The sequence below is a fragment of the Culicoides brevitarsis genome, chromosome 1, assembly GCF_036172545.1.
Source record: "Culicoides brevitarsis isolate CSIRO-B50_1 chromosome 1, AGI_CSIRO_Cbre_v1, whole genome shotgun sequence".
Taxonomy (NCBI): Eukaryota; Metazoa; Arthropoda; class Insecta; order Diptera; family Ceratopogonidae; genus Culicoides; species Culicoides brevitarsis.
This window is the reverse complement of record NC_087085.1, coordinates 42,060,464-42,131,077: the sequence shown is the minus strand read 5'-3', so window position 1 is coordinate 42,131,077 and position 70,614 is coordinate 42,060,464. Positions and strand designations below refer to the sequence as shown.

The 70,614-nt window shown below is 27.6% G+C and overlaps 9 protein-coding genes across 9 annotated transcripts; 5 read left to right on the top strand and 4 right to left on the bottom strand.

The window, feature by feature from the left end:
• Positions 1–7,572: 7,572 nt before the first annotated feature.
• LOC134837855 (uncharacterized) lies at positions 7,573–10,703 on the top strand. Its single transcript, XM_063853247.1, has 4 exons — positions 7,573–7,686; positions 9,453–9,557; positions 10,354–10,449; positions 10,510–10,703. The coding sequence occupies exons 1-4, from the start codon at positions 7,680–7,682 to the stop codon at positions 10,701–10,703; spliced, it is 402 nt and encodes a 133-aa protein (XP_063709317.1). The 5' UTR covers positions 7,573–7,679.
• Positions 10,704–10,876: 173 nt separating this feature from the next.
• Positions 10,877–13,296, top strand: LOC134837518 (uncharacterized). Its single transcript, XM_063852901.1, has 3 exons — positions 10,877–11,149; positions 11,211–11,831; positions 12,640–13,296. Exons 1-2 carry the CDS (start codon positions 10,921–10,923, stop codon positions 11,426–11,428), a joined length of 447 nt encoding a protein of 148 aa, XP_063708971.1. The 5' UTR covers positions 10,877–10,920; the 3' UTR covers positions 11,429–11,831; positions 12,640–13,296.
• An 11,011-nt stretch (positions 13,297–24,307) lies between these two features.
• LOC134827862 (PAX-interacting protein 1) lies at positions 24,308–29,825 on the bottom strand. Its single transcript, XM_063840716.1, has 4 exons — positions 29,709–29,825; positions 26,254–29,629; positions 25,184–25,406; positions 24,308–25,116 (listed from the first exon to the last, which is right to left on the bottom strand). Exons 1-4 carry the CDS (start codon positions 29,802–29,804, stop codon positions 24,552–24,554), a joined length of 4,260 nt encoding a protein of 1,419 aa, XP_063696786.1. The 5' UTR covers positions 29,805–29,825; the 3' UTR covers positions 24,308–24,551.
• Positions 29,826–31,132: 1,307 nt separating this feature from the next.
• Positions 31,133–32,504, top strand: LOC134831926 (general transcription factor IIE subunit 1). Its single transcript, XM_063845769.1, has 2 exons — positions 31,133–31,353; positions 31,407–32,504. The coding sequence occupies exons 1-2, from the start codon at positions 31,222–31,224 to the stop codon at positions 32,499–32,501; spliced, it is 1,227 nt and encodes a 408-aa protein (XP_063701839.1). The 5' UTR covers positions 31,133–31,221; the 3' UTR covers positions 32,502–32,504.
• LOC134831937 (NADH-ubiquinone oxidoreductase subunit 8) lies at positions 32,504–34,364 on the bottom strand. Its single transcript, XM_063845779.1, has 3 exons — positions 34,234–34,364; positions 33,663–34,096; positions 32,504–32,744 (listed from the first exon to the last, which is right to left on the bottom strand). Exons 1-3 carry the CDS (start codon positions 34,268–34,270, stop codon positions 32,583–32,585), a joined length of 633 nt encoding a protein of 210 aa, XP_063701849.1. The 5' UTR covers positions 34,271–34,364; the 3' UTR covers positions 32,504–32,582.
• A 3,269-nt stretch (positions 34,365–37,633) lies between these two features.
• On the top strand, positions 37,634–63,357 carry LOC134827823 (serine/threonine-protein phosphatase 2A 56 kDa regulatory subunit gamma isoform-like). The gene is made up of 9 exons (XM_063840666.1): positions 37,634–37,934; positions 40,632–40,810; positions 49,041–49,305; positions 60,328–60,533; positions 60,589–60,923; positions 61,351–61,581; positions 61,640–62,032; positions 62,408–62,609; positions 62,922–63,357. Exons 2-9 carry the CDS (start codon positions 40,760–40,762, stop codon positions 63,075–63,077), a joined length of 1,839 nt encoding a protein of 612 aa, XP_063696736.1. The 5' UTR covers positions 37,634–37,934; positions 40,632–40,759; the 3' UTR covers positions 63,078–63,357.
• Positions 56,760–59,567, top strand: LOC134828121 (uncharacterized protein DDB_G0288805-like). Its single transcript, XM_063841093.1, has 2 exons — positions 56,760–56,837; positions 58,809–59,567. Exon 2 carries the CDS (start codon positions 58,935–58,937, stop codon positions 59,565–59,567), a length of 633 nt encoding a protein of 210 aa, XP_063697163.1. The 5' UTR covers positions 56,760–56,837; positions 58,809–58,934.
• A 1,465-nt stretch (positions 63,358–64,822) lies between the features above and the next one.
• Positions 64,823–66,201, bottom strand: LOC134827824 (transcription factor E4F1-like). The gene has a single exon (XM_063840667.1). The coding sequence runs from the start codon at positions 66,114–66,116 to the stop codon at positions 65,025–65,027; it is 1,092 nt and encodes a 363-aa protein (XP_063696737.1). The 5' UTR covers positions 66,117–66,201; the 3' UTR covers positions 64,823–65,024.
• Positions 66,202–67,045: 844 nt separating this feature from the next.
• On the bottom strand, positions 67,046–70,240 carry LOC134837187 (myogenesis-regulating glycosidase). Its single transcript, XM_063852548.1, has 4 exons — positions 68,945–70,240; positions 67,665–67,989; positions 67,462–67,608; positions 67,046–67,408 (listed from the first exon to the last, which is right to left on the bottom strand). Exons 1-4 carry the CDS (start codon positions 70,221–70,223, stop codon positions 67,174–67,176), a joined length of 1,986 nt encoding a protein of 661 aa, XP_063708618.1. The 5' UTR covers positions 70,224–70,240; the 3' UTR covers positions 67,046–67,173.
• Between the last annotated feature and the right edge of the window lie 374 nt (positions 70,241–70,614).

Genomic DNA, 70,614 nt, shown 5'->3' with positions numbered 1-70,614 from the left:
ATGCAAAGCAGCAGTTAAATCGTTTCATTTACTCCATTATCGCGATGGTTGTTTGTTATTATTTAAAATAATAATAAAAAGAAATAAAATAAACGATTCACTTGATACACTTTAGTTGGTAGTAAATTGTACGGTACTGATTAACTGCAGTCTCGTGCTCAGCTTGGTTTATATCAACAGACGATAAAAAACGATTTTGCATGGAAATTTAGCACAGTAGATTTGTGTTAATGAGCTTTGATGAATTGTAAACGATCGTTGTGAGCTTTGATGTATTTTTTTGCCTTTTTTCATTGAAATTTTTGCAAAATAAAAATATGAAAAATATTTTTCAAATTCACGTTTTTTATAAAATTTTCAATTAAAATTTTTGAAAATTATTTTTTAATTAAATTTATTTATTTTTTAAATTCAATTAAATATATTTTTTTAAAATGCCGAAAATTGTTATTTTTGTGAATTTTTCAAATATTTTCCAAGGTCACATTTTTTCAATTTTTTATTTTTTTTAAATTAAATTTATTTTAATTTTTTTTAATTCAATATAAATTTTTTAAATTTAGAAGAAAATTTCAAATATATTTATATTTCAAAGGTCACATTTTAAAAATTTTTTAATTGAATTTTTTTAAAAATAATTTTTTAATTAAAATCATTTTAAATTTTTATAATTTTAATTAAAAATAATTTTTTAAAATTGAAAAAAAAATGAAAATTATTATTTAAAATTAAAAAAAAATAGAAAATTATTTTTTTTCGTAATTTTTTGTAAATTTCTTAAAATTACTAAAATTTTTAATTGAAAAAAAAAAAATCTGAAACATTTTTTCAAATTTCACTCCCCTTTTTCAAAGCTAAAAGTCACTTCAGAAGAAACAAAATGTTGCATGTTGCGTGCAAAATAAATATCAGAACCCAAATTTGCGTTAATCTAAACAAAAAACAATTTTGATTGAAAAAGTTTTACTTTTTCATTATATAATTGAAAATGTTCTACTTCGTTTAGGAAATTGAAGCCAATGTCGTTTTCCGTAATTTGTCTTTGTCGTTCAACGTCTCAAACATGAATGATCGTTTGTGATTAAATTTAACCCAATTTTTTCGCCAATATTCGCGAATCAGCTCGAAGTGAGTTCATTGACTTTTGCCAAAATAAAAAACTTATCTATGAAACGTCACGTTTCAACATGTAGGTACGATCACTCACACAATAGATTCGCAAAATGTTTGCACGTACAGGCCCTATAGACATACGAGCGCTTTGTGCGTATACTACATATTCCGTTACAATTTTCGCATGTAGTGATCGTGCGTATACGCACAAAATTTACATTTTTTTTCTAACTGTACTTGTGCGAATCGATTCCGTTTTGTTTGTAAATATAGATCGTTCGTTGACCCGCAATTGCGAAATTGTAAGGTTCTTAATTTTTTTTAAGAATTTTTTTTTCGCATGTATTGGTAGTAATTGTAGTAATTTTTGTTGAAGATCGCCCCTTTTTTTGTTCCTTGATCCAGCATCCAGTTTTGTTTCTTCAAAGAATAGTGAAGAAATAAAGGGATGTGAACAATTTTTACGGCAAAAAACGTGTTTAATGAATAACGAAAAGAATGAAGGGAACGAAGATGCAAGAAGGAATGAAGAAAATGTTCGTACAGGCGAATTTAAAATTTTTTTGCACATTCAGTAGTATCGACAACAGTTGAGCTGAGCTCAGTTTACTTGCGACCGAATGTGTTTTGTTCAACGACTATATAAGTTGAATGTGTATTTTTTATTTTGTTGGTGTGGTTCTGGATCGAGTCTGCTGATTCGCGAATTTTTTCGTCGTTGTAGTGTGTCGAAAGAGAGACGACGAGGAATTTCATGGCCTACTTAAATATCAGTGCAAAAATGTTTTTGCAAGTCGTGTATTTCGCCAACATGCCGCGTTTCTGGCGGATAGTAGTCATTTTTTCGCGAATTTGCACACTTTATCAAATGAAAACAACAAAGTGAAACCTTTGTTACGGTTTTTGAAGTCGACCTTGTCCAAAAGAGAATTGATCCGAAATGTTCCTCGGACGAGGTATATGTGAAAAACGACAAATTTCCATGTGATAACGTGCGATAAAACACATGGGAAGTTTGACATTTCGTAATGTGTGCGAAAAAAAAAGTCGTGTGTGAATGGAAGAAATAAAGCAAAATTGATAATGTGAGTGTTTCGAGTGCAATGGAAGATTTTTATTTTAAATGTTGAATTAAGAACGCAGTAGATTTTGTGTGTTTATGTTTGGTAATATGTACTTTTTCAATGTCAATGGCGAAATTTTTGTCGTGCGTTAATGATGCGCGTCGGTTTTTCTTTGTAGAAGAATTTTTAAGGAAATAAAACATATGGATTTTTTTATTGAATATTATATTGAGCTGCTAAAAATATTTTTTGTCATTTAAAAGTCATAAAATTTATATAACAAAAATAAAATAAAATTTTAAATTAATATTTTTTAAGAATTTTATTTTTTTTATTTTATTTTTTAATTTATTTAATTTTTAATAAAATAAATTAAAAAAAATAAATTATTAAATAAATTAATTAATAAATTTTAAAAAAATTTAATTAATTATAGAAAATTTAAATAAAAAATTAATAAATAATACAAAAATTTAAAAAAAATAAAATATTGGAAAATTATTAATAAAATTTATTCAATTTTACAAAAATTAATACTAAAAAAAAAAAAAAATTAAAATTTTCAAAATTAATTAAAAATAAAATAAAAACAAAAATTTATAATTTTTTGAATTAAAGAAAATTAAAAATTATTTTATTAAATTTACATAAATAAAAATAAAATTAAGCAATCATTTATATTTTTTTAAATTAAATAAAAATTAAATAATATTTTATTATTGCATAAAAAATTAATAAAAACTATTTAAATAAAAATATTTGATTAAAATTTGAAGAAAAAAAAATATTAAAATAATTTAATTTAAATTAATTAAAAAATCTCCAAAAATGGTCAAAAATCGCATTAAGAACTTTTCGCACGCAACAGTTAAGCAAATGAATCATCTTCAATAAAACGCAACATCATTGCAACTTAATTTATCATTTTCATTCAACTCATTATTTTTATCAATCACATTCGTCTCAAAACTTGTACAACCAACTTGGATCAAATATCAACATGATTTGAATGGAAACACATGAAAAATCTCATTCACATCCCATATCCATTCAATTCAACAAGTAAGTACCTCATTATTTGTCACAATGAACGATGTACGAGTAATTAAGACACCGTGACAAAAAATTATGACATTTACCATATCGATGCATTTTCATACGAATAAAATTAAATTTTCTGACATAAGTTGTCAAGAAAAATCGTAACGAATCAAAAAATAAAATGAGAAAATGTATAAAAATAGAATTTATCGGCATGGAAATCAATGTAAACATAAAAATTTTACGGCACAGAAGTCTCTCAAGTGCTCACGATACGAGATCTGTCGAAACATTAATGATGCTAATATAAAAGACTATCAAGCTTATTAACATTCGTGTGTGATATGAATGAGAGTTTGTCTCTTCAAGACTCAAAAAAACGTTAAATCAGAGTCGAATTGATGACATTCACACATGATGAATACAATTTCTGTGCGGAGATAGTAGAAGTACACAACAAAGTGTGTCGACAAATTTATCTCTTATCAAGTGCGATGATTATTTTTAGTAGTACCTTTGTGTGGGACTGCTCTGTGTATTATTTTAATCTGTCTATTTATTTATATGCATGCTCATTTAATAAATTGACGTGATATTTCGTTAATGTAAGACGTTTTGGATTGAATGAGATGAAAAGTCGTCATGGCAGCAAATTCACCTTAATAATGTTTAAGTTTCGAATCGACTTTAAGTCGATGTAGTTTTTGAGGCAAACGTCCCCTATCCAAAAGAGAATCTTTCTTATGATTCCTCGATGGGGGTGAAATTTGAAAAAAACTTTAAAAAATTTCTTTTAAATTATTTTAAATGAAATTTTTTGTCTTTAAGTTTTTTTTTCAATAGGAATAAGAAGAAAGTATGCAATCAACATCACATGCGCGCGCATATTGAAAACCGTTATTAGCTTGAATTAATGCATTTTTAATTAATTTCTTAAAAACTCAAATTAATTTCTAAATTTTTCTTTTTTTTTTGTTTCAGAAAAATCTTCAAAAAAATTTTTTTTTTGAAAATTTCTCAAAAAAAAAAAAAAAAAAAAAAAATTAAGGATGCTGGAAGCTGTGAGATTACCCCCATCAAGGAAAAAGCATTCTCTCTTGGAATGGGGCGTCACCAAAATTTCTCAAGTAATTTTCCTTCAATTATCACGGAAAATTACCCATTGCATTATAAGCAAGTCAAGAATTTCCTTCAACTCTAATTGATTGTAGTTGTATCTAATCCACGTAAAGTCCGTTGGCGAATGATGCGAGCGAAAACCCAAGGTTTGTCTGCCTGCCTTTTGGTGTCAGTTATCGTCGTCATATTATTATTTTTTTTTTCATCGTATCCATATCCGTATGTGCCGAGCAAAGTACCCCCAGTTGGTCCGTGTACAGCGCGAGACGAGCGAGCGAACGAGGTAGTAGTAGTCGACATCCAACGAGCATCCATGGTAAGTCGTATGCAAACAAAACACTAAAAACATCCACTCTATAAATTTTCCAAAACAGCATGAAAAAATAAAATAAAATTCTATTAGCCTAACAACGGCGACTTGAGCATGTATCAGCGCGCTCGACAGAGGCAAACAGACCGACAGAGAGTACAAACAATAAGACATAGACACTCACACACGAAAAAAAGGGTACAATTGTATCCATTTTAGTAGTTGATGAGCTACTTGTTGCTATTTATTTGCATTATTATTATTGGCCAGGTGCCATCAATATACACTCCAAACCGCACAAAATATCATACTAATAAGCAACTCGCTACAGACACACATATTCAAATTCCCAACAGACTTAATTCCATCATGCAAAACATAAATTGTGTACACGCCAAACATTGCAACCATTTAACTTAAGTGAATTCCTGTCCCTCTACTTCACAGAACTTCACAGACAAATACGGAGTCATACATTTCCGAATTTATTATTAAAAAGCTCGTGCACGGATGGAATGGATAGAGAAGTGACACGGATACTCGTCCCGTAATGTAATTTAATCCGCCTCAGATAGAATTCTATCCGATATAGATACAAAGTTTCCATAATATCGATACCTGAAGAGGAACAGACCAACATTGATAATAATTTCATATTGTAGAAAATGAACGTTTCGCACGATTACTTCATACAAGATATGAGAGACGTATGCGAGAATAATTTTCTATACGATCAACTGCCAAATTTTGTTTATCTTGAAGGAAGAATATATTGAACATATTTATGCATATTTTCAAAATTATTATCAAATTTTGTTTGTACTTGGTTCATCTACTAAAAGAAGCTTGCTTGATATCATCATTTATTTGGAGCAAAATCATTTAACGACTCAAAATTGAGAAGTGTACTGAAACAAACGATGCAAGAAGAAAGTTTTGTGATATAAACGAGAGAAAAAACGAAATTCAGAAAATTCGAAAACAAGTTGCCTTTTCCTTTATAAATAGAACATCGAAATTGATTTTTCTCCATTATTATTACTTATTTTATTTTAATATTTTAGATTCTGCAAATGTTCAACAAGTTCGTAAATCATTCAAAGATGTGTTACAATTTCATGATATCCTTTATCCCATATTCAAATTGAAATATTACTTGGCTTCTCGAAAAAACAGTAGAAGATATTGAATAACTCGAGAAGGTTGGCAAAGTTTCTCTATAGTACTTGACAAAAAAGGCGAAAGCTATTGAAAATCATCAGCAGGTTAGAAACCTTAAGTAAGAAGAAGTTACTTAAAAGCCAAAGTTACTAAATTATCGTCAAAGAGAACAATCTTATATATTGGAAAGAGTGATATGGTAAAACATCTTCAAAAATATCCAAAAGCAAAAGAAATATCAAAATGAATCAAAAATACAATTTTTAAATCTCGCTCCATGTCTCATTCGCGCGAAAGTTACTTTTTGCACAACACATACCTTTTTTCATCAAAAATGCTCCTCATATGAACGCACAGCTCGTTCGTATGTTAAGTGCATGTAAAACAGGCGAATGCTTTGAAAATTTTATTAAAAATATCGATTCTTCAAGACTTTTGTGTCGTCGTCGTCGACTTTGCACGAGGTAAAAAAATTTTCCTGTTTGTTTTTTTTTGCTACGTGAGCAGAATGTCATTTGATTTTTCCGTTTGATATTTTAAAATTTATAGATTTTTACACGGTTCAACCGTAACTCCCCAAAGAATTTTATTTTAATTTGTATGAAATTAACATTTAAACAACTAAATTTCAAGCCAATTTTAATATTTATTGCTCAATTTCCCACAAAACCAAACGATATTTGACCTACTTTCCGTTTGTGGTCCAGATAATTTGTATTTTTGGCTGCTATTCAAGTTGTGAGACAAACATTTGTACCGAAAACTATGAATGAGCATGGAGATGGCGTTCAAGTTCATTGCTACTCTTGTACGTTACGTTTTGTTAGGAACAAATTTTGCTCTTTTTTACGTTCATTCATATTATTATTTATTCATCAGTTATCAGTAGGTAGAGGGATAGTTGTGTGTAAATATTACCGTATGGCGAAAAATAAACATACAAATTTTTTTCTCTGTTGGAAAAATGCAATAAAATTTTTTTTTCGAATATCTCGCTAACAAAGTTTGTTTCAAAACTATACAAAAACCGACGTCTGGTATTTTGTAAAATTTTTTTATCAACTAATGGATATTACCATAAAGATATAATCAACTAATTGCACGTTAATTAATTTGATTCCCTATCAAGGAATTTCTTATTAATTCTCTGTGGATAGGGTGAGGGCAAAAAAAATCGGTAAATTCGATTTTAACGTTTAAACGTTAAGCATATTGTATGTAAGGAATATTTATAATTAGCTTGTTGCATCTAATCTTCAGATGTACTGGACCACGCTGTCCATTGTTTGCGAAATATTACATCAACACACTCTCATCACAAAGCAGATGATAATATTGATTCCAATCCACACAAAAAAAAATATTTAATTTTTTTGTCAGTCTATCTATTATCACAATACACAATCAAGTTGTTTTTCGAGTAGAAATACAGTCAGTAGCGAAAGAACGTAGAAATTTATTGCAACGAGCGATATAAATAAAAAAAAATAAAATAAAAATGTCTTGAATTATCATGAACCAGAAAGAAATTTATTTTTTTTATAGTCGTAGTAACGCTGCTTTGTTAATAAAATAATAAATAAAATGCTGTTGTTGTTGTTAAATTATTATGATGTTCGGAATGTTTTTCCTACACACAGAATGAATGATGTAGAATTCAACAGAAATTAACAGAAATTTATTTTTTTTATTGAAATAGTGTTTGTAAGTCCCCCCGTAGTTCTGTAGATTATAAATGCTAAACGTTACAAGTAAGTTAGTATGCCAAGTTAAAAGTGCGGCGATTATTATAGTTTGATCAATATTTATAATGATAATATTCGTTGAAGTGAGTGTCTCGCGTACTCAATGGAAGTCACTAATCGAGTAAAATGGAAGGTAATTCCGGGATATTTATTGCTGGAAAATTGTTTTGGTATCATAATGTAGGTGAATGGGGTGAAAAATATTGCCATGACATTAATTAACAAATCGAAGGATTTTCTTTGATTCGAATTTCATGGAATTTTTTTTTCAGTTTTTGTTGACAAGAAATTCTCGTAAAATCAAATAATCGTAAAAATAAATTTTGATTTCTTCTTCAGATAATTTTTTTTCTTTGAGTATGTGCTGTTTTGAGTGTTCAATTGATTTGAACGAATATTTGATGGATGATCATGAAATGTTTGAAGAGTCTTGAAGTTTTCATCAAAATTTTATAAAATCGCTTTTTGGAGATCAAACATTGAAAATTTTCAATTTTTGAGTTATTAGAAGAAAAAAAAATTTTTTTTTGATAAATTTTTTTGACATGATACATATTTTTAAAGTTTTTTTTGTTCGGGATTTAGAAAAAAAATGAAAAATAATTTTAAAGTTTTTTTAATTTTTTTTATTTCAAAAAAAAAAAAAATAAAAAATAATAATAAATAAATAAAAAATAAAAAACAAAATAAAATAATATAAAAAAATAAGACTTTAATAATTTAATTATTAAGAATTTTTAGAAAATTTTTAAATTAGAAAAAAAATTTCTAATTAAAAAATTTAAAGCTTTAAAAAAATTAATAATTAATTTTAAAAAAAATGAAAAAAAAAAATTAAGAGAAAATTTGTAAAAAAATAATTTATTTTATTTTAATTAATTTTTAATTGAAATTATTTTTTTTTATTTTTTTTATCTCTTATGAAGTTTTATATTTTTTTAAAAAATCATATTTTATTTTTATAAAATTATTTTATTTTTTAAATGATAAAAAAAAATAATTTTTCCTTTAAATTTTCATTAAAAGTGAAAAAAAATATTTTTCTATGGAATGAATTTTAAAAAAATCCATAGAAAATAAAAGTTATCGTTTGGAAACCAAAAATAAACAAATTAGAAAAAAACGAAAAGAAAATAATTAAAAATTTATGGATCATAAAGAACTTATCTTGGCGTTAATTGGTTCGTAAATCAGAACAAAACCTTTTCATTTCAGAAATTTTTCATTCAAAATTATTTTTGTTTACCATAATTTTTAATTTTTAAAGCGCATTATGTAAAAATGTAAAGAATTTTTTACGCATAAGCTATTCATCAATCCTCTTTGCGATGTAAATTTTTTATTTTCTTCTTAAAAAATTTTGCGTTATTGGGACTTTTCATACAAGATGCAGCAAAAATTTTTTTTTCTCTATAAAAAAAATCCGGAAATTAAAAAATAATTTAAATTTTCTGCATACCTCACTGGGTCAAGTAAAAATCAATTTTTTTTTGCAAACTCATTTCTGGACAGCATCATTTTCAAGTGAATGTGCTTAGAAATAATAAACAAGAGAGAGCGAGCAAGACTTGAATGAGCTGTTGTCTGTATCTGACGCATGTTGGCAAAATGTTTGCAGATTGTAGGAAAAGTTTTTTTTCCATTCAAAAGAAGAGAAACACAAAAAATGAAGCCTTTCCTTTTGCCATATCATTCAAAGCAGACAAGTCAGTTGCTTTTCAATCGTGATGGAAATCATATCTGCTCTTCCTGTGATTGGTCGAGCATTTGTAATCAACTGTTTTCTGTTGTTTCTGCTGACGGGACTGACTTTTGGATGCATGAGCAAAAGTGTTCAAGAAAGTAAGTTTATTTTATGTAAAAGTTTGAATTTTCTAACAATTTTATTTTTTTTAAAAGGAATTGTTGATTATGAATATTGCTACGAATGTGATGAATCACGAAAAATTCCAGCGGTAGATGATGAAGTTAGTTATGTATGCAGCTCAATTGTCGAATATGATCGTGAGTAATTCATTAATTACGTTAATTTTGACAAAAATTTAAATTAAAATCTAATTTTTTGATAAACTTTGGCACTAATTTATCTAAAAATTAATTAAAAAAATAGTTTTTTTTTAATTATTAATTTTTCACGAATTAAAAACTAAAATTTTAAATATTTTTCATAAAATAATTCAAATAATTTTTTTTTCTGATATAAAAAAATTAAAAATTATAATTTTTTTAAAAAAAATAAAAATAAATTATATTTTAAAATAAAAATAAATAAATAAAAATAAAAAATAAATAAATTAAAATAATATTTTTAAATTTTTTTGTGAACTATTTTTTACAAAATTTATATTGAACTTCATTTTTTAAAATTAATTTTTCTTTTTTAATTTAATTTTAAAAATTATTTAAATTAAATTTATTTTAGCTTTTATTATTTAAACATTTTTTTCATTTTATATTTAATATAGTTTTTATTCACTTTCATTCATAAAAAATATTTTTTAAATTAAAAAAAAATTTAAGTTCATTTAAATTTCAAATTAAAATAAAAAATAATAAAAAAAGTTTAATAAAATAAATTTCATTTTTCAAATTTTTAATTTAAACAAAAAAAAACTTTTTATTAAAAAATTAAAAGAAACAAAATAAAATTTTATTTTTTTTTTTTAATTTAATTTATTTAATTAATTTTTTTTTTATTATTTTTTTTTAATTAAAAAATTTAATTGAACGAAAAAATATTTATTTATTTTAAATTTTTTTTTTAATTTTTATAAATACAAAATTAATATTTTTTTTTTAGGAAATATCAACTTAAAATGTTATCGTTGCAAAAGTTTACAAGAAAACCCTTCCTCAGACCCTCCAAGTCCCAATTTCAAAATAATTTTCAACAACGGTAAGTCTCTTTCCATGCAAAATATTTCAAATATTCCAATTAATTCTAATTTATTTTTAGGTCTTGACACTGTTTTATCTCTCCAAAACTGCTCATCATCAATTAATTGCGATTTGTCTCAAAACGACGATGACTCCTACAACTTTTGCATCACCGCTTTTTGCAATTCCAAGTCCAAGATCGCCATCAACTACGCGAATAACTTTGTTTTAGTCTTTTGTTTGTATTGTTCCATTGAATTTATCAGAAAATAAATATATTCGAATGACTCAATTTGTCATTCGGCAAACCCAACTTGTAGAAAAAATGTTTAGACATAGATAAGTTATGCCTGAAAAATTGTATTTTTTTTTCGATAGAAGTAGTACGCGCGTTATAAGTCATCGTCGTCAGTTTAGCCGTATCTATAAAGTGCTATGGAATAATTTTATCTGATAAATATTGATAATTGTGAATTTTTCGTCGCGACAAATGACAGTTCGTCAGTTGTGTTTGGATCGCGTCAAAAAAATGTCACTTACTTTCGTGATTTCTGTGGTTTTGGTGCTAATTCCGCCCCGTTTTGCTCTCGAATGTCTAAAATGCGAAGAGCGTCGGGACCAAAATGGAACGCTAATCAGCGGGAATTGCGTGAATGACCTCACAAATGCGGAAATTGTGAATTGTTTGAACAAGTGCAGCATTTTTCACACAAATGATCGTAAGTTGGAATTTTCTTGAGACCCAAAAAAAGAGCATTTTTGAAGGAAAAATCCTTGCAGCAACACAAAACATGGAAATTCTCATAAGAGATTGCGCTGCAACGGAAAATCACTGCGAAAGACAAGCGGAGGCCTTGCAAACATCAAATAGTAGCATCGTAAAGTGTCACATTTGCGATTACGATTTATGTAACATTGCGATCAATAAGACGCGATACAAAACCTTAATTGTGACTGTGTTCCCCATGATTATCGCCTATGCCTTGAGTAGGAGTTAAAAGCTCTTTTTAATAGTTTTTTAATCGTAGTTTAAGTGTTGAACAAATTTTGTGATATTTAAAAATAAAAAAAAATTAAGTAAAAAAAAAATCTTATCAAAGGTTGTTACAAAACAAATATTGACAGGTATCGCGTGGTTGCGTTGTAACGATAACGATAACTTTTCAGTCATAATTTGCTTATCAACGAATATGTATCGACAATTTTTACAGTTATCAACTTGTATCGCCGCAGTCATTTTTTGGCTGATTCATTCGTCAGATGCGTTCATACAATGTTTCGAATGCAAAGAAGTGCGAAATCTCGATGGGACTTTGGTAAGCGGGAATTGTTCTTTGGAGGGAGGCGCGAGAATTATGACTCATTGTAATGGGAAGTGCGGAAAATATGTTTGGTTTAATCGTAAGTTGTGTTAAAATGCTATTGAAATTCGTGTCTCGTAAAAAATTAATTAATTTTTTTTTTGTTGATAAAAAATTTACTCAAACTAACTTTTGCGACTCAGCAAAAAAAATAATAAATAAATAAAGTAAAAATTTTAATTAATTAAAAAAAAATAAAATTATATTAAATTTCGTGCAAATTATCAGAAATTATAATAAAAATTTTGAAATTGTAAGAAAAAATTATTCAAAAATTTAAAAAAATTATTTTGAGAAAAAAAATTAAATTAAATTAAAATTAAGAATTTTTTTATTTAGATTCAAATATTATAAAAAAAATTAATTAATTTAATTTAATCTTAATTTAATTTTTTTTAAATTATATATAAAAATAAAAATTTTCAATTTTAGATTTTTTTTTTAAATCTTCAATTTTTTTTACATTTTAATATAATTTAATTTTAATTTGAATATTTAAAATAAAAATTTTCATCGAACATTTTGTTAATTTTTTAAATCTTAAAAAAAAATTATTTTTTTTTTCTTTTATGGTTTAAAATATTTTTTTTTAAATTTTTTTATCAAATTTTTCAACATTAAAAAAATATTATTAAATTTTTTTTTAGAAGAATAAATTAAAAAAAAATATTTAATAATTATTAATTTTATTTAATTTATTTTTTTTTATTTATTTTTGACAAAAATTTTTTTTTAGAACTTTAAACTTTTTTTTTAAATGTCGCAAATTTTTCTACTTATGAGACACGAATTTTTGTCAGTAAATTTCTATAAAACATCAAATTTCACTAAAAACATAAAAATTCCAGATGCCACAGACAATAAATTAGTCTTGGAATGCACTACAGAAGAAGATTACTGCATAAAACTTGAACAACAAAAGCCTCTCGGATACAATTTCGACTGTAAAGTATGCGATACTGATCTTTGCAACGAAAGTCGTCGCATTTTTCCCTCATTTTTTGTCTTTTTCATATCTTTAATCGCCTTTCTAATAAAATTTAAGCAATAAAAAATCATTACTCACCATATTGACGCGCCAGAATTTGCAATAAAGGAGGCAAGGCATTGTCTCTGCTCCATGTATTGCGAGGCCATGGCACTAATGAAGCACGACGTCTTCCATTTTCGCCGCTTTTTTCCGTGTTTTTGACATTTTTAGTTCGCTGTTGTTCCTTTTGCTGCTGTTGAAGGGAGTTTTTTCGATTGCGATGCGAATTTTCTCGACCGCCAAAGTAAAATTCGCATGTTGGCGACGAGGCATTCGTCATTGTTGCTGCAGATGGCGTCGATGGGATGCCAAAGGGATGACCAAAGTAAAACATACAAATTGGATTTGGACTCTGTAATTAAAGTAAATACGGTACAGAAATTGGAATTTAATTAAACAGTCGTTATTCAATTCGGGTTTTTCGGTGTGTGTGAGTTGAAAATTTACTCTGTGACAGGAAAATTGGTTAAATTTGCAATTTAAAGAATTAATTTTCAAAATTTTATTTTTTTTTGCATTTTTTAAAGGTAAATTTAAGACCTTAAAAGGTAAAATAAATTTTATTTAATTTTTTTTTTCAATATTCGAGTTTAAAAAATGTTAAAAAAAATCTAAAAAATGTTAATTTAGCACCTAAAGAGGTAAAAATAAAGTTTTTTGCTAAATAATTATTTTTTTTAATTTTTAATTGTTTTTACAATTATTTTATAATTTTTGTTTTTCAAAATATTTTAAATTCCAAGGATGTTTAAATAATTTTTTTTTTTCTGTTTAAGATTTAATTTAATTTTTTTTCACAAAAATTCGAACTTTTCAAAAAAATAAAAAAAAAAAATTAAATAAATTTTTAAATTAAAATTAATTAATTAAATTAAATTAAATTAAATTAATTATTTTTTTTAAATTTTAAAATAAAAATTAAATTAAATAAAACGAAAAATAGCTCCTTAATGTGTCAATTTAACCCTTTTGAATGCCACAAAAAATTCTCACTCGAACAAAACGAATCAATTTTCCGCCACGAGCAATTTTCAATTATAAAAGATTAACACTTTCATTAAACTCCGTCATGTACGAGTGTGTCTAACACAGAATTCAGCTCAAGGGTAAAATCTTATCGCACACTCGTGCACCGGTCGGCAAAAACCAGACATTGTCAATAAAATTGGCTCGTCGTAGAAAGTGATTATTATTATTACTCAACCTCAAATATTTATTTTAAAATTAATAATCATTATTTAGTCGTCAATAAACGATTTACTATCCGCTTGATGAGAATCGCAAAGAGGAAAAAATTACCTGCATTATATTCCGATAAATACCGCTTGCTGAACTTGCAGTCGAACATCCGCTACGATCCATAATAAAAATAAATAATTTTCACCGACATTTGTATAAATTTTCCGCAATTCGTTCTTGTGTGTGTTTATATAGTTTGACGGTAATTTATATCATTTTGTGGTACATTAAAATATTTACACTTAAAATTATTTTTTTTTATTTTTTTATGAAAATTGAATTTTTTCTTCCGGGTTTTAAATTTTTGAATTTTCACTTATTTTTTTTAAATAATTTTTTTTTATTACTTTTTAATTTTTTTTTTCAATAATAAAATTTACTGCACTCAAAATTCCGTCAATCAAAGTTGATGAAAAAAATACCTTTACTATCATTCAAATTCCCCAATAAATAATGTGCGTGTTTAAAATCCATTATTTTTACAAGTTTGTTATATTTTGCCAGCCACTTATTCCTGTATTTTCCCGTAGGCTTTTGATGTTTTTGTTGGATCAATTTTGCCTCGTCACTATAGGAAATAAACAAAACATTCTTTTACATCCTTTTTTGAAAGGTTTTTTTCCTTTGGAATTTTTTAAAGCCTTTTATTTTTAAATTTTATTTTTTTTATTTTAAAAAATTTGTATTTTTAAATTTTTTTATTAATATTAATTTTGACGTTTTTTTTTAATTAAAATATTATTTTTTTATTTTTTCACTTTTTTTAAATTTTTTTATTCACTTTTGAATTTTTTTAAATCTTATTATTTTCCTTTATCTCCAATTTTTTTAAAATAATTTTATTTTTATCAAAAATTTTTTTCTTCTTTCAATAAGAAAAAATTTCAATACAAAAGCTACAAAAACTGATAAAAAAAAGTTCTCGGTGCACGGAAGCAGAAGAAGAGAGCTCATCAATCGACCGTAACTAAACGACAACTAAACAAGGGTATGCATCGGTATTTGCCATTAAACTTCTACTGCTATTCGAAGCACTTTTAATGCTTTTTACAAAAATTCCTTCCATTTGTCAGTCAATCAGAATTGTTATCGCATACAAAAATTTTTTTATATTTTTTTTTCTGTTGCATGAAAATTGTTACGTAGTCACGGTTACTTAAAATTTTGTTTATATTCCTGTTGTTGTGTATTTTTGTTGTTTTATTTTTCCTTTGACATGTATTTTTATTACATTTTGATAAACAAAACACAAAGGCAAAGTTTTCTTGTTTGAATGGCAGCCAACGGAAAAAATGCGGGCGTATGAAAAAAAATGAAAAGTAAAGTTCAATCGCCGAATTTTCAATTTTTTTTATAAGAAAAAAATTAAATTAATTTTATTTTAGTAAAAAATTTATTAATTTAATTTTTTTTTTAATTTTAAAAATAAAATAATAAAAAAATATTTATTTTTTAAAAAATTAAATTTAAAAATTATTTTAAAAAATAATTCAAAAGTTTAAAAATTTAATTTTAAAAAAATTTAAAAATCGCTATTTAGCTAATTCAAAAAAAAATATTTTTTTTAATATAATTAATTAACAAAATTTTAAAAAATAATTTTTTTATAATTAATTATTTAATTTTTTTAAAATTAAAAATTTAAATAAATAAATAAATTAATTTTAAATTAATTAATTTAAATTTTTAAAATAATAATTTAATATAAATTTTTTTAAAATTAAAAATTGATATTTATTTTATATATTTGTTTTTTATTTAAAATTAAATTTATTATAAATAATTATTTATTTATTTTAATTTTTAACATATAAAAAATTAATTAATTTTTTAATAAAATCTAAATTAATTATTAAAATAATAAAAAAAAAATAATTTCAAATAAATCTCCTTTAAATCCGAAAAATTAAATTTATTTAAATAAAAGGGTAGCAAACAACCCATAATCCATTCTAACTTGCGTGAAATACTGTCAGGAGGTCAAAAAGTGTCAGTGAACTTGTCTGTTAGCTTTGAACTACTCGCTTTTTGTTTATATTTTAAATTTATTTTGCACATACAACATGCCTTGCTTGCATTCTGACACCGTGAAAATGTATTTTATGCGTCGCACTACACAAAATTGTGCAAGAATGAATGAAAAACGCTTTATTTTTGGCGTATAAATAGTTTTTTGTTTGAAACCACAGTGTCTATGGCGACTCATTTCACCCAGTTTTCTCGTTGTTGCATTATTTTTTTTTGATTTTTTTCGGGAAAACAAACTTGGCCTTTGTTTGGATGAAAAAATTCGCATGAAACACAAGGCGTTTCCATAATTTCTTTTAAAAATTGCAAATTATTCAAAGCGACACGCCTGTGCCAGTCACTAAATGCATTCAAATTTAATCATTTTAACAGCTGAGCTTATCTAAATTGCTAAAGAGATGTCTGATACCGAAGTTCGATCGATAAATTTATGCATCAAGGACAAAATCGTGTGGCTTGGCTTCCTTTAAATCGCATGTTACGGAACTTTATGAAGATTTTTCAACACCAACGGATAAGATAGTTCAAGGTAAGCTATTATTTGATTAGAAATTGGCGCCATTTTTCCCATTTCGTGTCAAAATCTAATAATAAATTCAATTAAAAAGTGAAATTACACGAAAAAATCACGTGTTTCGGTCGAAAGATGACCTCCAACCTTTTTTGACAGGTGCACTAAATTACATTTTCAAAGGAAAAGTAAGAATGGAAAACAAGAAAATAATCCAGTGAGTCATTTCCGCAGCTGTTTGTCGCCAACAATGCATTCGCCGTGCAGAATTTTTCCATATTTGAAAGAATGTTAGAAGATATATTTTTAAATTTAATTAAAATTCTCAAGTATACATGAAACAGACTGTGAAATTGCGTTATTTTTTATGACAATGTGACTTTTTTTTACTGTTTGTTTGTTTTTTTTTTCTAAATAAAAATATGTAAAGAAAATAGAATAAATCAGTAGGAGAGTTGTCGGTTGTCTGTCATTTGGTCTCTTCGTTCGTGAAATATGTTGAACGGTAATCCCTTTTGTGGGAAATGAGTGATGTGAGATTTATTTTAGAAGAATTTACAAGGTAAGATAGATTATTTTTTGTTAAAAATTTTAATTTTTTTAGAATTTAATTTTTTTTTCTAAGAGAAATATTTATTTTTTTAAATTTCTTTTTAAAATAAAAAAAATAAAAATTCTTAAAAAAATATTAAATAAATAATTATTACTGTGAAATTTTTTTTTAATTAATTTTTTTTGAATTCCTATTTTTTTTAAAGTTTTTTATGAATTTTTTTTTAACAAATTAAGGTATGTAAAGGTTAAAAAATTAAAATTTTAAATTAAATTTTTAAAAAAATATTTATATATTTTTTTTTTATTAGGATTAAATAATTTTTTTATTGAAAAAAAAATAATATTAAAAAAATTACTTTTTTTATTTTTTTGCACCTTAATTAATTAATTTAATATAAAATAAAAAAAATAATTTTATTAAAAATAATAATTTTTTGTCTTATAAAATATAAATAATTATTTTAAAAAAATCTTTAGGTAATTAATTTAATTTAATTTTATAAATAAATTTTATATTGAAATTCAATAATTTTATTTTTTTTTCAATTTTTCTTATGAATTTATTAATATGTTGGGATTGATGAATGAATAAATAAATAAAAAAAAATTTGTTTAGGAAAAATAATTATTTTTTTTATTTTAAATATTTATTTAGAAAAAAAAATCTTATAATATTAAATTAAAAATATTTTAATAATTTTTTTTTAAATAAATAAAATACAAAAAAAAAATTTTTTACAAAAAAAAATAATTTTTTTTTAAAAATATTCTTTCATCACGGCCCTCATCACATTCACTTCTATTTTTGTTTACAGTCACATACAAATATTAATAATTATCTTTTGCTCTAATTTTTCTTCATTTTAATGCACTCTTCATCATTTCATGCACATGCCACAATTCTGTCGTCTACGCTAAGTACGTAATCATGACTTTTTAACCAAACAGATGCACTGATCTGTTATAAATTTTCTTTTTTAAAAAAACATAAATAAACAAATGTCTTCCGTTAAAAAATCTCTGTTTGATAATTTGTGGCATTAACCGAGCTCAGCACGTCTCACTGATACTTTATCGCGCAACCCAAATATTTTAATGCATTTTGTCGGTTAAAGAGTAATTACTCTCTTTCTCGATTACTTTTCAATGCACTGCGCCGCGTATCCGAGAAAATATGTAAAAAATAAAAATAATTATAAATAAAATTTTCTTCGCACGTTCTTTTCCGATTAACGCTCCGACTTGAACTAACACGAAAAAAGCCAGGGAAGAAGATGTTTTGGGTAAAAATTTATCGCGTTGCACACACAAACGAACATTCATTCATGTAACATGCATTTTGTAGACTATAATAATAAATATATATATATATAGGTCTCTAATATATCCAATAACGAGTGGAGTAGAATAGAATAGAATTTTACTTACATTCAACAACTATCATCATTTTTGCCACTATTACGTCGAATGTGTGTAGGAACTTCCTCTTTTTTTGCATAAATATGTGATTATGAGGAGACAAGAATTTGAGGCCGAACGTTTTATAGTTGATTTATTCAGAAATTTTGGGGGGAAATTGTTAGAGGAAAGTGTTAAGACAAAGTTTTATTTCGACGGAGTGAGAAGGAATTTGAGGAATTTTTATGAAAATTATGATGATGATCCTTTCAAATACCTACCGAGTTTTTTATTTAATTTTTTTCTTGCATTTTTTTATTTTCTGCTCTTATTAAATTTTTTCCATCTTTTCATAATTTTTACATTTTTTTTTATTTTAATGAATTTTCTAACAATTTAAAAAAAAAATTTTTTTTTCTTACCTTTTTTCTTTATTTAAGTTAAAAAAAAAATATTTTTTTTAATTTTTTTTTAATAAATTTCTTACAATTTTTTTTTGTAATTGTAAAAAAAATAATAAATAATTTTATTTGCGAAGATATCTTAAAATGGCTCCTGTACATCGAAAACGCAAAATTTAGAAAAAGTCCAAAACAAAAGTTGTTTCTAATGTCAAAACCTTCAATTTGAGACGGAGAACCGTGGTCTAGCTTAATTTTGAAAAATCTGTACATGAGCCCTCATAATAAGAGGATTTTGGCAGAAAATTTTTTTTCATCAATTTTTTCGCTAACATCTTTAAATGGCTCCTGTACATCGAAAACGCAAAATTTAGAAAAAGTACAAAACAAAAGTTGTTTCTAATGTTAAAACCTTCAATTTGAGACGGAGAACGGTAATATAGCTTAATTTTCAAAAATCTGTACATGAGCCCTCATAATAAGAGGATTTTGACTTAAATTTTTTTTGATCAATTTTTTCGCTAACATCTTTAAATGGCTCCTGTACATCGAAAACGCAAAATTTAGAAAAAGTCCAAAACAAAAGTTGTTTCTAATGTTAAAACCTTCAATTTGAGATGGAGAACGGTGATCTACAAAAGTTGAAAAAATTTTGAAAAATCGGTACATGAGCCCTCATAATAAGAGGATTTTGACTTAAATTTTTTTTCATCAATTTTTTCGCTAACATCTTTAAATGGCTCCTGTACATCGAAAACGCAAAATTTAGAAAAAGTACAAAACAAAAGTTGTTTCTAATGTTAAAACCTTCAATTTGAGATGGAGAACGGTGATCTACAAAAGTTGAAAAAATTTTGAAAAATCGGTACATGAGCCCTCATAATAAGAGGATTTTGACTTAAATTTTTTTTGATCAATTTTTTCGCTAACATCTTTAAATGGCTCCTGTACATCGAAAACGCAAAATTTAGAAAAAGTCCAAAACAAAAGTTGTTTCTAATGTCAAAACCTTCAATTTGAGACGGAGAACCGTGTTCAAGCTCAATTTTCTAAAATCGGTATGTGAGCCCTCATAATAAGAGGATTTTGACTTAAATTTTTTTTAATCAATTTTTTTCGCTAACATCTTTAAATGGCTCCTGTACATCGAAAACGCAAAATTTAGAAAAAGTACAAAACAAAAGTTGTTTCTAATGTTAAAACCTTCAATTTGAGACGGAGAACGGTGATCTAACTCAATTTTCAAAAATCTGTACATGAGCCCTCATAATAAGAGGATTTTGACTTAAATTTTTTTTGATCAATTTTTTTCGCTAACATCTTTAAATGGCTCCTGTACATCGAAAACGCAAAATTTAGAAAAAGTCCAAAACAAAAGTTGTTTCTAATGTCAAAACCTTCAATTTGAGACGGAGAACCGTGATAGCTTAATTTTCAAAAATCTGTACATGAGCCCTCATAATAAGAGGATTTTGACTTAATTTTTTTTTAATCAATTTTTTCGCTAACATCTTTAAATGGCTCCTGTACATCGAAAACGCAAAATTTAGAAAAATTCCAAAACAAAAGTTGTTTCTAATGTTAAAACCTTCAATTTGAGACGGAGAACCGTGATCTAGCTTAATTTTGAAAAATCGGTATGTTAGCCCTCATAATAAGAGGATTTTGACTTAAATTTTTTTTGATCAATTTTTTCGCTAACATCTTTAAATGGCTCCTGTACATCGAAAACGCAAAATTTAGAAAAAGTCCAAAACAAAAGTTGTTTCTAATGTTAAAACCTTTATTTTGAGATGGAGAACCGTGATCTAGCTTAATTTTGAAAAATCTGTATGTGAGCCCTCATAATAAGAGGATTTTGACTTAAATTTTTTTTGATCAATTTTTTCGCTAACATCTTTAAATGGCTCCTGTACATCGAAAACGCAAAATTTAGAAAAAGTCCAAAACAAAAGTTGTTTCTAATGTCAAAACCTTCAATTTGAGACGGAGAACCGTGATCTAGCTTAATTTTGAAAAATCGGTATGTTAGCCCTCATAATAAGAGGATTTTGACTTAAATTTTTTTTGATCAATTTTTTCGCTAACATCTTTAAATGGCTCCTGTACATCGAAAACGCAAAATTTAGAAAAAGTCCAAAACAAAAGTTGTTTCTAATGTTAAAACCTTCAATTTGAGACGGAGAACCGTGATATAGCTTAATTTTGAAAAATCCCTCATAATAAGAGGATTTTGACTTAAATTTTTTTTAATCAATTTTTTCGCTAACATCTTTAAATGGCTCCTGTACATCGAAAACGCAAAATTTAGTCCAAAACAAAAGTTGTTTCTAATGTTAAAACCTTCAATGTATGAGCCCTCATAATAAGAGGATTTTGACTTAAATTTTTTTTGATCAATTTTTTCGCTAACATCTTTAAATGGCTCCTGTACATCGAAAACGCAAAATTTAGAAAAAATCCAAAACAAAAGTTGTTTCTAATGTCAAAACCTTCAATTTGAGACGGAGAACCGTGATCTAGCTTAATTTTGAAAAATCGGTATGTTAGCCCTCATAATAAGAGGATTTTGACTTAAATTTTTTTTGATCAATTTTTTCGCTAACATCTTTAAATGGCTCCTGTACATCGAAAACGCAAAATTTAGAAAAAATCCAAAACAAAAGTTGTTTCTAATGTTAAAACCTTCAATTTGAGACGGAGAACCGTGATCTTGCTTAATTTTGAAAAATCTGTATGTGAGCCCTCATAATAAGAGGATTTTGACTTAAATTTTTTTTGATCAATTTTTTCGCTAACATCTTTAAATGGCTCCTGTACATCGAAAACGCAAAATTTAGAAAAAATCCAAAACAAAAGTTGTTTCTAATGTCAAAACCTTCAATTTGAGACGGAGAACCGTGATCTAGCTTAATTTTGAAAAATCGGTATGTGAGCCCTCATAATAAGAGGATTTTGACTTAAATTTTTTTTGATCAATTTTTTCGCTAACATCTTTAAATGGCTCCTGTACATCGAAAACGCAAAATTTAGAAAAAATCCAAAACAAAAGTTGTTTCTAATGTCAAAACCTTCAATTTGAGACGGAGAACCGTGATCTAGCTTAATTTTGAAAAATCGGTATGTGAGCCCTCATAATAAGAGGATTTTGACTTAAATTTTTTTTGATCAATTTTTTCGCTAACATCTTTAAATGGCTCCTGTACATCGAAAACGCAAAATTTAGAAAAAATCCAAAACAAAAGTTGTTTCTAATGTTAAAACCTTCAATTTGAGACGGAGAACCGTGATCTAGCTTAATTTTGAAAAATCGGTATGTGAGCCCTCATAATAAGAGGATTTTGACTTAAATTTTTTTTGATCAATTTTTTCCGCTAACATCTTTAAATGGCTCCTGTACATCGAAAACGCAAAATTTAGAAAAAGTCCAAAACAAAAGTTGTTTCTAACATCAAAACCTTCATTTTGAGACGGAGAACGGTAATCTAGCTTAATTTTGAAAAATCGGTATGTGAGCCCTCATAATAAGAGGATTTTGATAAATTTGGCTCCTGTTCGAAAACGCAGAAAAAGTCCAAAACAAAAATTTGGCTCCTGTACATCGAAAACGCAAAAAGAAAAAGTCCAAAACAAAAGTTGTTTTTGTTAAAACCTTCAATTTGAGACGGAGAACCGTGATCTAGCTTAATTTTGAAAAATCGGTATGTTAGCCCTCATAATAAGAGGATTTTTTTTCATCAATTTTTTTTGCTAACATCTTTAAATGGCTCCTGTACATCGAAAACGCAAAATTTAGAAAAAGTCCAAAACAAAAGTTGTTTCTAATGTTAAAACCTTCAATTTGAGACGGAGAAACTAGCTTAATTTTGAAAAATCGGTATGTCCAAAACAAAACAAAATTTGAGACGGAGAACGGTAATGTAGATGCTAACATCTTTAAAAGGCTCCTGTACATCGAAAACGCAAAATTTAGAAAAAGTCCAAAACAAAAGTTGTTTCTAATGTTAAAACCTTCATTTTGAGACGGAGAACGGTAATATAGCTAAATTTTTAAAAATTTATAAGTGAACCCTCATAATAAGAGGATTTTGACTTAAATTTTTTTTGATCAATTTTTTTCGCTAACATCTTTAAATGGCTCCTGTACATCGAAAACGCAAAATTTAGAAAAAGTCCAAAACAAAAGTTGTTTCTAATGTCAAAACCTTCAATTTGAGCTGGAAAACCGTGATCTAGCTTAGTTTTGAAAAATCGGTATGTGAGCCCTCATAATAAGAGGATTTTGACTTAAATTTTTTTTAATCAATTTTTTTCGCTAACATCTTTAAATGGCTCCTGTACATCGAAAACGCAAAATTTAGAAAAAGTCCAAAACAAAAGTTGTTTCTAATGTTAAAACCTTCAATTTGAGACGGAGAACCGTGATCTAGCTTAATTTTGAAAAATCGGTATGTGAGCCCTCATAATAAGAGGATTTTGACTTAAATTTTTTTTTTGCTAACATCTTTAAATGGCTCCTGTACATCGAAAACGCAAAATTTAGAAAAAGTCCAAAACAAAAGTTGTTTCTAATGTCAAAACCTTCAATTTGAGACGGAGAACCGTGATCTAGCTTAATTTTGAAAAATCGGTATGTGAGCCCTCATAATAAGAGGATTTTGACAAAAAATTTTTTTTGAGACGGAGAACCGTGATCAATTTTTTTCGCTAACATCTTTAAATGGCGCCTGTACATCGGAAACGCAAAATTTAGAAAAAGTCCAAAACAAAAGTTGTTTCTAATGTTAAAACCTTCATTTTGAGACGGAGAACCGTGATCTAGCTTAATTTTCAAAAATCTGTACATGAGCCCTCATAATAAGAGGATTTTGACTTAAATTTTTTTTAATCAATTTTTTTCGCTAACATCTTTAAATGGCTCCTGTACATCGAAAACGCAAAATTTAGAAAAAGTCCAAAACAAAAGTTGTTTCTAATGTCAAAACCTTCAATTTGAGACGGTGAACGGGGATGTAGCTCAAATTTCAAAAATCGGTTATTTTTTTTTTTTTGATCAATTTTTTAATATTTTATAATTTTTTAAAATGATGAATTCATCTATAGAATTCTAAAAAAAAATGAAAAAAAAATTAAAAACATATTTTTGGTTCGTTTGAAAAAAATAATTAAATAAAAATAAAAAATAATTAGAAAAAAAAATTAAATTAAATTAATTAAAAATGAATTTAAAATTAATTTTTTTTTCAATATTTTAAAAATTTTTAAATAATATAATTAATCTTTAGGGTTTTAAAAAATATGGAAAAATACTTCAGGAAAATTTAAATGAACACACGGTAAATATGAGTGTATAATATAGTTTTATTACATTTTAATAGATTTACATATTTGCCAAAAATATACATAAAGAATTTTTTTATGTAAAAAATATATTCGTATTTTCAACATTTTTCATTTTTTTTTTGTAATTTTTAAATAAAATAATAATAATAGTTAAAGTGTTTTGTGTGGATAAATATTCGCAATGTACATCTAAGAATTAAAACAATTTTTGTGTGAAGTTTTATAGAAAAAAAGGCTTCTCTGTGATAATTTGCTTCATTTGCTCGCCCTGATGAGATGCGGTTCCAAATTCAAGACTTGCCGCATAATTGATTGCATCACATATTCGCTCGAACACACGGAGCAATAACTTTTGCCGGGTTTCGTGAGTGCTTGCACCAAATGCAAATCCGTTTCGCATGTGATTATCATGTAACTTCCGGGCATTTGGAGATTCGCATCTTGAATCCGCGCATTCGATCTTCGTGTTTTCTCCACTTTTCCGCCGCACAGCTCGATCCATCTCGTCAAATCTTTGATTGCGGGAAAGACTTTTGGCGTAACGTAAAAAGTTTTTCCCTCGAAAAGCGTTTTGCGAAGCGGCGATTGGAGAACTTTTTGAATGTCACATTTGTATTCCGCTTCGAAATCGGGATCTGTAAGCGGATAATTCTCTAAAGGCAGGAAATAACCTTCTTTGGCACTTTCGACGAGCCATTTGGAAGAGACGATATGTTGACAAACGCACAATCCGTAAAGAAATTTGCTTGAACGCTTCACGCGAGTCATCACAAGGACAGTTGCTTCTGCAGAATCAGTTACGAGTTGACCTCCAAGCACCCTAAAATACGTAAAAAACTAGTTTTAGTAATTTTGAAGGGAGAAAAATGAAAATTGAGGGAACTCACGTTACAGCTCTTGATAATCCATCGACGTTATCAACGTTGGAGAACATGACTTTAGGGACTTTGTCAGGATCAGGCATTTTTGTGCAGTTAATTTCTTCGGGAATTTGTTCCAAAGGCGGCAGTGTTCGTGGTTTTTTGTTCAAATTTGGCGGCGGTTCTGTTGCACATCGTTTTAAGCGTTCTGCGTGTTCTTGTGTCAAACTTATTGCTTGTTTCCATGCATCTGAGAAAAAAAATTCGATTAAAAAATGTATATAATAAAAAAAATAAATAAATCAATTATTTTTAATTAAAATTTAATTTTTTTAAAAAACTAAAATTATTTAAAAAAAAAATTAAATCAAATATAAAAAAAAATTTCAAAGTTTTCATATTTTTTATTAATTCTTTCTTCCTTAAAACAAAAATAATTAAAAAATATAAAAATTAATTTATTTATTTTTTTTCCGAAAATTTAAAAAAAAATGAAGTGAAATGTTTAACAATTTTTAAAAATTTATATTTTTTGAATTTTATAAAAAAAATATTTTTGAAAAAGAAACGAAATTCAAGAAAAAAATAATTAAATTAAAAATTAAAGTAAAAAAGAAAATAATTCAAGACAACGAAAAAGAAAAAAAATTAAAATAAAATTTTAAATTAAATAAAGCAGAAAAATACATTTTTTATAAAAAAAAGAAATAAAAAATTAAAGAAAAAATTAAATTAAATTAAATATTTTGAAAGTTAATTTTAATTTTTTTTTTAATATTTAAAAATTTTTAAGAATTAAATTAATGAGATGTATAAAAAATTTTGTTATTAAAATTTTAAATTTTTTTAAATTGAATTTTTAATTAAATTTTAATCAAGTATTTAAATAAATTATTTTTTTTAATTTAATTTTTTTTAAACAAAAATATATTAGGTATAATATATTTTAAAAAATTTTTTTAATTACATTATTTTTTTAAAATTTAAGTTTTTTTCAATAATTTTTTTTAAATTAATTTTTTTAAATAATTACATAATTTAAATTTTTAATGAATTGTAAAATTATGTTTAAAAAATAATTTGCATAAAAAACTTACTCATAATTTGCGTAACCAAAGCAAAATCAATCCTAAACGGCGACTGCAGATTATATTGTTGATATTTCGTGTGATCATGTTGCGACATCAAGCTCAAATTCCCGAGTAAAATATCACTTAACCAAATCGCATTCACCATTGGCGTTCCCCATTCCTTCGCCTTCTTATACTTTTTACTCTCCGTATTGATTCGCTTGCAAATCAACACTGAATTGTGTCGCGAAAAGTATTCCGTGAGTTTCGCCCCTGACTCGATCACCATTTGCTTAATTCGATCTCTCTCTTCTCCCTCGAAACCCGTAATTGACATAATCTGCTTCGTACAAGGCTTTTGCACTCCAAACGTTGGCGGCGAAGGTAAATGCAATGCTTGCCACGGCGGTTGAAAAATCTTACTTCCAATCACGTCACTTAACCAAAAAGCTGTTACACATCTTTTCCCATCGCGAATCGCTTGCATTACGACGCCATGTCGTTGTGTGCGACAAAGAACGTGAGTAACGCGCCCGCTGTAACATTCCTCGACAGTTCCGCCGTATTTTTTGATGAGTTCTTTCCAATCCGGCAGATCTTTGGCATTTGTCTCGTCGTACTCGACAATATGAAAAATGCATCCCAGCAGGAAAAGATCCGCGGGAAGTTTCAAATTTGGATTGTGTCCGAAATATTGAGGTCTTTGGATGGCAACGCGATTCGGGGAAAACATCGCAGCTTTAATCCCGGATGGCGACTGGGGGATCACGATGGGACTTTGAGGCATTTGCGATGGCGGTTGTTGTCCTCCCGCGGCATTTGTGATATTCGACAAGGTTCGACGCTGTTGCTGCGTTTGCTGCTGCTGTTGCTGTAACGCGAGAAGCTCTTGCGGAGTACGTGGTTGAACAACTTGATTCATGTTCGCATTGTGCTGTGCCGTCATAAGGCGTAAAGTGCCTGCGGCGGATTGTTCTTCCTTGCCCAAACGATTCGAAAGCATATTCGCCAATGCAGTTTTTGCATTATTTGGCAGCGCATTTGGATCTTGGATGATAATTTGTTGCTGGGCGTTCGCTGGATCATCAGGAAATCCAGGTCCGCGTGGCGAAACGGGAGTTCCGGGCGTTTTTTGACCGTCGCGTTGCATTTGCAATCGTTGATATTGCTGACGTTGCATCTGGATTTGCTGTTGATTTGTCGAATTTGGGTCAATTTGAAACTGAGGTTGTCCTGAAGGGGCTTGACCTGCAATTGGAGTCAATCCGGGAGCTGTTTGCCTCACCAAAATCGGTTGTCGCTGCTGAATCCATTGCATTTGCTGTTGTTGATTCAATCCGGGAGGGATTTGCCCGCGAATCAGTATTTGTTGAGTACCCGGACGAGGTCCTTGTGTCGCTAACATTCCCTGAGGCATCCCCTGAGGTCGCATCATCATCCTCTGCTTTTGCTGTAATTGCACCAAATACTCTTGTCTCTTAATTGGATCCATTTTTTGTAGCTGGGCATGCGTTTGCGGGTCTAATTGAATTAAATGCCTTTGCACGGGGGGACGAGCGCCGCGAATAAATTGCTGTTGACCTTGAACTTGAATTTGTTGCCCGCCCGGCGAATTGATAACTTGTTGATGCACTTGCGCCTGTTGATTTACGGGACTTTGGGGAGTCCATTGCCCGGTTTGTTGCTGTTGCTGCTGCTGCTGCTGCGGCGAAACATTCATCTGCATTTGTCCCATAGGTTGTTGCCCCATTTGTGATTGCTGCGAATTCGGCATTTGCTGTGATGGCGACGTATTTTGCTGAATAATCATCGTTCCGCCTTGCGATCCGGGCTTCATGTGTTGAATTTGTTGCTTTTGAATGTTGATGTTACCCTGTCCTTGGATGATATTTTGCTGAATTATCTTCGCTTGGGGGTTCAGAGGTTGTGACGTGATGATTTGCTGACCCGATGGAAGCGACGTAATGATGCGCGTTTGTTGAATATTGTATGCTTGTTGATTTACGAGGATTTGCTGTTGCCCAGGTTTGGCTTGTTGACTTCCGGGAACCATTCCGATGGGTCTTTGATGGATTACTTGTTGCATTGGCTGGACAAATTGTTGATTTTGTTGTCCCTGCTGCTGGTTTGGAAGCATTCCAGGACGAATTTGCATCTGAGTTTGACCTCGAATGATGGTTTGACCTTGATTCGTCATGAATTGCTGCTGTTGCGATGCTTGTGATTGCAAAACTTGTCCATCTTGGGTGATTTGTTGTTGTTGAATTTGCATATTTTGCACATTTCCGTCGCTCGATTGGATCATAACGCTTCCCTGAGGGTTTTGTTGATCCGGAGTCGCTTGAGTTTTGAATACGTACATGTTGCCGCCCTGTTTTTGCGTTTGTCCTTGTTGATTTTGAACGATTTGATTGAATTGCTGCTGTGAAATTTGCGTGACATTGACATTTTGGGGGATTATGTTGCTTCCTTGACGTTGCTGGATTATTTGATTGCCTTGGACCGTCACTTGTTGCTGTTGAATGATGACATTTTGCGATGTTTGAGACGTTTGTGGGGCATTTATTTGCTGTACCTGAGAGTTTTGAGGAGGATTTTGCTGAATTTGTTGCTGATTCGTTTGAGGTTGTTGCGAAATTTGGGTATTTTGGGTCGAAATTTGATTTTGAACAGCATTAGGTTCAGTAGATGGAGCTTGATTTGCGTTTTGAGAGACATTTTGTTGATTGACATTCGCTACAGCGCCCGCACTGGTTGTCGGAACTTCCGTTTTTGCGATGCTTTCTTCGAAATCGAGTCCAATGATGCTCGATAACGATTGACTGTCGTCTACTTGTTGCTTTTGTTGGATTATCGGGGTTGGTTGCTTCACAATTTTGACATTTTGTGTCGTCGGAGCAACCAAAAGTCGCGGATGAAACGTTTCCGGATTCAATAAAGTTTTATTTTTCACACTTTCCGTTATCCAATCGGGAGTTATGACAGTTACTTTCACTCTCCCAAGCTCCAAAGCCTTTTTATAAGCCGCTCCTTGCGCCGCGCCGCAAATTAAATGCGTCGTTTTGTTATCAAAGACCTTCTGAACTTTTCCCCCGTAAAAGGTTAGCAGCCCATACAAGTTTTTTCTGTCAGTCAAATCGAGTTGCGACATGGAAAAGACAAATCTATTGAATAATCCATTACTCGAGCTCCCAATTGTCGGCAAATAAGGACGAACAACAGCAAGTTTTCCAATTTTCGCGGATGCAATGACCCAATCTTCGTTCACGGATGGCTTCCCGTACAAATCTATCGCTTCCGAAATGTGAGTCTCGTCGTAGTTTTTGCCACAAATGACGTGTGTGATGTAGTCTACCATGAATTTGGCGATTGTTGCGCCGCCCGTCGTGAGCAACGATTCAACCTACAAAGAAAAAATGATAATTTTATTCATTATCACTCCGGGTTTGTTTACACGAAAAAGGTGAGAGGAGATTTTTTACCTTTGGATCGAGCGTTCCCGACACATAGCATTTTACGCTCTTGAATAAGTCGCTGCTGATCTGGAGGTTCTCGAGATTTAGCGTATTTTCAGACATTTTAGTCACTAATTTACAGCTAAAATTCACATAAATTTAAAGTTTTTAGCATCGTCGTGCAAGTTTGATGGAGATTACTGTCTTTCGTCAAATAAAACACACGAAATTTTTTGATTTTAGGACGTTACAAGTTTTGTTTTTGTTTAATTTTGGTAAACTTTAAATTTTTTTAATAAGCTTGAAATTGATCAAAAGTTATGGAAAATGCCTTTGGATGTCTTTTGGATGGTTCTCAAGCTTGAAAGTTGAAAAATAAAAAATACGTAAAAAAATACGTAATTTTTACGTAAAAAATACGTAATTTTCATTTTGAGAGCCCATTTGATATTTTTAAGCTTGAAATTGAACAAAAGTTATGAAAAATGCCTTTGGATGTCTTTTGGATGGTTCTCAAGCTTGAAAATTGAAAAATAAAAAATACGTAAAAATTACGTAAAAAATACGTAATTTTCATCTTGAGAGCCCATTTGATGGTTTTTAAGCTTGAAATTGAACAAAAGTTATGAAAAATGCCTTTGGATGTCTTTTGGATGGTTCTCAAGCTTGAAAATTGAAAAATAAAAATTACGGAAAAAATACGTAATTTTTACGTAAAAAATACGTAATTTTCAAGCTTTGAACAAAAGTTATGAAAAATGCCCTTTTGGATGGTTCTCAAGCTTAAAAGTTGAAAAATAAAAATTACGGAAAAAATACGTAATTTTTACGTAAAAAATACGTAATTTTCATTTTGAGAGCCCATTTGATGGTTTTTAAGCTTGAAATTGAACAAAAGTTATGAAAAATGCCTTTGGATGTCTTTTGGATGGTTCTCAAGCTTGAAAATTGAAAATAAAAAATACGTAATTTTCATTTTGAGAGCCCATTTGATGGTTTTTAAGCTTGAAATTGAACAAAAGTTATGAAAAATGCCTTTGGATGTCTTTTGGATGGTTCTCAAGCTTGAAAATTGAAAAATAAAAATTACGGAAAAAATACGTAATTTTTACGTAAAAAATACGTAATTTTCATTTTGAAAGCGTATTTGATGGTTTTTAAGCTTGAAATTGAACAAAAGTTATGAAAAATGCCTTTGGATGTCTTTTGGATGGTTCTCAAGCTTGAAAATTGAAAAATAAAAATTACGGAAAAAATACGTAATTTTCATCTTGAGAGCCCATTTGATGGTTTTTTTCATTTTGAAAGCCCATTTGATGGTTTTTAAGCTTGAAATTGTTCATAAATTTGATTTTCAAAATTTTTGAACAAAAAAATTTTATTCGTAACGCCCTAACGTGGTTTATTTTCTTCCAAAAACCTCCAAACTGAATTAGCGTGAAGAAAATTGCCGCTCTTCAAGTAAACAAAAATTTGCCTCGAAATCCTCAGAGCAATAAATTCATGTTTTAACGAGATTTTACATCAAATTCCTCGCAAAATGAGCAACCAACAGTATGTCACAGAAATTCCGAGTTCCTTGAAGCAATTGGCTCGACTTGTAGTGCGAGGCTTTCACACTATCGAGGATGCTCTAATAATCGACATGCTCGTGAGAAATCCTTGTATGAAGGTAAATTCCTATTTTTTGTTAAATTTTTCGATATTTAATGAAATTTTTTGTAGGAAGACGATCTTTGTGAATTGTTAAAATTCGAACGAAAGATGCTTCGTGCGAAAATCGCGACTTTACGCAACGACAAGTTCATTCAAATCCGCTTGAAAATGGAAACCGGCCCGGATGGCAAAGCGGCAAAGGTCAATTATTATTTTATTAATTACAAAACGTTCGTTAATGTCGTGAAATACAAGTTGGATCTCATGCGAAAGCGAATGGAAACGGAGGAACGTGATGCCACAAGTCGCGCAAGTTTCAAATGCACGGAATGTCTGAAGACTTTTACGGATTTAGAGGCAGATCAGTTATTTAACCCCATGACGGGTGACTTTCGATGCACATATTGCGGCGCCGACGTCGAAGAAGACAGCTCAGCGATGCCAAAGAAGGATTCGCGTCAAATGTTGGCAAAATTCAATGAACAGATGCAACCGCTGTACGATTTGCTGCAACAAGTTGAGGATATTAAGCTTGCGCCGGAGTTATTGGAGCCCGAACCAACGGATTTGGACACAATTCGGGGCATCACGAAGCAAGACAAAGATCGAACTGTCGAAACGGGTCAATGGTCGGGCGAACAAACGCGCTCCGGAGGTCTTATTACGGAAGATACGCGCGTCGATGTCAGCATTGGCGAGGTTGAAGACCAAAATAAGGATGCTGTGAAGAAAGATCGCCCAATTTGGATGACCGAAAGTACGGTAATCACGAATACGGAGAACGACGAAGACGAGTTGGAACGCGCTGCGAAGAATTCTCAAAGCACAATCACGACGAACAAGGGCAAGAAGGACAATGTCGATATCATGTCAGTTCTATTGGCGAACGAAAAGAACCACAAAAAGAATCCCATGGGAAATTCCGATAAAAATGACTCCAGCTCCGATTCTGACGGCGAAAATCCCGATGAAATCGATATTGAGCAAGTTCCTGATATGCAAGACAGCGACGACGAAGACCATAATGTGCCCAAAGTGATGATCGGCAAGGAGTTGTACCCCATTGATGAGATCGACGACACGCTAATTGCTCAAATGACGCCGCAAGAAAAGGAAGTCTACATTCAGGTGTATCAAGATCATTTTAGTTTGATGTACGAATAAAGTTAAATTTTCTCTAAACTTTTATTTTTGCGTGACTCGAGAGGAGGTTCACAGTAAATTTATGTACATTCTAAGATTTTTTTAGCGGTATAAGTGATCGGCATGGATATTTGAGGCAATTTCACTTTCCCATTTATCACCGTTGGTTAACAATTTTTCCTTGTTGTACATCAACTCCTCGTGAGTCTCTGTGGAAAACTCGAAGTTGGGACCTTCGACGATGGCGTCGACGGGACAAGCTTCCTGAAATTATAGAGAAAAAAAATAAAAATTTATGATTTTTAATAAAATTTAATTAATTTGTAAATAAAATAAAAAAAAATCAAAATTAAATTAAAATAAAATTAATTAATTAAAATTTGTTAAAATAAATTTTATAAAAAATAAAAAAATTCTTTTTTTGAAATTTAATTTTTTTACTTTAAATTTTTAATGTAATTTTTTTAAAAAATTAAATAAATTAAAAAAAAAATTTGAAAAGATAAATTTAAATTTCAACTAACTTTTAAGTTAAATTTTTGGAAATATTAAAAATAAATTTTTTTTAAAGAATTTTTTAAAAATAAATAAAATTTCTCGAATTATAAAATATTTGCAGAAAAAAAATTTAATAAAAATTAAATTTTAAGTAAAATTTGAAAATTTTATTATTTTTGAAATAAAAAATTAAAAAAAAAATAATTGAAAATTTTTTAAAAAATAAAATATGAAGAGAAAAATATTAAAAATTTTAATTAAATTATTCAAATATTTAAAAAATACGAGTAAAAAAAATAATTTTTTAAATTATAAAAAAATTAAACAAAATTCTTATAAAATTTGAATAAATTTTCATAAGAACTTTTTTTTAAATCATTAAAATAATTTTAAGTATTTTTTAAAAAATTATAAAAATTCAAATGCAAAAATTATTCTTTTAAAATTAAAAAAAAAATGTAATAAAATTTTAAAAAAATTGCAAACAATTTCACACGAAAAAAAAAAATTAAATTATATACTATTTTTTTTTAATTAAAAAATCAAATACAATTTTAGAAAAATTTTAAATTAATTTGTTGAATAATTATTTTAAAAAAATAATTTTAAAAAATTAATTTTTTTAATGAAAAATTAAAAAATTATTTTTTTTAATGAAAAATAAAAAAAAATCTCAAAACTCACTTGACAAAATCCGCAATAAATGCATTTTGTCATATCGATATCGTATCTGGTTGTTCGTCGACTGCCATCAGCGCGCTCCTCAGCCTCAATCGTAATTGCTTGTGCGGGACAAATAGCTTCGCACAACTTGCAAGCGATACAACGTTCCTCGCCGCTCGGATATCTGCGCAACGCATGTTCGCCACGGAAACGAGGACTCAAAGGTCCCTTCTCGAAAGGATAATTAATTGTTGCGGGTTCCTTGAAGATGTGACCCAAAGTAATTGCCATGCCACGGCACAATTCCGTGAGGAAAATCGTTTCTGCTGCTCTCTCCGTGATGCTGTTCCAATCCATGGGTTTCTCTTTGTCGTTGACGTAAACGAATCCCTGCTTCGGATCCGGCATCGCGCTCATGAGACGCATTTGTGCTGCGGGACGAGCAAATTTAACACCTAAAAACAATAATAAAGAAGGTGTTACATCACAAACCAATACAAAATGATAAAAGCTTGAATTTCGAAGGAGAATTGATGAAATCATCGAATAATGAGATTTTTATTTAAAGACTTTTTTGAATTTTCGTTCTTACCATTTTTCGCAAGGGAAAATAGCTTCAAGGCGCTCATTTTGACCCTTTTTTAATCTGGAAAAATAAAGAAAATCGCGATTGATCAAATTTTGACAGTTGACGGAGCCCTGTGCACACGAGATTAATTTCTGTCAATCCCAATATGCAGAAAAAATTTCCGCCGACGTACCCTGTATACACGTGCAGTCTGTTTAACTGCCATTGCCGGTTATTTTTTTGTCAATTTGTGATGATTTCTTTATTAATTTTTGATAATTTTTACTTTAAACATTGGTTTTAATGACAAATTATGCGAACGTTTGATAATTTTTTGATAAATTTGTTGCTAAATTGATAAATTGAGGTTACGTTTCTTACGTTGGAAATTTTTATGGCATGGTTTCAGTGCCGTTCACAGAGAGGAGTTTTAAAAAAGAGCCCTAAATTGATTAAAATTTGTATTTTCAAAGGTTTTTCGAAAAATGTACAATTTTTGTTCTATAAATATTTTATTTTCATAAATTTATTTCTCCTTTTCTTTTTCAGATTTTGATGGAAATCATCTTCAGAATGAATATTTATTTAATTTTAGCTTTGAAATCCATCAAAAATGAATCGAAACTTGACGTGAGAAAAAAACAACGGTTTTTGCTCCTCATATGAAAAAATCGTTGTTTTTTTGTTTCATTAAAAATCGAGCAGATATGCATGGAAATCATCTTCAGAATGAATATTTATTTAATTTTAGCTTTGAAATCCATCAAAATGGGTTGAAACTTGATGTGAGAAAAAAACAACGGTTTTAGCTCCTCATATGAAAAAATCGTTGTTTTTTTGTTTCATTAAAAATCGAGCAGATATGCATGGAAATCATCTTCAGAATGAATATTTATTTAATTTTAGCTTTGAAATCCATCAAAAATGGGTTGAAACTTGACGTGAGAAAAAAACAACGGTTTTTGCTCCTCATATGAAAAAATCGTTGTTTTTTTGTTTCATTAAAAATCGAGCAGATATGCATGGAAATCATCTTCAGAATGAATATTTATTTAATTTTAGCTTTGAAATCCATCAAAATGGGTTGAAACTTGATGTGAGAAAAAAACAACGGTTTTAGCTCCTCATATGAAAAAATCGTTGTTTTTTTGTTTCATTAAAAATCGAGCAGATATGCATGGAAATCATCTTCAGAATGAATATTTATTTAATTTTAGCTTTGAAATCCATCAAAAAGAAAAAAACAACGGTTTTAGCTCCTCATATGAAAAAATCGTTGTTTTTTTGTTTCATTAAAAATGAATATTTATTTAAAATGAGAAAAAAACAACGGTTTTAGCTCCTCATATGAAAAAATCGTTGTTTTTTTGTTTCATTAAAAATCGAGCAGATATGCATGGAAATCATCTTCAGAATGAATATTTATTTAATTTTAGCTTTGAAATCCATCAAAATGGGTTGAAACTTGATGTGAGAAAAAAACAACGGTTTTAGCTCCTCATATGAAAAAATCGTTGTTTTTTTGTTTCATTAAAAATCGAGCAGATATGCATGGAAATCATCTTCAGAATGAATATTTATTTAATTTTAGCTTTGAAATCCATCAAAATTTGAAATCCATCATATGAAAAAATGTTGGTTGACAGATATGCATGGAAATCATCTTCAGAATGAATATTTATTTAATTTTAGCTTTGAAATCCATCAAAATGGGTTGAAACTTGACTTAAGAAAAAAACAACGGTTTTAGCTCCTCATATGAAAAAATCGTTGTTTTTTTGTTTCATTAAAAATCGAGCAGATATGCATGGAAATCATCTTCAGAATGAATATTTATTTAATTTTAGCTTTGAAATCCATCAAAAATGGGTTGAAACTTGATGTGAGAAAAAAACAACGGTTTTAGCTCCTCATATGAAAAAATCGTTGTTTTTTTGTTTCATTAAAAATCGAGCAGATATGCATGGAAATCATCTTCAGAATGAATATTTATTTAATTTTAGCTTTGAAATCCATCAAAAATGGGTTGAAACTTGACGTGAGAAAAAAACAACGGTTTTAGCTCCTCATATGAAAAAATCGTTGTTTTTTTGTTTCATTAAAAATCGAGCAGATATGCATGGAAATCATCTTCAGAATGAATATTTATTTAATTTTAGCTTTGAAATCCATCAAAAATGGGTTGAAACTTGACTTGAGAAAAAACAACGGTTTTAGCTCCTCATATAAAAAAATCGTTGTTTTTTTTGTTTCATTAAAAATCGAGCAGATATGCATGGAAATCATCTTCAGAATGAATATTTATTCAATTTTAGCTTTGAAATCCATCAAAAGTTGGTTGAAACTTGACGTTAGAAAAAAACAACGGTTTTTGCTCCTCATATGAAAAAATCGTTGTTTTTTTGTTTCATTAAAAATCGAGCAGATATGCATGGAAATCATCTTCAGAATGAATATTTATTTAATTTTAGCTTTGAAATCCATCAAAATGGGTTGAAACTTGACTTAAGAAAAAAACAACGGTTTTTGCTCCTCATATGAAAAAATCGTTGTTTTTTTGTTTCATTAAAAATCGAGCAGATATGCATGGAAATCATCTTCAGAATGAATATTTATTTAATTTTAGCTTTGAAATCCATCAAAAATGGGTTGAAACTTGATTGCTCCTCATAGAAAAAAACAATCCTTTTGAAAAAATCGTTGTTTTTTTGTTTCATTAAAAATCGAGCAGATATGCATGGAAATCATCTTCAGAATGAATATTTATTTAATTTTAGCTTTGAAATGCATCAAAAATTTGAAACTTGAAGTTTTAGCTTTGAAATCCATCAAAAATCTTGACTTAAAAAGAAAAAACAACGGTTTTTGCTCCTCATATGAAAAAATCGTTGTTTTTTTGTTTCATTAAAAATCGAGCAGATATGCATGGAAATCATCTTCAGAATGAATATTTATTTAATTTTAGCTTTGAAATCCATCAAAAATGGGTTGAAACTTTGAGAAAAAAACAACGGTTTTTGCTCCTCATATGAAAAAATCGTTGTTTTTTTGTTTCATTAAAAATCGAGCAGATATGCATGGAAATCATCTTTAGAATGAATATTTATTCAATTTTTCAGCTTTGAAAAAAAGTTTTTGAAGAAATTAAATTAAACTAATTTAGGCCGCTCCAAATGGATATATTTGACAAAATACTTATTATATATTTTAAAATTGATATTAATATTTTATTTTTTTTAATTAATAATTTTTGCTTCCAATTATATCTAATTATGAAACATTTTTTTTTTAAATTGTATTTTCAGAAATAAAGGACCCTTATTTTTCTTCATGTCACATCCCCGCATCACGTGCTATAAAAACGTAACGTAACCTTTAAGCAACTCGCCATCTTGCTGCGCCATAAAAAAAGTGACAAACGTCATTTCCATCGTCGTCGCATTCAGATCGGGTCCGTATTTTTGCCTGAATTTGCCTGAATTTTGTGCTTTAAAAACGTGAATCTGTGATTAAAACGCCAGATTAAACGCTTATCTACGCGAAAGAATTCAAATAAAGGACATCTCCGATGTATCTTACGGCAAAATAGTGCGTCAAAGAAAAAAATATAAATTCCTATAGTGTCCGAGACGACGGAAAAAAAAAATTGTTCCGTGTGTAGCGCGAGCAAATAGAGAAACAACAACGCAAAGAGAAGAGTCCACACACAAGGCAGTGCATGTTGTGTACGTGTAATAAATAAATATATAATAAATATACAAACACAGAGCAAGTGTATTAATAATTTTTATATTAAATGCGACTCTCTAACACCATCAAGAGCGACTCGGGCAACCACTACTAAGTTCAAACTAATACTATCACACACACTCTCGATCATCATCATCGCCAAAGCACCACATCGCCAGCAAGAACAAAAATATAAATATACGAAGGCAATAAAAATAGCGGTATTTTGTCAAGAGCGAGACGAGCCCTGATGTGGCAAAGTGAGCGCTTTTTTTCCGCAAAACGGAAAAATCTCTAAATTAACTTTTTTCTTCCTTTTTTCTTTTTTTTTCACAAAAAATCGCTTTAAATTAATGTGCGATTGTGTGTGTTGCTTTGTTCGTCAATTAATTAAAAAATTAACAAAAAACACTTTCTTCGCACACATTCAACACACTTTTTCACGCACACGCCAAAAAAATTCGGCTAAAAATCCAAAAGGAATTAAAGCAACTGCTACTCGCGAGCAACCAAAGGTCTCTGAATTAGTTCAGCCCGACATTTTATTCGATAAGCTGATAAGCACGGTGAAGGAAGCTGCTAGCTCGACACCCGCAATCATACCTGGAAGTAATGCCAAACGAATTTTTCACGTTTTTTTGTCTGTTTTGGCTGTTCCCTCATTTTTTTCTCCAAAAAAAAATTGCACTGTAAAAATTTTTCACTCTAAATTTTACAATCATCATCATCGTACTTTGTAACACAAAATTTGTAAAATAATCCATTGTTCAATTTTATTTGCTTCAATTTTCGTATGAGAATGTTTCTTTTTTAAGTGCCTTTTGTTGTTGCTCTGCTATCATTTAAATTTCATTCATTTTCATGTCTTGCCTTCATTTCAAGTTCTAAAAAGTGCAGAACTTTCATCTATTTACGTTCTTGCTATTTCGCTATTTTTCAAAAAAAAAAAAAAAATAGTTGTGAATATCTGTAGACAACAAGAAAAAAAAATACAAGGAATATGGCAACATTTTCTGAACCGGTTCTCGGGCATATTCACAATAATTCTTGTTGTTGTTATCTTTTCGTAACAGCACAAAGAGGAAATAGGCATGACATCGCGGAGGAATAGAGAGAAATTATTATTTTTATCGAGCAACGACGAATGTAAAACGTAAAGCGGGGATACGAGAAATTAATGATAATTTTATTGGTGTGGTTAGAAAACGGTATAAAAATATTTTTTTAAAAAATGAATTTAAATTTTATGTGGAAAATTACTGAAGAATTATTTGCAAAATATTTTTTATCTACGATTTTAAAGAATTTATTAAAGGAAAAAAATTATTTTCAGTTTCTTTTTGGACAAAAAATTCTTCTTTTTATATAAATAAACAATATAAAGATGTAAAAAAATTTTTTTAGAATTTTTAAAGATCTTCTTAAGCGTTTTATTCAAATTAAAAATTTTTAAAGTTTCTAAGCTGTTTGATTTTTTTTTATTAAAATATTTTTTTTAATTAAAAACATTTTTATTAAATTTTATGAATTTTTATTTTATATTTTATTTTATTTTTTTTAACGAAATTTGAAAAAGTTGAAAGAAATTATTTTATTTTTTATCATTTTTTTTTAAATTTAATTAGCTTTGTAATTTATTGATTGAAAAATTTAAAAAAAATTAACTATTAATTATTTAGTTAATTAAACTTAATTAATAAAAATTATGAGTTCAAAATATTAAAAAAAAAATAATTTAATTTATTTTATCTTTTAAATATATTTTTTAAGATTTTTAATTACAGTCTTGCATTAATCAAAATTTATTAATTATTTTTTTATTTGGGTCAAAAGTCGAATTTTTTATAAATTTTATTTTTTTTGAACTATTTTAATTTTTGTTTCTTATCATTTAATTTTTTCTTTAATATTTTTATGTTCGAAAAATAAAAAAAAAAGTTTAAAAAATTTTTTATTATTAATAAAAATTTTTATGAATTATTTTTAATTTTTAATAAAAAAAATAAATTTTTTTTTTAAATAAAAAAAATAATTTATTAAATAAAAAAATTATAATAAATAAAATAAAAATAAATTTTATTAAACTCCCAAATAAATTAAATTTAATAAAATTTTCAAATAAATAAAATTTTATTAAACTTTAATCTCCAAAAAAAAAATTAGCACATAATTTTTCAACAAATCTTTCGGATTTATCTTATCACTTATAATCAGTTATTATCTCTCTGTCCATTTCGCTCCATTAAACTGTCATGCCTATTTCCTTCACAACACACTAACCATTTTTCTCTTCTTCTAATTCACATAAATAAATGGTTACTTCGTTCTTGCTGTTTTTTTTTCATTTTTATTTTTTTTTTCGCATATATTCGAAAACACATAATATTATGTTACAGCCATGTCAGCTTATTTGTTGTAAATAATCTCATTTAATTTATACATAAATACAATTTTTAACTTAAAATTCATAAAAAAGTAGATTTTTAGCATTTATTTAGTGAATGTGAGACGCAATAAAAAATTCGCTCTGTTTTATTAAAGAAAAAAAAAATCAAAAGTGCTCTTGTGTTTTGTTGTTATAAATATTTCAATTTATTTTAATTAAAAAAAAATAAAATTCGTTAATTAATTGTGCAAAAAAAAAAAATAAATAAATAAAATTGAGAAAAATAAAAAAAAATAATCTGTTGCAGGAAATAATTCTAATAGTGTAACAACAGCATCATCTTCTTCTGCAATAATTCCGCAACAGCAACCATTATCAGCAACAAAAACAACGTTATTTCAAACAGCACAAACACCACAACAACAAACACAAACCATGGATAGTAATAAGACAGCTGTACAAAATGGTGAAACAAAAAAGAACGAGGTAAGTAGTTTTTTTCGTCTTTCTTTTCTGTGCCGTTTATTTTTTTTTTTGTTATGTATACAAAATAAAGAACGTATTCCATGCATGTCTGTTATAATAAATAATTACTCGAGACACACATGTGTGTTTGTTTTATCATCAAAGCATTTTTTTCTGCGCTGAATATTCTTTTTTGCTGCGTTATGTAAGAAAAAGTGACTTTTTAGAACATCTGTGTCTCTCTTGTTTCTCTCTTTTTCTTCACAAAATCTAATCTAGAATGTCGAAGGAGACGACCGGTTTTCATTCCAGACACTTTAGAGAGAAAAATATAAAAATACGAATAATAATAACAGTAAAACGTCGCACATTATCAACATGCAAACACCATTAAGGCACCAAAATTATTATGATTGGCTTCCAGCACCGCTAATCTAGTTGTTATTATATCATTATAATTGTAGATATTCTTGTCTTTTTATTTTTTTGGTGCCTTTTTGCTGTTGCCCGACGACGACGACGAATGTAACAAGCAAATCACTCGACCGATCCATCGACCATTGTTTATATGAAAATAAAAAAATGAACGAATAACGTGTGCCATGTAAATTTCTTGCGAAAAAAAGAAACGATTTTGTTTTATGTTGTTTCGATTTATTTATAGAAAGAAGAGGAAAAAATAGTGTGGCCTGTAATAGTTAACATTTTTTTGCTTTTTCCTATATTTTTTTTACACTGAGGGAAAAATAGAGGAAAGTAGGTGAAAAACTAACGCAATTAATGGCATGTTGAGACTGTCAAGATTTTTTTTGTACTTGCTATTTGAGAATAAATAAGTTCTGTAGTCAAGAAATTATTATTTGTTAAAAGTTTAGATAAACCACTTAAAAACTTTTTTCTTTAAGTTTTTTAAAAATTTAAAAATTTATTTTTTATTAAAATTAAATTAAAAATTTAATCTGAACTCATAAAAATAAAAAAAAAATTAAAAAAAAAAATTGAAAAAAAATAAAAAAAAAATTTTAAATTATTAAAATTAAAAAAAAATTTTTTATTCAAAAAAATTTTAATTTTAAAAATATTTTTTAAAAATTGTATATTTAAAAATGTTACAAAATGTAAATTTTAAAAAAATCTGTACTCGTATTGTATTAAAAATAATTTTAATTTCATTTTAAGGTCAAAGCTTTAAGACATTTTTTTTAATTTCTTTAAATCTAAAAATATAATAAAAATTGAAAATTTCATTAATTTTATTTCATAAAAAAAAATTATTTACAAAATTTATTTATTTATTGATATTTTTTAAAAAAATAAATTAATTAAAAATTTAATATGAAATTTTTTTTAGGTCTGTTTTAGTTTATTTTTTTTTTAATTATTTCTTTTTAAATTTTAAGAAACAATTTTTTTCTAAATTTTATTTTTAAAACAAATTTAATTTTTAATACAATATTTTGAGTTCTGTTTAATTTTTTTTTAATTTATTTTTTTTTAAATTTAAAAAATTTTTTTCAAAGAAGTTTGAGGTATGCAATGAACATTACTTCTTATTTTTAAATTTTTTAAAATTTTTGATGAGTTTTTGCATAAATTATTCAAATTTTTAGCTCATAAACCTTCTTAAGGCTTATACGAACAATTTTATTTATTTTTCACTTTGATTCATAAATTAAAATTTGAGTTAAAGCGTTACAAAATATGTATAAATTTCGAAAAGACTTTTTTAGAACTACAAAAATTAAAATTTATGAAAAAATCTAAAATTTTAGAAAAATCTTATGCTTTAAAATTTTTTTCTAAAATCTTCGTTCAAATCAAAAATAAACTTCCATGCCATTTGAGAAAAATCTCTACATAAATATTCACTTCAATCGACCACAATTACCGGATTTCAGCAGAAACACGACACTATATCTAACAAACTATCAGACAGCACAAAGGGACGTTGTTTGAATTAACTTAGATAGACAAACAAAAATACAATGAAGTAATTAGTGTCGCGGTTTCTGGATTGTGACGTTTCTCATCGACTCGAGCAAAACACCGCCCAAGAATCAAATTCGAACGATGCAATGAAGTTTCGAAGGCAGGAATGTAAATAGTAAAATAAAATTGCTCTCGAGTTATTTTTAAAAAGACGACAAACGTGCACTTCATCGCGTTATGTAACGACAGAAACGTTTCAATCCGTGACTTTGCTCGAAACTATAAACTTTAGATAACGATCTGTGTTAATCTACCCAATGATGCTTTCAATTAAAATTAATAACTGATATGAAAATGTCAACATCATCACAGAGACAATGCCATATAAATAAAATTTCTCGCATATACCAATAAAAAGTATAAACAATTACGAGCAAATGCGACGCAGCACGAAACGTTGCGATTATTTTATTTATTCTGTACTCTGGAGACTCTCTGCTGATCGAGTAAGTCGACGTAAGAACTTTTGAAAATTACTTGATTGACGTCTTCATATCAAAGGTCAGACAAAACTTTGATAATGACAATAAAAAAAACCGAGGCACGGGACATTTTTTTTTCTCGAGTGACGTCAAACTTTTTGAAATCTTTTTCCGCATCCAAATTCCAAACGCGAAGATGTTCAAATTTATTACTCAAACAAATAAATTAAGAGCTCTAATTTTTTTCTTATTCGTTAAACAAATGGCAAGCTCATGAAAAAAAAAATAAATTAATACAAAAAAAATCTCACGATTTATTTTTATATTCACCGCAAATAAAATAGTTTCGCGTCGAAAGTGTGCTCAAAGTAATAAAGAGAGAATGAAAAAAAAATCAATCAATTTCCACTTCATTAATTTTCGTATTTAGATACGCGACGGACACGATGAGCGACATAAAAACAAACAAACAGCATGCCGGTCGACGAGAGTAAAACATACTCATCTTGTGTCTATTTACTTTTTTTTTGCACACGATTCATTATCAAAGTCAAGGTTAAATGTTCGCAAAAAATGTTTTTGTTTTGTATTACAGCATTGGTCAGTCTCACGAACGATTTTATTCACTTTTGCTTCCATTTTTCTCGCCTTTTATTTTTAGTCAGTTGGTGCGAAAAAAAACTTTGTACGTTTCTTGAATGAACGTTGTGTAGGCATACATTTTTTTCTTAATGTTTTTTAATAGAGGCCGTAAGAATTAGATAATTTAATAATTGTAGGTTCTTGTGAACTTGAATTCAGAGCAAGTTCGTTTTTTTCGTGGTTTTTGTTTGAAACAGAGAAAATTAAGTCTGCTCGTGTCTGGTTTGAATGCCGCGATATTGTATTCAAATGAGAAAGAGAGATATTTAGTTTAGTTTTTTGTATTAAAACCTGACCTTTGACGTTTTGTGAATAACTTGACTCTTTGACAATAAGTTGGTTCGTCATGATTTTAACTTTTTTTTTCACGTTTTTTGTGTGTTTGTGAGAAATGTTGGGCATGCAATTGAAAGGAAAGGGAAGAATAAACAAAAAGTTTTTAATGAGAATTGTTTTTAGAGGTCTTTGCGAAATCGATAAAATTTTCTTTGGGACAATGACGAGTTTCGAGCTTTAGGTTTGTTTTTACTTTACTTTACTTTACGCCTTGTCTCTTGTCCGAAGATTCGAGAGTGTCCTCATGTTGAGCAAAGAAGGTTCACGAATTGTCGCTATCTGGTTCGTCGATTCGCAAGATCTTTCAGATCCCAGAGGTTAGTTGCTCAATGTGAAGAAAAATGGTTTTTGTTGAAAACTAGTCTCATTTTAGAACGTATAAGAGATTTTTCAAACATTTAGTCACAAATGGATCATTGAATTCCTTTCCAAATCGTTTTATCATGTTCAGTACTGAGTTGGCTTTTGCAAATTTTGTTCAAGTTGAAATCAGTTTGTTTAATTTCGGTCTCTATACTTCTCCTTCAAGTTTAAAATGGATCTTCAAGCCATCTAAAGCCCTTCAAAATTAAAAAAAATATTTTATGTGGTTGAATCGTCGAAGTAAGTACCTTTTTCTATTTGAAAATATCTGTAAAAAGCAATACTTCAAAATTTTATTGAATTATTATTTAAAAATTTTAAATATTCTTACCTTTCAGCTACGATATCCTAATCATTAGACAATATGGGACAAAAATTACAAAAGCTGCGATATCCTAATCATTAGACAATATGGGAAAATTTATAAATTATCAAGGCTTCAAATTTTCTTCAGTTTATCCTGAGAAGCCTAAAAGTGTTAAAACGTGTCAAAACTTACACAGAAAATCCAAACCTCATTTGACCTTTCATCTCATTTATACTCACTTCCTTTTGTCAACAACTCTCCAACCAACATCAAAAAACCTCCTTCAACAAACAGTCCATTCAAATCTCTTTCTTTCTTTCTTCATTTTAATGCACTCTTTTTAAATAACGACACTCAAAGCTAACATTTTGCACACAAACAGGATGTTTACTCACGTATTCTCATTTAGTCACATTTTCCATGCCATCGGCTATTCATCCAAGGCCTTGAACTTTTTTTTCGTCGTTTCTTCTCCTTCACTCGATCTCGTATAACTTTTTTCTTGTTACATAATCCTTGCATCGTCTGCATTCCACGAACAGGATGAAAAGAATGTCCTGTGCATTCATGGGGAAAATGATATCCTGCCTACAAATTGAAAATTATTTACTCTCGACGGAATTAAATTCAAGAAACGTGCAGGAATTCTCTTTTTTAGTTTTCGAGAAGCTTCACGACAAAAAGTGATAACTAATTAACGAACAAGTACAAGTAATTACAAGTTTTTTTCCCGTCTCACATGTTAAGCTAAGTGTATCATGTCGCATCAAACGTTGCTCGAAGAGAAAAAAATCTATTCTAAAGTCGTATTATTTCAAAGACAGAAAAAAAGTAAAAATTATCATATAATTTACGCTTCTTTGCTTATTGTGTTTGTTTTTTTTTACATTCAGCTGCAGGAACTTGTTTCAAAAGTGATAAGTTCTATAAAGAAAAAAATGTACGTAGCTTTAAACAATGACACCTATTTAAAATACGATATGATAATGTGAAAAAAAAACACTTGTCTTGTTCCTCATACTCACCTACATTGCTGAATGTCGCTCGAGCGATATCTTTATTTACACACTCACCGCTTTAAGTGCATGCGATAAAAAAAAGTATATTAATGGTCTGCTGGATTCTAGTTGACATAAAAAGTCTTTTTTTTTGTGGTTATGATTTGACTCGTCAACTTTTTTGACAAGACAAACACAAAAAATTTTTCATCACCTATCATAATTTCGAGAGAGACAATTTCTGTCATCATCAACTGCCACACGTTTTTTTTCGTGAAATATAGCACGCGCAATTTTGTGCAGAAGACAGACCGACACTATTTATAGAGTTGCCAGAATGTATCAATATCTGTTATTTTTTTTCTGTATTTTGCATTTCATCTCAATTTTATAGTTGCACATTGCAATGTGCAATAATAACCTTATACACGAGACAATTAGACTAGATCAGTATTGATGATTGGGCACGAATCCAAGTTATGCGTTTGTGAAATATTTGGGTGAAAAAAATATGAGAAATTTTTGGTATTGCAGATTTTTGCAGTTTTATTGATTTCTGTGGAATTTATTGATGGCACGAATGAGGCAAAGGTTGGAGAGCTGTTCAAAAACGACCTTCTAAATTGGATTTTATGAATTTTCTGAAAAATTAATAGAATTTGATAAATTAATGTTAATTAATATTAAATTGAATCAAATTTTAATTGAAATTTTTATATAGTTAATTTGAAAAATTTAGAACAAAATGGCGTCATAACGAGATCATTTTTAAAAATTTTTTCTGACATATTTTTTAGTATTTTCGTAAAAATATTCAATGATTTTTACTTTAAAGTTTCTTTAAATATTCTTTTAAAAAATAAGAAAATTTGAGGTTATGTAATTTTGTGATCGATCTAAAAAATGGCGAAATTCTGAAACTTACTTTTATTGATAAAATAATTTCATATATTGACTTTGACGTCTTTAAACTTTAACCCAAAAAATTAGTTATCTAAAAAAAATAAAACTTTGAGGTTATGTAATTTTAAGATCGATCTAAAAAAAATGGCGGCAAACTCTTTTTGTTATGAGAAAATTTCATATTTTGACTAAAAAATTTTTATAAGACTTCAGAAAATATTCAATATTTTCAAACTTTAACTAAAAAAGTCTTTAGTTTATGTAATTTTGAGATCGGTCTAAAAAAATTGCGAAATTCAGAAAAAAATAAAAATTTGATATTTTTTTAATCATTTTAAGTCTTTAAAAATGGCAAATTTTACTTAAAAAGTTTTTTTTTTTTGAGGTTATTATTTTAATCGATTTACGAAAATTAATTTTTTTTAAAATTAAATTTTTAATTATTTAATATTTAAAAATTTTCCCGCCAAAAATTAATTTTCTTATAAGAAATGGAAATTTTGAGGTTATGTCATAGATTTTCAATTCTGTTCTTAAAATGCACAAAATTGCACACATTTCTTTGTCTCCATTATTTATTTACTGCACAATTGAAGTAATTGTCGTTTGATAACGAACCAATTGATCGTTGTCTGTGTTTTGCCAAGTGTCGAACAGAGGGATATCGAGCTATTTCCTCATACTTTCCAAGTTATTTTCTGCAAAAAATATTTTTGCGCAGCAGTCGATCTCGGCGTCGTCGTAGATTTTTCAAATTCAATTTGTTTCAATCAATTGGATAACAAAAAAAAAACTCAAACAAAATGAAAACAAAACAGCAAAAAAAAATGTGTGTAACAATAAAACACAATTTATATTGGGTCACGGTCCTCCTCGTTCGTCGTTGTCGTTTTCGAATCGAGTCATTTTTGTCGTGTAGCTGCCGCCCCGAAGGAATGACAATGATCAATTTTATTTAATGTAAACATTCATGCTGTTCTTGTTCGTTTTATACAGACGATAAAACAAAAATACGTCGCTTTTTTTTGTAAATATTTACACAAATATATAATAATATAGTAGTAATAATAAAGGCACAATGGGAATGGGAATGGACAGTGATAGAAAAATCTGGTTTGTTATTTGTTTGTTTGGCTCGTTTGTATCATCAATTATTTATCATTTGATTACTTTTTTAATCGAATTGTGATTGAAGGCACGTATGTTTCGTCTCGAATTTCATCAAGAAGCGTGAAATCAGGTTGAACTTTTTCCGTTGAAAAAAATAACAAGGCAACTCCATCAAATGCAAATGAAGCCAAAGTAGGACGAAATTCTTTGACAACCGAAACCTATTTATTATTTATCGTGTTTTCTTCACTCAATAACCCAAAAATAGGCATTTATTTGTTTTTTTCATCACTATTTTCGTACTCGATCGATTTCCATCGCAATTATTTTTTTTTGTCAACGTCTTTTGTCATGAATTTTTAAGAAAAAGTTGATACGTATTGACGTCAAATGACACGCAAAGAGACGTTGATGAGTTAGAAAATACCTCAAGCTATCATCAACGATTTTTCTACAAATTTTTCTTCAACGTGAAGTGACAAACATTTTCTGTCAGTCTGTCTTTTATGAAATTTTTATAAGAGGTCACGTTTTCAGCAGCTAACATGTCATTAACTTTGGTGACTTTTTTCCAATTTTTTTTTCTACAAAATTATTCTCTTATGAGTAACTTTTTTAAAGCATCAACAGCTGTTTCTTTCTCCATTTGAGGAATGCATAAATGACTTCAATATTGACACAACTGTAACAGCTTCTCCTCCCTGAAAAATGCCAACAACTTGAGTGTTTTTTAAAATATTTATCAGAAATTTACATCTCTTGTTAGACTTGTAAACAATTTGTCACACTTTGATAAAGAACGTGGGTGCCTGCCTGCCAAGTAGGATAGAAGTATGTATGACAAGTCACGTTATAATGTATACGTTGCGTTATATTGCAACAGATCGATGATGATAAGGATTGGCATAACATTAATCTAATGGCACCGAAGATTTCCATTCGTGACACTGTTCTCGTTTTCTTGTTGTCGTCGTCGATTTAGCTGACATGCGATGAACATGAAATTTTTCCAATTATTTTCGAAATGTGTCATGAACGTTTTCGTGCGATATCAATTAAAACTGCGTAGAAATCGCTCAGTATCTAATCGACTTTTTATTATCAGGTCATCAAATATTTAAGATAATAACTTGACGTCATCTTGTATTAAAAATCAATTTTTTTTTCTTTTTAATTTTTAGACAAATAACGGAGTAACGTCACAACCGCAGTCAGTTCCGCCGTCAAATGCAACAAAATCACCGCCATCAGTTAACACATCCGCTGCATCCCCAAACAATAATCACAGTAGTACTCCGCCGCCTGCATCGCTATTGCTGGGAAAGAACAACAGCATAACAGGTCCATTCACGAAGAAAGATTCGACAGTCACGAAACGCATCAGTTCCAAATATAACACGAGTTCGCAGCAAGGCGTGGAAATTGAAACATTACCGCCGCTTAAAGGTAAGTTTTTTTTGTTTCTAAAATTAGCAGTAAATGCTATTTATGGTAAAACTATCAATTCAATTATTATTTTTGGAACTTTATTTTGAGTCAACTTTGAACGTCATGGAATTTTTATTGCATGCAATTTAGATATTTTTACGCAACGACGACGTCAATAGTATTTTTAAATAGTCTTCAATTGATTCAAACTTAGAACTAGATTTTATTGATTGAATTTTCGTGAGAATTGTTAGAGCTATGTCAGTCACGTCAAACAATAATTTCGCATCATTCACACCCAATCAAAATAATAAAAATAAATAAAAAGTTTTTTTTTGTTTTACGTTCGTACATAGAGTGGTAATAATAAACGCCTTACCGTCGTCATAAATCTTGTGAGTACGCAAAGTAAAACAATGCGACCCTCTATTAAAATTATTTTATAAGAAATGCGAGGTAGGTAAGAAAATTCAAAATATTTTGACGTCACGCTGCGAGTGATATGATGTTGTAATGAGGCTTGAACTCACAGAGACCTTTTTGGCATCATGCTAATACGATAAGTTGTGTGACATTTTATTGAAAAAAGTAAAGTAAAGGAAAAAACGTAATTTGTGGTATAAACAAAAACATTAACGATGTGTAATATGCACATCAATTCAATTATTATTAACAGTTTATTGAGGCAGACAACGTACTCGGAATTAATGAATACAAAAAATACTTGCATAGTTTGAAAGGCTTTTCAGATGTGAAATTGTAAGAGCGCATTTTTGTCTTTTTAACATAAAATTTAATTTTTTTGAATCTAATTAAAGTTCTTTCATTAAAATATTTTAGGTACTAAAGGATTTATTTCAATTTAGAAAAAATTCTAAAATTTTTTAACTTACCTAAAAGATGGATGCATCTTGAAAGTCAAGATTGATGTTGATCGAAATGCTATCATTGGAGAAACATCGAGAGTTGACCAAAATAATGTTTGCTTTTGACCTTTATAAGAGAAATTTTAAGTATCTGGAACTTTGCGACAAGCTCAAACGACATGTACTGACACGCCAACTGAGAAACGGGAAATTCTTCGAACTGAAACCACTTCTTGAGAATCATATACTGAAGTGGCACGGCTGACACAATGATGCCATTGCTGAAATCCAAAGCCAAAACTATCCCGAAAAGAATGTTAACCAAATCAATTGAACGTTTAATAAAAAAAAATACCATCCAGAGTTTTCTGCTTCAAAGATTTTTAACAGATTCGCAATATCCTTCAACAACCTTTCACATCACCCGATATCAGCATTTCATCGAAAAATAAATTGCATGAGATTTTTTGATGGTTTTGTGTTAGTTAGGCCTAAACTAATCGAAAAAACCTAAATTCAAAATTCTGGAACGAGCTCTTGAGATTTTAGACATTTTTAGTGCATTTGGGTATATTTAAGTACCTCTTTGACATACCCGATCTCACTGAAAATGCATAGAAACACTTGAGCTCATTTTAGAATTTTAAATTTAGGTTTTTTCGACTACTTTAGGCCTAACTAACACAAAACCATCAAAAAATCTCATGCCATTTATTTTTCGATGAAATACTGATATCGAGAGTTTCTCACTTATTTGACGAAAAGGATTGAAGAAATTTTTAGCCTGAAAGAAAATCAAATTTTTCATTAACTGAAGAAGTCAAAACTTACCTCTAATGATAAACTTGATACACGGAAAGACTTTATCACATCGTTTAATTTTTATCTAACGAAACGCACTAAAAACACTTTAGTATCTAATATATTTATTGATGTTATAATTCATTATATGAAGTTACAAGCGTGCGTGTTTCAGTTTTATAATTGAATGAATATGTGCCAAAGTCTCTCTCACTCCCATTTACAACAAACACAAAAAAAAACGAAGAAGCAGCAAAAACAAAAAAACAACAGCAGACAAATAGCTTCTTGTTAGTGATTTAATTAATAGATAAATATGAAAAGTATGACGGGAATGCAAGATTTCTCATTATGATTTATCGTGCAAGTAAGCAATGCACTTTGTATGACAGAGATTCATTAATCCCGGTTTTTGCGCTCCAATTCGCGCTGTCAACAGGAAATGAAACTCGCCGAGAGGAGTTTCCATAGAAGGCAGTTTCACTTTTCATTTTTATTATTACCTTCAACCCGCGGATTGAAAACACATGTTTTTGTGTAAAAAAAAACAGGCAAAAGAATTCATGTAAAATAATAAATAAAAAAAAAGTCTGTTGGTGCGGATGATTGATTTTATAAACGAAATAAATTATATAAACGAGTAATTAAAGGCGCGTGGTGAGAAAAAATTTGTAGCTTGCAGCCTGTGCGATGAATCACGAATAAAAAATGTTCAAGAGTTCAAATAGGACAAAAATTAGTTCAACGTAGAGAAAGGAAGGAGCCATTAGCATAAAATATATAAGAGACAGAAATACTATGGGGACATAAATCCCATTCCGTAGTTGGACCAAAGGTGTTTGCGGCGTAAATTTTGTCGGTAAAAAACATTAAATTATTCGAGTCACGCGATACAGATAATATTTAAAAGTTTTTCGAGTATTTATTACGCGGCATGACGGAGAATATGAGTGCCAAAGCTCTCTTTCCAATTCAAAAACTGTTTATTTTGAAGCAATTGTCTAGTTATTGCTACCTCGAGAGATAGTTTTCGTGTAGGCAGAGACACCCGGCTAATCGTAGGTACAACAAAACAAAAAAAAAACTTGAATAAAAGTTGTTCTCTCTCTTTTTGCGACTCCGCAAAATAAATGTTTGCAGCCAAACCAAACGGAAAAATACAAAGTCGATGACATTTCGTGTGCTAGTTTTCCATATAAATAAAAGCTTGCATGCACATAGCGGGTTTTTGGATGTCATCGAGCAGTTGCTTAGCTGCATGCAACGATAAATTTTTAATAACAACATTAAAAAGGGTGTCGATGTACGGATTTGTCTGCATCGTAAAATGAATTCGAAAAAATTAATCGTCCCAAAATCAATTTCCTAGATGAAATTTGTTTATATTAAAAATATAATAATAATAATATTATTGGAGAACGTTCAAGGTGAAATTCATAAAACTATTTGCATATCTCGCTTTGCCTTTCTTTGTTTATACTGCGAAAAAAAAACGCCGAGTGTGATATAATCAATGCTCGGAATGCTCACGAAATCCCCAGAAGAGTATTCGAATAATTTATCATCATGAATAATAATAAATACTAACAAGAACGAGATTGTGTGTAATTGAGTTGTTTTGTGAGCAAGAGCAAGGATTACTTATTTAGTCGCAACGCGCAAATAAATCGATCAACAAATGTCATTTTCGTTAGATTTACTTTTTTTTTCGATGTTGATAGACACTTTACTTTCACTTGCATGACAGATATTAAATGGTGTTGCGATTCAAGGTCGCCGCATGTCATGCAGAAAAAAGGATTATTATGGAAGAGATTGGATGTAAGAGCTCGAGATTTGTTTTTATCAATTTTTTTTTCATTGCAAATTTTCGCATTTTTTAACATATTTTTTTAATTTGTTTTCAAGATACTGAAGATCAAATTTAAAAAGTTTTCGTTACAGCTTAATTTTGACTTAAGGAATTAAAAATTTTTAAATTAAAAAAAAAATTAAATTAAAATTTTTAAAATTAAATTTAAATTTAAAAAAAATTTAAAATAAAAATTAAATTAAAAAAAAAAATATTTTAAATTAAATTTAAAAAAAAAAATTTTTAAATAAAATTTTAAAATTAAATTTTTAAAAAAAAAAAAAAAATAATTTTTAAAGTAAAAATTACTGAAGTCAAATAAAAAAACTTAATTCAATTTTTTATCTAATTTAAAAAAAAAAATGTTTTTCTCAAAATTTGGTAAATTATTTTTTTTTTGCTTATTTTTAAAGTAAAGTTAGATTCAAAAGACTTTTAAAAATTTTTAAATCTTAATTTTTAAAAAAAAATTTAAATTACATAAATTTTAAATTTTTTTTATGTTTTTAAATAGATTATTTTAAAAATCAATTATTAAATTAATTTATTTTTAAAAAATTTTAAAAAAATTTAAAATAATAAATTTTAAAAAAAATAAAAATCAACATAAAAAAAAAATTAATTAAAATTTTTTAAATTTATTTAATTTAACTTAATTTATTATTTAAATTTATTGATTAATTTTTAATTTTTAAAAAAAATAAATTTTTCTTTTTTAACAAAAAATAAAATAAATTTAAATAAATAAAAAAAAATTAAATAAAAAAATTAAAAATAAAAAAAAAAAAAAAAAAAAGTTAAATAAAAATAAATAAATAAAATTAAAAAAATAAAAATAAAAAAAAATTTTAAAAAAATAAATAAATTTCTTACCCGTCATAATTTTCATAAAAAGCCTAATTGATGTATTCATGATCTCGAAAACTTCCATCCTTGACATTGCAACCCCCAAACATGTCGTCGTCACTTTGCGTGCTTCTAACATTGTGCTACAAAATCAAACGCTTTATTTGTTGTTTTTCCCCGAACTCTATCACAAAACAACAAATTAATTCCTGCACTGCACAATCAAATCAGACGACGACGACACCGACGAGAGACATGATGTAATACATAAATTGTGAAGTAGATCATCCATAAATGAATAAATAAATCTAAAGAGTCCCATATTTTATTGGTCTCTCGTGGTAAACAAACATCATAAATAGTGTCGAGTGTAATAATCATCATTATAATCATGAAGAAAATATTATTTTTCATTACCATATTTATATTTATGATTATTAAGTCACTTCCATTCAGATGCTGTTCGAGCCTATTTTTGTCACATAAATTATTGAAAAGGAAAATTGAAGGGCACAAGGATAAAATACCTTTTAAACTCATTAATTTTTCATTTAAAAATTTAAATTGAGCGACAAAGAGAGGCTCTCATTAAAAATTTATTTTGAAAAATTAAAAAAAAAATTAGAAAGTCAAAATTAGTCATGTTCCGAACGATATTTGCCAAGAAATTTTTTGTCAGCATTCCGCTACATCTCTATTTTTATTATGGCAATTAATTAATATTTCACTCGGCTCAATTCAGTTTTTCCTTGCCCGAAATTACATTGGAGGTTTATTTATAAATTATAAATAAATAAACAGATTTGTCGCTCTAAAAATATTCAAAACCCACAAAAAAATTCTCTCACCGATTTTTTTTTGTGTCTTTTTTTAATTACCGGTCTTCTTCTTCTTCATCATCATCATCAGTTTCGTTCATTCATGCAAAATTGTGTTTATATTTAGCTTACCGGTATTAAAAATATTTTTTTTTTATTTATTGCATGGCACTTTTTTTGCGGAAATGACTTTTAATGTGCTTTTCTGTAGTAAATATTTTATAATAAAAACGACAAAAACAAAAATAGATTCATAAAGTATCAATTAAGTCAAACAGCGACTCGAAAAGGCAGTTTTTACTTTAAATGATGTGACTAATCTAATCAAATAATTTGATATGCACATGATAAATTAGGCGTAAAGTGTTTGTTTGGACTTGATTTTTCTGTGAACAAAGGAATTTGGTGACAACTGAACTAAATTCCTCAGAAAATTTTATTTTGTCTCGTTACATAAGAAAATAATAAAATTTTTGTGAATGATGTTTTATGACGCGATTAATGAAAATGATAAATAAAGAGAATAGTAGAAATTAATGCCAAAAAAAAAAGTTTTATCGTTCAAATGAACTTGAAAGAAAAAAAAAGAGAAAATTATTGTGACGCTTGTTGTTGTCGTTTTCGGGATGACGTTCTTAGAAGAGGTATATTTTTAGGCACAATAATAATAAAAATGAATTCTTTATAAGTTTTCGTTGTCTTTTTTGTTGATTGGCGTCATTTGCGACGTATCGTGTGCTAATAATAAAGAGAAAATCGTCACAGAAATATTTTTGCTGTCTTAAAAAAAAACAAATAAGTGAAACTAAAGGATATTTTAAGAAATTTTGGAAAGTGTTAAAAATCCGGAAAATAAATTTTAAAAAAATTAAAATGTTCCTAAATATTAAAATAAAAAAAATAATTTTAAAAATTTAAAATTAATTAAAAATTTTATTTTATTCAAATTTTATTTAATTTATATTTTTTTAATTTAATTATTTTTTTTTAGTTTAAAATTTTTTTTTTTTAATTTTTTTTAAAAAAAAATATAATTAAAAAAACAAAATTAAAATATTTCAAAATATTCAAATAAAAAAAATTAATAAATATTCAAAAATTAAAATTTTTTAAAAATTTTTTATAAAAATTTATTTTATTCAAATTTCATTCAATTTATTTTATTTTTATTTTTTAAAAATTAATTAATTATTTTTTAATTATTTTATTCGAAAAAATATTTTTTTTATTGAATTTTTAAATTAAAAAAAATTATTTTATTAAAAATTCAAAATTAATTTAAAAAATTTAAAGTAAAAAAAAAATTGAAAAAAAAATTAATTTAATTTAAATTTGTCAAAAATTGATACAATGATAATATTTTCAATTAATATTTTTTTATTTAACAATATATTTTTTTTTTAATTATATAAATATATTTTAATAAAAAAATTTAAATATCTATAAAATATTACTTTAATTAAAAAAAAAAAAAATAAAATAAAATAAATAAAATCAAAAATTAATCAAAAAATATTAAAATCTAAAAATATCTTTTTATTGAATTTCAAATCACGTAAAAAATTAAATTACCTTTTAGCGAAAATAAAAAGTTCAAAATCCCTATTACGCATTCCGACATGACAAAAATTTCCTTTTCCAGTTGCATGCCAAAAATAGAATCCTCGTAAAAAAACTGCAATAACCATAAACCAGCATGTTTTTTGTGTAAAAATAAATAAATGTACAACTAAAAACTCAGAATGACGGCGGCATTATTTCCCCTTTCTCTCCTGACGAATAACCGGTGTTTTACTTGTTATACATTTTTTTTGCTAATAATACAATTTCCTTTCATAATTCACCGTTTCTTGTTCATTTTCTCATTGTTTTTTTTTATTTATTTACGATAATGTTCTTTTTTTTTGCATTATTTATTTACAAATTCATTTTAAACCTCATTCATAATAAAAAAAGAGACGCACCTTCAAAACATCTGTCAAATGCAAGAAAAAAAACCAGCCGGCACAGGAAAATTTTTTCGAGGGAGGGGAATGGAAAATTTTGTGTGTGAGAATTTAACGTGAAATTTCGAGAGAGAGGCGAGAAAAATTAATTCTCTCAGAAAATGTGGAAAATGGGACGTTTCAATTTATCGATCGGCATTTCCATGTTCATGTTTGCTGTATGGAGGTACGGGATGGATTACAACGACGCACGAGGAAAAACACAAACATTCATTCATGAAGTAAATTTTTGCTGGAAGTTAGTTACACTTCAGTATTTCAGCGGAATTGTCGCGTTCGGAAGGAAAATTGTGCATTTAGAGTAGTGTGGTTGAGAGAAAAAATATTTTTTTTTACTGAAAAATCATCAAAAAAACCAAAAGTATTGAAAAATTACAGAAAAAATTCATAACATCAAAAAATCAATTAAAAAAAGTGAAAATGAGTCAAGAAAAGAAAATTTTAAAATAATCTCAAAGGGCGGCATTAAAAAAAATTTCTTTGCAAATTAAATTTGTGGCAATAAATTGAAAGAAACCTTACGTTGAAAGAGGAAAATTGTAGAAAAAATAATTCTTTCGCGTCAATAAGTACGAAAAATAATCGAAATTCGTTCACAAAAAATATGGCGAACATTTTTCTACCGCATTATTGTACGTGTTGTTGGATACCGAACAAATAAATACGGAAAATTGTTTATATTCTCGCTCTAGCTGCTTGCCTGCCTTGCATTTAGAACAGCTTGAAACGTATTTCGTTGGGGTTGGAAATATTTACGCACACACACACACAAACGCACACTCGCAGGATCCATTGTTATCTATTCGATTTTGGGGACATAAACAACCAAAAATATGATAATAATGATAGTGATGTAATAAAATAACACCCATAAACACCGAAGAAAGCAACGCAACATTTTCGAGTGTTTTTTTCTTCTTCTTCGTGTGTCTGTACTTGCACAATAAACTTTTTATCGCACGTACGTGGCGAAAAGCCGTATTCGGGGGATAAGTAGATTTTGTAACAGGTTGGAGAGTTCGTAGATTAGATTAGGGTAGGCAGGAAACGATTTCTAAGGAAGGCGAATAAATTTTATATTTTCACTTTTTGTTAGTTACCCTTAACATTTTGTCGAAAAAATTAATTTCATAAAAAATTAATTAAATAAAAAAAAATATTTTTTTAAAAAATAATAAAAAAAAAATAAAATTAAAAAATATTTAAAAAAATAAAATTAAAAAATATTTAAAAAAAATAAATTTAACAAATTATTAAAATTAAATTAAATATTTAAACTATTTAATGTTAAAAAATTTATATAATTAATTGAAATTTTAAAATTTTTAATAAGATTTAATATTTTTTAATTGATTAATTTAATTGAAAATTTTTCTTGCAATAAGAAAAAATAAGTATATTCGTATTTTGATTCAAAATTCTATAATATTTTATTACATAAACATTTAAAATCAAAGAAAAAATATTTTATTAATATTATTAATATAATTTTAAAAATTTTTAATTTATAAAAATAATATTAATAAATATTGTTAATTTTAATATAAATTATTTTTTTTATTACGATAAATTATTTTTAATTTTATTTTCAAAAATTTTATTAATAGTTTTATTTAATTATTTATTTTTTAAAAATTTAATTTAATTTTTTTATTTAAATAATTTCTTTTATGTTCAATTTTAATTATAAAAAAATTTAATTAATTAATAATTAATTTTATTAACAAAAAATTGTTAATTTATTATTAATATTATATTAATTTAATTTTTTTTAAATAATTTTAAATTAAATGTATTTTTTTAAATTATTTTATTAATTAATTAATTTATTTATTTTTGTATAAAAAAATAAATTTTAATATTTTTTTTTAATTTCGTAAATTAATTAATATATTTTTTTATTTAAAATCCAAAATTAAATTAAAAATATTTTTTTCTTTACTTTTTGACTAAATAAAAAATCATCATTCGACAAAAAGTGAAATTATTCAACTTATTCGCCTAAAAGAATTTTTTTCCATGTTTGGGGCGAAAGAACAAATAAAATAAATTGATTTTTTCCGTGAAAAGCGCTTATCGATCAAATATTTTTATGTGAATCTTAATTAAGATTTATGATTTTGCTCGGTACGTTTCCATTTTTCCCTTAAGCAGCCATTAATGTGACATGACACGACCTGAGAATGAAACTAATAAATCTCACACGCGTCTCACTTGACTCTGATTGATTGATGTTGTGTCTCTGATATTAATTTTAAAAATTAGTTTGTCTCCCCCGAGGGCGTGCTTGTGCAAAGGAAATTGAATGAACCTTTTTTCTCCCCTTTTTTAGCTTTTCTGTCCTCATGTAACGTACATATCTAAAAAAAAACGTAAAAAAATTAATGAAAAAGTGATAAAATTACGGATTGAAGATTAAAACGATAGCTGCCGGTAACGAAATTCATTATTCCGTGGCATGGGTAGTCAAGCAAGTAATACATCTTATCCAGTTGCTTGTGTTGTAATTGGTGCAGGTTCATCGGGCGGTGGCGGCATTCCCAAATCACCCTCATTTCACAGTAGTTTAGAGCTTGCCGAGGCAACGGGACGCCAAATTGTCTCGCCCGAAAATTGTAACTACTTTACGTTCGCATCTCCCGCCGAAATGAACAATTCTTCTGACGAAAATCCCACTGCCGGCAACGGGTTTGTCGCGAAGACAATCCAAAATTTCTCGCGTTTCCAAAATAACGTGACAAATAATCAATCGGTTGACAATGAAAATAACGACACATCATCCAATAGTCTAACAAGAAGTAGTTTAGTTGGCAGTGTTAGTAATAGTATCGCTAATCGCATCAATAGTATTAATGACAAATTAAATAATGGCACGAATAATTTAGTAAAGATGCCGCAGCAACAACAACAACAACAAAACATATCAACGAACGGAGACAATAAGAATTTACTGAGACCCGTAGCGGTTGCTGTCGTGAGCGGCGGAAGTCCGAGTCGTGCGCGTGATAGAAATAATTTGAATGGCGGCGTTTCGCCAAACTCAACAGTGAATGGATCGATTCCATTACCGCTAATTAAAGGTTTTTTTTAATGAATTTTATTCAAAGTTGACTCAAAATTAGAATTTAATTATTTTTTTAAATATTTTATTTTATTTTTTTTTTTTTTTTAAATTTAAAAAAAAAATTTTTTTTTTTTTTTTTTTTTTTTAAATTAATTTTTTTTAGTTATATTTTTTTTAAATTCAAAGAATTTTCTGAATTATTTTTTTTTTATTTAAAAAAAAATTGAAATTTTTTTTAAATTAAATTAAATTTTAAAAATTTTTAAAATATTTATTTTTTTAATTGAAGATTTTTTTTAATAAATTTTAATTTTTTTAAAATTTTTATTAAAATTTTTTTTTTTTAAATTATAATTTTTGCTTGATTTTAAAATCCAATGCATAATTAATAAAAAAAAACATTTTAAAAAAAAATTAATTAAATTTAATTAAAAATTAAAAAATTTAAATTAAAATCAAAAATTAAAAAAATTAATTTAAAAATATATTTTTAAATAAAATTTTCATAAAAATTTTTAAAATTAAAAAATTATTTTTTTTTTTAAATTTTTACCTCAAATAATTAAAATTTTATTTTTAATCATCAAAAAATAATTATTTAAGATATTTAAAAAAAAAAATTATTTTAAGAATTTTCAGCTAAGATAAAAATTTCAATCATTTTATGTAAAAAAATATTTTAATTTTTTTATTTGAAAAAAAAAATCTGAGACAAAAAAAATCTAATTTTAAATAAATTTGAAGCAACCTAATTGATTAATTTAATTATTTTTTCTCTCTTTGACAGATGCATCCACGCCCGCTGAACGTGAAGAGCTGTTCATCAACAAATTGCGACAATGTCGTGTCTTGTTTGACTTTACGGAGCCCTTGAACGACTTGAAGTTCAAAGAGGTTAAGCGATGCGCCTTGCAAGAAATGGTCGATTTCCTTATGAGCAACGAGCAACAGGGTATTTTAACGGAAGCCATTTATCCCGAAGCGATCGCAATGGTAATTTTTTTGCTTTTTATTCTAAAAATTGAGATTAAAATTTATTTATTTTCAGTTTGCAACCAATCTATTTCGTACTCTTCCGCCCACGTCAAATCCAAGCGGCGCCGAATTCGATCCGGAGGAAGATGAGCCAACGCTCGAATCGTCATGGCCCCATTTGCAATTCGTGTACGAATTGTTCCTACGCTTCTTGGAGTCGCCCGAATTTCAGCCGCAACTGGCAAAGCCATACATTGATCAACAATTCGTACTGCAACTGCTTGACCTTTTCGACTCAGAGGATCCGAGAGAAAGAGACTTTTTGAAAACCGTACTACATAGAATTTATGGAAAATTTTTGTCACTTCGTGCTTTCATTAGAAAACAAATCAACAATGTGTTTTATCGGTGAGTTTTTATTAAAATTATTTATAGTTGTTAAAAAAATTTAAAACACTTTTTTGATCACAGTTAAATTTTTAATCAAAAATTTTTGAATTATTTTTTTTATTTTGAAATTTTAAAATATTTAAAAAAAAAATTCTGAATTAAATATTTATTTTTTAATTTTTAAAATTACATTCGAAACAAAAATTTTTAATTTATTTAATTCTAAAAGAGTTCTGATAAAATAAAAAAAAATAAAAAATATAATATCAAAAAAATTCTTAATTTTTGAAGAAGTTAAATTTTAAATTTTTTTTTATTTTAATTTTTTTTAAATTAATTTTTAAAAAAAATTTTTAATAAAAATTTTTTTTTCGATTTTTTGGGAATTTTTCAATCGATAATTTTTTTGTCTAATAAAAAATTATTAATTTAATATTTTTTTCAGATTTATCTACGAAACGGAACATCACAACGGCATCGCTGAATTATTAGAGATTCTCGGTAGTATTATTAATGGTTTTGCACTCCCGTTGAAAGAGGAACACAAACAATTCTTGCTTAAAGTATTACTTCCATTGCACAAAGTGAAGAGCTTGTCTGTGTACCATCCGCAATTGGCTTACTGTGTTGTTCAATTTTTGGAAAAGGATCCCAGCTTAACGCAACCCGTCATTATGTAAGAAATTTTTCTTCATTTTTCGATAAAAAATTCATTAAAAAAATTTATTTTTTAGGTCCTTGTTGAAATATTGGCCAAAAACGCATAGTCCCAAAGAAGTGATGTTTCTGAATGAGTTGGAGGAAATTTTGGATGTGATCGAACCGGCGGAATTTCAAAAAGTGATGGATCCGTTATTCCGCCAAATCGCCAAATGCGTATCGAGTCCCCATTTTCAAGTTGCCGAACGTGCGTTGTACTACTGGAACAATGACTACATCATGTCGCTCATGAGCGAAAACTCGCAGACAATTATTCCGATCATGTTTCCGGCGTTATATCGCAACTCGAAGACGCATTGGAACAAAACGATCCACGGACTCATCTACAATGCCATGAAACTCTTCATGGAGATGAATCAAAAGTTGTTTGACGAATGCAACAGGAACTTTACCGCAGAGAAGGCAACGTAAGAAAAATTTTTATTTAAAAAAGAAATTTGAAAAAAAAAATTAAAATTAAAAAATTTAATTAAAAAAAATAATTAAAAAAAAATTAAATATTAAAATAAATAATTACAAAATTTTATTAAAATTTTTAAAATAAAAAAATTATTTTAAAAATTTTAAAATTAAAAAAAATTTAAAATAATTTAAAAAAAAATAAAAAAAAAAATTAAAAAAAAAAAAATTAAAAAAATCTAAAATTTATTTTCAAAAAAATTTAAAAAAAAATATTTGATTAAATAAATTTTTTTTTTAAATTAAAAAATTAATAAAATATTTTAAAAAAAATTTTAGTTTTCTATTTTTAATTGTTTTAATTAAAAAAATTTTCTTTTTAGGGAACACGAAAAACTAACAGAACGCGAACAATTGTGGCGCCAAGTCGAGGATCTGGCAAGAAGTAATCCCGTGTGGGAACAGATGATTGGCCAAATGGAACGAATAGACTTATCATCAAAAGACAACAGTAGAAATGACGACGAATATTTGGGTGATGGCAATGCAATCAAAATCGAGAGCATTGATCAAATGACACGAGAGGTGGATTACATTCGTTATTAATAATTATATTAATTGTTGCTTAGCGAAAAAAAAACAGGAAAATTCAAAGATTCGGAAAAAAACGTCAAAAAATCTCTTAGAAAATGCACAACAATCTCTCTCAAAAAAAAAATTGCTTCCTTTTTCTCACACATCGCTCTGTGTCTGTGTACAAAAAAAATATCATTGACTGTCTTGCTTCAACATTAAAAAAAAAATATCTCATAAAATATCAAAAAAATGTTAAAAAATAAGAGAAAAATCAAATTTGGAAAGGAAAAAAAATAATTTTAACACACATGATCTTTGTAGGTGAAAATTGAGCGGAACAATGTGATTAACAAAGAAAAACCAATGATGCGTCGTAAGTCAGATTTACCTATTGATTCGGGGACCGCAAGAGCCTTGATGAATCATGTACGCGCCGATGAATACTTGAAAACGCCACCCGATGTAAATAAGGCATGAATGAGATGATTGCATTGCTGAGATAACAAATTAACCGATTTTTTTCTTTTTTTCTATTAATTATTATTATATTATTATATACGATTAATTTTATCATTATTATTATTAATTTAGTCCATTTTGTAGCCGATTCACACATATATTTGTTATTAACATATTTTTTTTCTTCTAATTATTTGTCACTTTTCGTTTCGTAACACAGTTCATTTTATCCTGTATGTTTCGAAAAAATTTTTATACATTAAAAAAATTCAAATATTATGAGCTGTGTCACACGCATTTAATTTGTTGTCAAAAAAAATAAAAAAAAAAATGTAAATGCGTTTCAAACTTTTGTTCCTTCTACTTGTCTACTTCATCTTCTAAAATAAAAAATAAAATAAAATAAATCAAAAAAGAATGCAAAAAACTCATCGTACTGAAAAAAAAAATAAAAACATGAAAAGTCAAAGAAAGTTGTTAAATCAAAAGCTAGTTCTTATCCTTATATATTATTTGTTAGTTTATAATTTAATTCCTAATGTTAAAATTATTAATTAATTATTATTATTATTAATACTTTATCATAACAAAAGAACCTTTAAAATCCCTGACCAACTTTTTCGTAAAAAAATAACATTTTCCCGCTTTTCCTTAAATAAATATTAAAAATAAAATTAAAACCCTTAAAAATAATTTTTGTACTAAAAAAATAAATTAAACAAAAAATAAACAAAATTATTCCACACACTTGTACAGTCACTTGTAGATTATTTTAGATAGACCCTTCGACGACGACGAGTTGATCTTGTCCCACAAAAAAAATTAAAAAAAAAATAAAATTCGTTTTTTTCTATCGAAAAATTGTTTCTGTTTTAAATTTTTGTAGATAGAGTCTGAGACTAAAGTCATAATTTTTTAAAAAATAATTTTGATATTAAATTTTTTTTATTTTAAAATTTAAAATAAATAATTAATTTTTAATTAAATTTAAAATAATTAATTTTTAAAAAATTTAAAATAATTTTTAATAAAATTTTATTAATTAATTTAAATTAAAAAAAGGAATTTATTTTTAATAAAAATTTAATTAATTAAAAAAAAATATTTTTTTAATAATTAATTAAATTAATTTAATTAATTAAAAAAAATATTTTTTTTATAATTAAATTTTATTAAAAATAATTTTAACTTTTTAAATTAAATTTAATTAATTAATTTTAAATTAAAAATAATTATAATTTATTTAATTTCAATCATAATTAAAACAAATTAATTCAATTTTATTAATAAAAAATTATTTTGAATTTAATTAAAAATTAAATATTTTAAATTTTTAAAATAAAAAATATTTAACTATCAAAATTATTTTTTTTTATTATTTTCGGTTAAAAAAATAAAAAAGCAAGAAATTTAATAAAAAAAGAAAGCAGTTTGTGGCAATATCAAAACCTTATTTAAGTGATTTTTTTCTAATTTTTTACGAAAAAAAAATAAATAAATTTAAAAAAACAGTAACGTACCAATCAAAGCCTTGACTTGAGATTTTTTGTAGATAAAATATTTTTTAATAAAATAAATTAAAAAAAGTCATTTTTCTAATGAACTTTCACACACGTTTATTCACACAATTATTAAAATAAAAAAAAAATAAAATATATGAAAAAATAACGTTGAAAATTATATGAGAAAAAAAAACAACTTTTGTTTGAATGAAAATTAAATTTATTTATAAGAAATAAAAAAAAATAAGTAAATACTATGGTTTAGATTTATTAAAAAAAAAATAAACAATAAACAAACAAAAAAGGATATGAAAAAATAAAATTAAGAAATATTGACTTATTAGATTGTAGCTTAGATATCACTATGTTTATTATAATGAATATATATTCAATAAGTGACCATTGTGTATACACTATCTATTATCTGGAATAAACAAAAAAATGTTCCGTAATTTTTTTTTATTTAATTTTGACTTTCGGAAGTTTCTCCTTCTTCTAAAATTCGTTCATTTTTGACTTTTGACGAAGATTCGGAATGAACTCGACCCACGTGTCGTTTAAGGCCTGTACTATCTTTGAATTTGCTACTGCAATGCGGGCATGGATAAGGCCTTTCGTTTGTATGGGTCCTCGTATGAAGTTGCAGCTTCCCCGAAGAGTAAAAGCCTTTTTCGCAATACTGACATTTGTAAGGTTTTTCTTTTGTGATGCAGGAACGCGTGTGAACTTTATGCGAATAATGCGTTTTAAACGTTTTTTTGCACTTTTCGCACGAATATTTGCGTTGGTTCAAGTGAATCGAGTTCACATGTTGCCGTAAATTGCCCATTTCAGCAAATCCCTTTTGACAATATTCGCAAATGAAGGGTTTGGAGCCCGTATGACTTCGATGATGTCCTTCCAAAGCCTGTTTTGAGCGGAAAAGCTTCGAACAATATTGACATTTGTGGTTTTTAATGACTTTTTTGTCTTTCGACGTTGATGATTCGTCATTTTCGGGTTCTTCGTCGACAAAATCTGAAACTTCTGTTTCTTCGACGACGTCTCCCGCGCTGTCAAATAACTTAAAAGAAGGTTCTTCAGCTTCAAAATCCTCGCAACTGAGAATTAATTCGATTTCTTTCGGAGTTTCGTTGGATTTTTTCTCTGCGGATTTTCTCAGACTCTTTCTTTCGCCAATTTTTGTTACTTTTGGGCTCTTTTTCTCGTTTTTTGTCGTTGCAACAGTCGATTGCGGCACTAAAACATTTTGTTCTGTTGATGTCGATGAGATCAGAACCTCATATTCGCCTCCCGTGTCAATTTGTTCTATTAAAGGATCATCATGAGGAATGTTAATAATGCGTTTTCGTGAGCCTCGACAACAATTTTCGATTTTTCTCTTGAAATCTAAGGAAGTTTTTAGGTCTTCGTAACATTGGATGCACAAATAATCGTCAGTCAATACCTCAAAGCCGCTCAATTCGGTGAACATTTCATCAAGTTTCTTCGGATGTTTGTAGATTCCGATCATGCCGTAGCTTTTTGTGTTGCAGCCGACGCATGTTGTCTCCATTTTTGGGGAATTTCGGGGTTTATGAGGCTTTATTTGAGAAATTCATTAGAGAAATTGTTTGAAAAGACGAATTATGCGGTTTTTGTTTATCGTCAACAAAATAATGAGTTGGCTGAAATTGATAAAGTATTTGAAATTTGTGAGTATTTGATTAAAATACAGATGTTTCAGTGCCGAACATTGAGTTTTTAATTTTTTATAATTTTTTTTCTGAATTTTGAACATAATTAAATTTTTAATTGAAATTACAATTAATTTTTTTTAATTAATATTTAAAAATAAATTAAAAATTTTATTATTTTTTTTTTCAATTTTTATAATAATAATATTTTATGAAATTTTTTAATAAAAAATTATTTTTAAAAAAATTTTAAAAATTTTTTATTTTTTTTCAATTTTTAAAATAATATTTTATAAAATTTTTTAATAAAAAATTATTTTTACAAATAAATTAAAATTTTGAATATTTAAAGAAATTTTTTAAAGTAAACAAAATAGTTTATAAATTAAATTTTATTGAATTTTCTTTAAATAAATTTTTTTCCAATATTTTAACGTGTTTTAATACATTTTTTAAAATTTTTGGTGAAAAAATTTTGTTTTGTATTTAAATAAAATTTATTGCAATTTTTTTTCGATCTTAATTATTTTTTTAATAATTAAATTTTTTTTATTTTAACAATATTTTTTTTTATTTATTTTAGAACAAATTAAAATATTAAAAATTAAAACAAAAAAATATATTGTTAAAAATATTTTTGTTGAAAAAAATTTAAATAAAAATATTAATTTAATTACAAAAGTTGATAAAAGTAAACAAAATAATAATTAATAAAAATAAAATATAAACAAAAAAATGAAAAATTTTTGATAAAATTTTCCTTAAATAAAAAATTTAAAATTAAAAAAAAAATAAATTTTGAAAAAAATTTTTTTTTGAGAAAAATAATAAAAATCGACAACATTTTTAATGAATTTATTATTTTTAATTTATTTTTGGAAAAATTTTTCTTCTATCTTACGTCTTCGTTTGAATTTTTATTAAATTTTTATAAATTTAATCTGTCTTAATGAAATATGGCAACACATTTAATGGAGCTGCATAAGCCGTCAAGTTTCTGGGACCCGTATAAGACTTCGCTGGCGTGTTTCCATCTTGCCAAGTTCCTTTAGGCAGGTAAATATTGCGAGTTGTTGCATCTTTTTCAAGTACAGGAGCTACCAAAATCTTTTCTCCCAACAAAAATTGATCCCCGCAAGCTAATGCCATCTGATCTGTTGGATCAATCCACCTAAAAAATAATTTTTCATAAAAAAAAGTTAAAAATTCAATTTTATAAATTACCAAATCGGAGGATTAACAGGATATCCATCAGAAACCGCCTTTTCCATCGCAGTTTTAATGTCTTCTGCGTATTGATAATGCAAAGCATTTGCTGCAACTGCCAAAGTATTCGTTTCAGTATCAGAACCATCAGATGGATCATAATCCCTAAAACGAAAATTGAATTTTAAACTTTTTTTTGAGTCAAAAATTTGATTTTTTACCATGGCGGGAATGAATATTGCATTGCAGGCATGAAAATATTCGCTTGCATCCATCGAATAAAGAGAGTTTTCGTAACTTCTGATCCCGGATAACCATTTCCTCCAATCATGTCGGGCAAAACGAAGGGATATCCGTTCATGTTCATCTGCAAAAGTGTCGTTACCAATGTCGGCAATCCATTTCTGTAATCCCAAAAACTGTCTTTGTCGATCATTCGCACGAAAATATCCATTTTTTGATTTCCTTGCACCGAACGGACTTCGACGATGTTGTTTAATGGCGGTCTTGTCAGTAAAGTGTTGATGTAATCTGTCGTTAGTTTACCTGAAAAATAAAAAAAAAAAATTAATTTGAAATTTTTATCTGAAGTTTTATGAGAATTAATCTTGAATTTTACTTAAATTGACTTTAAATGAATAATTATTAATTTTTTTTTTATTAATATTTTTCTAAATTTTTTTTTTTTACATATTTGCTCTCAAAAAATTTAATTTTTTTTAAACTAATATTTTTTACTTAAGCTCAAGTTGAAAAATTAGTAAAAAATTAATTGGTTTTTTAATTTTTTTTTTTAACATTTTCGAATAAATAATAAATTTATTTAAAAATATCAATTCAGGGTCAGGGTCGAAAAATTATTTTAATTTTGGATTTGAGCAAAAGAAGCTTAAGTCTTAAAGTTAAATTATTTTTAAAACTTAAGTTAAAATTTAAGAAAAAGTTAAAAATAAATTAACTTTTGACATCATAACTATTTAAGGGAGAAAAAATATTTTAATTAAATTTAAAATTTAAAAAAAAATAAATAAAATAAATAAAAAATAAAATAAAAAAATTAAAGTAAAAAATTAAATTAAATAAATAAAATTAATAATAATTATTTTTGAGAACTTAAAATAAAAAATTTTATTTATTATTTTTTTTAAGCAAAAGCATTAAATTATTTTATATTTTCAACCATAATTAATTTTTTAAAAATATTTTTGTTAATTAATTTTTTTTTATAATAATTTTTTTTAAATTATTTTTTTTTCTGAAAGTTAATTATTTTTTTAATTTTTTTTTTTTAATTATTTTTTAAATTATTTTTTTTTATTATTTTTTTAAAAATTTGTTTTTTATATTTTAAAAATTAATTTCAATATGAATTTTAATTTTAAATTGACTTAAAAGTAACTTTTTAATTAAGAAAAATTAATTTAATTTTTTTTTCGACTCATTTTTCAATAAAAATAAAAATTTCAGAATGAAAAAAAAATAAATTTTCATCAACTCTTACCTGGATGAAGAGATTTATCGCCCTGCAAGATCGGATTAGCGGGCGCCCACGAAGTTTCTCCCGCATCAAATTTAAAACTATCAAAAGTTCCTTCTTCCTTCAGCGCTGTAAGCCTTTCAATGAACCAATTTGCTGCTGCAGGCTTCGTAAAGTCAATATACGACGCCCAATCATCAGACTTTGGAGTATTCCACCATTTCGTGAGTATGCCTCCCGTACTATTTTGCACAAAATATCCCATTTTCTTGGCATAACTGTATTCCGGTTCGCATCCAACATTGATGAAGGGATGAATCCACAGCGTAACTCGTTTAACGCCGTAAGTAGCGTCAGTTTTTAACGTATTTACCAACGACGCCATATTATTAAATTTATTTTTATCAATTCGCAGAGAGCCATAACAAACTTCCCATAAATCGTCAATTTCCAATTGGCTGTTGTCAAAGCCTTTTTCCTTGATGGTTTTGGCGAATTCTTTGACGACGTCTTCGTTGATGTCCCGCAAATATTTCGCCCAAGTACTCCAGATCGGGTATTGAACCATCGTTTGGTCCGGAATTCCCGTCGGAAGTCCCAAATGATTTTTCACGGCTTTCAAGTGCGCTTCTTTGGGATCTTTCGCAACACCGATGACGTACTCAAAAACGAAAAATCTCGAGTCTGTGTTGTACGGAGATTCCTTTTTCGCTGTCAAACAAAGGACTTGGTTCGGGACTTGCGAGATAAAAAGCGGCGCTTCGGGTTTCACGTAAATATAAACACCTTTGGAATTCAACCAATAACGTTCTGTGACAGCCATACTTTCCTTTTCTTTCGTCACGTAAGCCTCATTTGTGAAATTTTGACTTTCAATCGGCCAATATTGCGAAGTTTTCATCTGAGGCCCGCCATACCAATGAACTCCTGACTCAAACATCAAACAATCTCGCGCATATTCACCTTTTTGCATCTCCCGCGTGACTTTGAACTCCGTATAATCCGAATCATCGACTTCGAGCGAGATCGCAACAGCTCTTCCCAAACCCGAAAATTGCACAGATTTTCCCGTTTCGACAGGATCCGCTGAAGAACCCAAATTATCCGCTGTCATAATCGTTTGAATGACATTTTCGCCACGTTTGATGCTAATTGTTAATCCATTCTTGTACTGATAGTCGAAGCTGGCAGTGACGACACTTGAGGCAGTGGATGTTTCCAAAGACGAACTGAAAATTCGGTATTCGCAAGCCGCGATGAGCTTCACGACGAGAAATAAACTAACTAAAAGGACGATCCGCATCGTTTTAACCGTCAAAGTTGGGCGAAAAGCGAGAACTGAAGGCGAAAACGTGATGCAGCGGCATTTATTGATGCGCTTGAGTGCTTGAAAAAGTTTTTTATTCTAATCGATGATGATATCAGATTGTTTGCACACGGCGTTGTACTGATTTTATGAGTTTATGAACAAATAAAATGCAGAAGTGAGTATTGAATGTCAATAAAAACTGTGATTTACCTGAATTTTTGTTACTTAATTAAAAAAATATTTTAAATTTTTCCTAAAATTTAATTTAAAATTTTTTTTTATGAAAAATTTTCTTAAAAATTTCTAATTTACATTAAAAGGAGCCTTTTATTCATGGAAATAATTTTAAAAAAAATTAAAATTAATTAATTAAAAATAAAATAAT

Bases quoted from the DNA above. Each gene is read 5' to 3' on its own strand.
- LOC134837855 (XM_063853247.1), top strand. The intron at 9,558-10,353 runs GTGAGTAATTCA...TTTTTTTTTTAG, and splicing joins CTCAATTGTCGAATATGATC to GAAATATCAACTTAAAATGT. The intron at 10,450-10,509 runs GTAAGTCTCTTT...ATTTATTTTTAG, and splicing joins CAAAATAATTTTCAACAACG to GTCTTGACACTGTTTTATCT.
- LOC134837518 (XM_063852901.1), top strand. From the start codon at position 10,921: ATGACAGTTCGTCAGTTGTGTTTGGATCGCGTCAAAAAAATGTCACTT. The intron at 11,150-11,210 runs GTAAGTTGGAAT...AAATCCTTGCAG, and splicing joins CATTTTTCACACAAATGATC to CAACACAAAACATGGAAATT.
- LOC134827862 (XM_063840716.1), bottom strand. From the start codon at position 29,804: ATGTCTGAAAATACGCTAAATCTCGAGAACCTCCAGATCAGCAGCGAC. The intron at 25,407-26,253 runs GTAAGTTTTTTA...TTTTTTTCTCAG, and splicing joins TTTGGTTACGCAAATTATGA to ATGCATGGAAACAAGCAATA. The intron at 25,117-25,183 runs GTGAGTTCCCTC...TACGTATTTTAG, and splicing joins GGATTATCAAGAGCTGTAAC to GGTGCTTGGAGGTCAACTCG.
- LOC134831926 (XM_063845769.1), top strand. From the start codon at position 31,222: ATGAGCAACCAACAGTATGTCACAGAAATTCCGAGTTCCTTGAAGCAA. The intron at 31,354-31,406 runs GTAAATTCCTAT...AATTTTTTGTAG, and splicing joins TGAGAAATCCTTGTATGAAG to GAAGACGATCTTTGTGAATT.
- LOC134831937 (XM_063845779.1), bottom strand. From the start codon at position 34,270: ATGAGCGCCTTGAAGCTATTTTCCCTTGCGAAAAATG. The intron at 34,097-34,233 runs GTAAGAACGAAA...TATTGTTTTTAG, and splicing joins ATTTTCCCTTGCGAAAAATG to GTGTTAAATTTGCTCGTCCC. The intron at 32,745-33,662 runs GTGAGTTTTGAG...CTATAATTTCAG, and splicing joins TTTATTGCGGATTTTGTCAA to GAAGCTTGTCCCGTCGACGC.
- LOC134827823 (XM_063840666.1), top strand. From the start codon at position 40,760: ATGGATAGTAATAAGACAGCTGTACAAAATGGTGAAACAAAAAAGAAC. The intron at 61,582-61,639 runs GTAAGAAATTTT...TTTATTTTTTAG, and splicing joins TTAACGCAACCCGTCATTAT to GTCCTTGTTGAAATATTGGC. The intron at 62,610-62,921 runs GTGGATTACATT...TGATCTTTGTAG, and splicing joins TTGATCAAATGACACGAGAG to GTGAAAATTGAGCGGAACAA.
- LOC134828121 (XM_063841093.1), top strand. From the start codon at position 58,935: ATGGGTAGTCAAGCAAGTAATACATCTTATCCAGTTGCTTGTGTTGTA.
- LOC134827824 (XM_063840667.1), bottom strand. From the start codon at position 66,116: ATGGAGACAACATGCGTCGGCTGCAACACAAAAAGCTACGGCATGATC.
- LOC134837187 (XM_063852548.1), bottom strand. From the start codon at position 70,223: ATGCGGATCGTCCTTTTAGTTAGTTTATTTCTCGTCGTGAAGCTCATC. The intron at 67,609-67,664 runs GTAAAAAATCAA...TTTTCGTTTTAG, and splicing joins CAATATTCATTCCCGCCATG to GGATTATGATCCATCTGATG. The intron at 67,409-67,461 runs GTAATTTATAAA...ATTATTTTTTAG, and splicing joins CCTGTTAATCCTCCGATTTG to GTGGATTGATCCAACAGATC.